Here is a 72,089-nt window from a genome sequence, read left to right as displayed (position 1 = left end):
CTTCTTGGATCAGAGACAGAACCCGTGTTTCCTACATTGACAGGCAGATTCTTTACCACTGAGCCACCAGGATTGCCCAATAGATAGATAGACAGATAGAGAGATAGATAGATCTCTCGGTATGTATATTTAGATCTCTAGGTATTAATATTTACCTCTAGATATAGGTAAGCAGGTAAAGAAGATACAGATGCCAGAGAAAGAGGGTAGCAGTGAGGCAGGGTGACTGACAGGCCTCCCCTAAGATGGTGACATTTGAGAGGAACCCGAAGAAGGTAAGGGGAAGGAACCACAGAGATTTTTGTGGGAAGAGAATTCCTGGGGAGGGCGTTGAGGGCAGAGGGGCAGAGGTGGAGGCCCGCCTGGTGCTGTCAGGGCAGCCAGGACACAAGAGGCTGGAGGAGACCACCTCAGAGAGAAGGGGAGGGGCTCACCCTTGCTGGTATTTCTGTGTAAATTCAGGGTCTCCGCAGGAGCGCAAAGGGGCTGCTTGTGCTAGGAATAACGGTGGTTTCTTTCTAGCAAGGAGAACTTTAAAAGCTGCCTTTTGGTAGTCCACAGTAGGACGGAGCCCTGTCTGTGAAAGAAGCTTTTATTTTGTGTCCCATGTCACTTTAGGAGGGTGTAGTCTGAGGAAGGAGGATAGAAAATGCTGTAAGAAAACAGAAGTATATAGAAGGACATATCAGAGCTTCTCAGAAGCTGAGACAGGCCCGGGACGTTTTAGGCCTATCTATCTATGTATCCATTTTATCTATCTGAACTATCTGTCCATCTATTTTATCTATCTATCCATCCATCCACATCCACCTATTTCTCTCTCTCTAGATCTCTAAGTATTTATATATAGCTCTAGATACAGGTATATATCTAGTATCTTTTATATACAGTTGGCCATTGAAAAACACGGGTTTCAGCTGCATGGATACGTTTATACACAATATTTTTTCAATAGTAAAAGCTGCAACCATGTGTTGTCACTTTTAGGTGGAGTCTAAAATATGACCCACATGAATTTATCTATGAAACAGAAACAAACTCACAGACATAGAGAACAGGGGGAGAGGTTGCCAAGGGGGAGAGGTTGCCAAGGGGGAGAGGTTGTGGGGAATAGCTTGGGAGTTTGGGAATTAGCAGATCCAAACTATTCCATATAAAATAGATAAACAACAAGGTCCTACTGTATAGCCCTGGGAACTATATTTAACATCCTGTGATAAGCCAGAATGGAAGAGAATATGAGAAGGTGTATGTGTATATCAGAGAAGGCAATGGCACCCCACTCCAGTACTCTTGCCTGGAAAATCCCATGGACGGAGGAGCCTAGTAGGCTGCAGTCCATAGGGTCTCGAAGAGTCAGACACGACTGAGCGACTTCACTTTCACTTTTCACTTTTATGCGTTGGAGAAGGAAATAGCAACCCACTCCAGTGTTCTTGCCTGGAGAATCCCAGGGATGGGGTCGCCCAGAGTCGGACATGACTGAAGTGACTTAGCAGCAGCAGGATGTGTATATGTATAACTGGATCACTTTATTGTACAGTAGACATTAACATAATGTTGTAAATCAACTATGCAGCAATAAAATTTAAAAAAACTTCAGTGCTACATGAATCCACAGACATGGAGGAACCATGGAAATGGAGGATTATGTAAGTTACACTTAGGATTTTCTACTTCGTAGAGGGTGGGTGACCCTAATCTCCACTTTGTTCAAGGGTCAATTTTATACACACACACACACACACACACACACACACACACACACACACACACAGAGTATTGTATCTATACAGTGTCTATATCTATGCATACATGCATGCTAAGCTGCTTTAGTTGTGTTGACTGTGATCCTACGGACCATAGCCTGCTAGGCTCCTGTGTCCATGGGGCTCCCCAAGCAGGAATACTGGAGTGAGGTATCACGCCCTCCTGCAGGGGATCTTCCTGACCCAGGGATCAAACCTGCATGTCTTACGCCTCCTGCATTGGCAGGCAGGTTCTTTACCACTAGTGCCACCTGGGAAGCCCCATCTATATCTATACATTTACACATGTGCTTATATAGGTATATAATTTTTAAAATGCATATGAAAAATTCCAGCATAGATGTTTTCCAGCATATATTTAATAGTGTATATATTTAAAATTTCAGTACTTTTTTTTGGTGTTAAAAACTGTAGTACTTTTAAAAAGTTGTATTTAGTCAGTCATTTTTGGCTGCGCTTTGGTTGCCGCGTGCAGGCTTTCTCTAGTTGCACAGAGTCAGGGCTGCTCTTCACTGAGGTCGGGTCTCACTGCGATGGCTTCTCTTGTTTGGAGCGTGGGCTCAGTAGTTGCAGCGCACGGGCTTACTTGTCCCACAACATGTGGGATCTTCCTGGGTCAGCGATCGAACCTGTGTCCCCTGCACATTGGCAGGTGGATTCTTAACCACTGGACCACCAGGGAAGCCTGTGGTACATTTTGAATACTTAATTTGAGCAGACTAAGCCTTATAAGACAGAGTAATCACTAATGCAGCTTTCCTGTGCTATTTATAATTACAGAGTGTATTGATTTCCTAGGGCTGCTATAACAGAATATCAGCTGGGTGCCTTAAATGAAGAGAAATGTAGTCTCTCACGGTTCTGGAAGCCTGAAATCAAGGTGCTGACAGGACTGTGCTCTCTGGAGCTTCCAGGGAGACTCCATTCCAGGCTCTTCTCTTGGCCACTGGTATTGCTGGCATCTTTGGGGTCCCTCCATTTGCAGATGCAACCCTGGCACCATATGGCATCATCCCTGGGTCCCTGCCTCCGTGTGTGTCTGTGTCCTCGTCTCCTCCTCTGATAAGGACTCACCCTAGGCCTCCTCTTGATACATCTGCAAAATGTCTTGAATACATCTGCAAAAACCCTGTTTCCAAATAAGGTCATATTCACAGGTACAGGTGTTAGACATATCCTTGGAGTGGGGCACAATTCAATCCTTAACATGGAGTTTATAAAACATTGTGAATGTGTAGTGTGCTTTGGGGAATGGATCAGCACAGGGGTTAATAGTCAACCATCTGTAAGTTTAGATTTCTTTTCTTTTTTAATAGACTGTAATTTTATTTCTCATATCTTTTTTGTTATTAAAAACATAAGCCATATTTCCTTAAGCAAACATGAACTGTCTTGTATATTAGCATTTTAGAGATTGGTGAACATAAATATCAGTTTTAATTTTTTTTTAACATCTTTTTTTTATAGGGAACATCTCAGGATGGCACCAAACATTTTTATTAATAGTCCAAATCTCTTTAGTTTCTCTGTAAGAGGAAGTTAGTGTTCAGTAATTAATGTTTCAAAGTCTTATTTTATTTGGAAATGACCTAGCTATTTAACAAACTTTTATCATCATTTAGTTTAGTGCAACCCTAGAAAATTAAGTTACCCCAATCTTCAGAGATTATTTTAGATAGACATTTCCAAAATATAATTATTTTTAATAGAGTTTATCTAAAACTTTTCATCTCATTTATATATATATAAAGAGTTGCTATCTTTGTTGACAAATTTAGTTTACCTTAAACCTAGGCACAGTAAAAGTATTACACAATGTTGATGACTTAAGACATGTCTTAAGTAGATTAGCAAACAAACATTAATTTTAGATATTTAATATTGAATATTTTTTCAGTTCACATGAACCTGAATTTAAAGAGTTCATTGATAAATTAACCTCGTATTATCCAAAAACAAAGACACACACTGAGACACAGATAAATTTAGACAGAGATCTCATAGTTTTCCACTTGAAATTTAAAATGTCACTTTGCCCCCTTTTTTTTTTTTTCTTGGTTTGAATTCTACCAATTTGTTCATGGCTGAAGTCCCAGATAGAGTGGGCTGTGTGTCCCGAGGACATGATAAGAGTTAACTTCAGGTTTTTTCCCAGGCCTGTTTTTGTTTCTCAGGCAGAATTGGAGCTCCAAAAAAATATTTTCACAAGCCAACTTTTTCCTAATTGCATGTGCAAGAACAGTTTTTGTAATTTCAAAAAAGATTTTATCTTAACCAGTTTTCTCCGGAGTCTAAAGAATATCATGGGCATTCAGTGTCAAAATGTCATCTCTCTTTTTTGTAGTCATAGTTTCATAGTTAAAAATTAAACTAGAGAACGTTCAAGTTGGCTCTGATGACAGGGGTAGCCTGGCTGATAAGATGTTGCCCCAGCAGGGATTGTCTCTCTGGGGAGGTGAGGTCTTCTTTTCAAGTAAAGAAAGCCTGTCCTTTAACCTCTATTTTCTCCCAGGCTCTTGTGTAGCATCACCTCACCTGTTCTATAGCCTGATCTTCCGTAAGTACTTGATCTTGAGTTCTCCCCCAATCGCCACTGCCTATTAGTTGATCTAAAGAAATGGAGCCACCATAATCAAATGGGAACCCTCAGCTAGTCCCTGCTCTATTCCCAAGGTAAAAGAAGAATTCACTCCACAATTCGAACAGCTTGCTTAAGTTCCTTTAGTATTTTGAAGGGGATTTGTTTGTGTATAGCCCCATATACCCCATTAGGATTTTTAGGATCTGTCCCAGGAGCTATCTGTTCATGTATTGTCACTGCAAATGCCACAGTCATAGTCTCCAAGTCACCCTCCTGTTGAGTCTGACAAATACCTTTCTGGAAGGGTGACAGAACTGCTGTCTGTCTTAAGGAAGGAAAAGCCTGAGCTGCTCCAGAGGTTAGGACAGGAGGGGGAGGAAAAGGAGGCAGAGGAAGTCGTCTTCCCTAAACAAAGGCTCAGAAGGAACTACAGCTTTAAGAGTCTCCTGTGTTTTTTCTACCCCCTCCACCTCTGCATATTCAGGTCCTCCCTTTGATGGGGTTTCACGTTCATCCTCATTCCCTCTTGAGCTTTCTGGGGTCTGCAGAGGTTCTAAAATGGATTTTATCAGGGCCCAAGTTGACCAGATAGATACAGGCAAGGGCACTCCCTTGCAAAGAAGTTTCTCTGATTCACTATCTACCTTCTTCCATGTTCCTAAATCTAAAGTACCAAGAGAAGGGAACCATGAGCAATGTTTCTCAATGGTTTGTAAAAGCTTCAATAGCCAGTCCTCATTTATTTTTGTTCCCCTCACCTTTAGAACCTGCCTTAAGAGGCTTATATATGGCCAGTATTGTTCCGAGCTATCTGAATTTCCCATGCTTAACCTCAGTTTCAGTGCCTGAGAGAGTATTACTTACCGCAAAGGGGGATTTTTGGAGGCCTTATCTCACTCTTCTTCAGGACTGTGCGCCGATATTTCAGCTTCAGTTTCTCTTGATATTTTAGCTTCAGTTTTGCTTGATACTTGAACTTCAGTTTCGCTCTTGGCGATCCTTCACTTTCAAGCCCCACGTTGGGCGCCACTTGCTGTGGCCAGCACAGCAGGTTGGGACTGAAAGTGGTCGATGCTCACAGTTTGGGGAAAAGAAACTAGAGACAGAATTAAAGTTTTAAAGATGAGACCAGGGGACTCAAGTCTTGGATCAAGAGCCCTGTTCCTCGGAGCCGCATCACTTTTATTTAGTGTCTTGCAAGCAGAAAGTATCTGTTGTGCTACGATGAAGTCAGCCTTCTGTGTCCCCAGTCACATCTCCCATTTTACTGATTACTTTAAACTATTTTTGTTATTTTCCTGTACAAGGGGTATCACCTAGCTGAAGGTCATAGACCTGCATATGCCTTGGAAAAACATATGGTGTGTGAACAAGCAACGTTCTGAAATTGAGCCGACCTGGCATTCCAAGGTCCACACTATGTTTTTCCTTAGCTTAGCAGGGCGTGAAGACCCCTACTGATCAACCTGATATTCTTTTATTTGGGTTATGCTGTATTGCTATATTTTGCTTTTATTCTTTTCCCATGGTGATTTTCTCGTGGCTCAGCCAGAGCACCAGGTGGCTATTAACCCCTGCAAATCAGCTTGGGGCACAAGCTCAAGGGTATGTGATGAGCGTTTTCTTCTACTGATGCTGACACCATATGTCAAGACTGCCTGGATGTATCCTCCTCACCCTGCTGGAAGCTGGGGAAGGAGCAGGACTCTGTGTCTTCCTACATCACTCTCTGTCTTACACAGTAGTCACGACACTGGTAAATCTCAGATTGTTCAAGTCTTCCACTCCTAATAGTCATTTGATTTTAAGCTTTATCCCCACTGAAATGATGCGGTGGTTAATATCCTTAAACATATCTCTTTACATCCTGGGGCTCTTGTTGTTACGGAACTTTTTATTTTATTAAAGATCGATTATTTTTGGTTGTGCTAGGTCTTCATTGCTACGTGGGCTTTTCTCTAGTTGTGGCGAGCAGGGGCACCTCTCTAGTTCTCACTGCAATGGTTTCTTTGGTTGTGGAGTGCAGGCTCTAGGGGTGCAGTTCCAGCAGTTGTGGTCCCCAGGCTCTAGAGTGTGGGCTTGGTAATCCTGGCATGTGGGCTTAGCTGTCCCGCGGCATGTGTGATCTGGGGGTGGAACCCTCATCCCCTGCATTGACAGGCAGATCCTTTACCACTGAGATACCAGGGAAGCCCTATTTTACTTTATGCATTTTTGGTTGTGTTTGCAGCTTGCAGGATCTTAGTTCCCCAACCAGGAATTGAAATCAGGCACTCGGGAGTGAAAGTATGGAGTCCTACCTGGAGTCCTAACTGTTGGACCACCTGTTATCGAACTTTAGATTCCTCAAGGGGAATAGCTAGGTCAAAGGAATGTGTATTTTCTATTTTCCTTAGAAGTTGGCAAAATAGTGTTGAATTGTAGTTTTCATTTGTTTTTTCGGATTATTAGTTATATGTGTTTCTTTTTCATCCTCATATGCCATTTTAGCCTCATAGTTCAAAATGTGTCTCCTCAGGAGTAATCTGATGATAGCATTACAAGTATTTTTTTTTCTCTTGGATAATATCAATATGAAATGTCCTGAGTCATGATCTGTGATGTATTTCATCCTATTTCCTTTCCATTCACATAAGCGAATACATTAAATAATTCCTTGAAATATAAGCCAAGAGTATGTGTAGTAGGCAGAATAATGGCCCCAGAGATGTCCATGTGCTAGTCCCAGGAAACTACTGTGATTATGTTATCTTCCACCACAGACGAAACTTTGCAGGTGTGATTGATGATAGGGACCTTGAGATGGAGAGACCATCCAGGTGGGCCTCCTCTGATCACAGGAGTCCAACGAAGTGAAGAACTGACTGAGGTCAGAGTGAAATCTGGGATAGTAGAAGACAGGTCAGAGCGATGTGACATTACTGGTTTTGAAGATAGAGGAAGGGGCTGTAAGCCAAGGAGTGTGGGCACCTCTAAGAACTGGAAAAAGGAGTCAAATAGATTGTCTCCCAGAACCTCCAGAAAATGCTGATTTTAGCCCAGTGAGACATGTAGCCCCTGTGACCATAACACATCTGTGTTATTTTAAGCCACTAATATTGTGGTAATTTGTTAGGGCAGCAGTAGGATTCTAAAACAATATGGGACATCATAAGCCTATTTCCAGATAATGTATTCAGCTCCATTTTTAAATGGGTAGCCTGTTTCTAAACTTTACATAATGATAAATTAAACAAGGCTGCTGTATTTCCAAATACCTTAAAAGACTCATCCTCGTTTAAATGTGCATTCTAAGGACCTCCCTGCTGGTCCAGTGGCTAAGACTCCACACTCCCAATGCAGGGGGCATGGGTTTGATCCCTGGCCAGGGAACTAGATCTGGCATGCTGCAACTAAGAATTGGTGCAGCCAAATAAATAAAAATACATATATAAAAACTATACATTCTACATCTCGGTTAGGAGAAGACTAAATGAATTCTAGCCCAGTCTTTAACTCGTAAGCAGATGGTCAAGTGACAATCATTTTTGAGAGACCTGAATATGAATGGATTTTTTAAATGTCCCCTACTATTTCCTTGTTCTTGTTATTCAGTTGCTAAGTCATATCTGACTCTTTGCAACCCCATGGATTTCAGCACACCAGGCTTCCCTGTCTCCCAGAGTTTGCTCAAACTCATGTCCATTGTGTCAGTGATGCCATCCAACCATCTCATCCTCTGTCGCTCCCTTCTCCTCCTGCCCTCAATCTTTCCCAGCATCAGGATCTTTTCCAGTTTCCTTAAGTCAAATAAAAATAAATTAACTTAGAATTACAGAATTTTAAAATAGGCAGGAGTCTAACTAGGGTAAAATTCAAACTCCATTGCTGACCAGAAATTCACTAACCTATAATTTGCCGTAAGTTGCCCACTGGAATAATAAAATTGACTTTTGAATGAATACATGTATTAAGCAAATTTTGCAGCATAAATTTTTCGACCAATATTTATTATATACCTCCTATGTTCTGGGCCCCATTCCAGGTGCAGGAGAGAATTACTGGACAAAGTAGGCAAAAACCCCTGCCCTCAGTGGAACAGACATTTTGGAGGAGAAGGACAAAAATAGAACACAAAATAAGTACATAGTTGGTCAGAGGGTTGCAGATGTTAAGAAAGAAAAAAAACAAGGTAAGAAGGTTCATAGTGAGAGGAAGAGGGTGGTAATTTTTAACAGGTTATGTCAGGAGAGAAACCCCCGAAAAGTGTCACTGGACCAAAGTCTTTTATTATTATTATTATTTTATTTATTTGTTTTTGGCTGTGGTTGGTCTTTGTTGCTATATGGGCTTTTCTCTAGTTGTAATGAGCTGCGGCTACTCTCTAGTTGCTGGGCATGGGCTTCTCATTGCGGTGGCTTCTTCTGTCCCAGAGCACTGGCTATGGGGCCCCCGGGCCTCAGTGTTTGAGGCATGTGGGCTCAGCAGCTGCGGTTTCCGGGCTCTAGAGCGCAGCCTCAATAGTTGTGGAGCAGGAGCTTAGCTGTCCCTCAGCCCATGGGCTCTTCCCAGATCAGGGATCGAGCCCATGTTTCCTGTACTGGCAGGTAGGTTCTTTACCACTAGGGAAGCCCCTGGACCAAAGTCTTAAAAGAAGTAAGGGACAAAGCTATACGATATCTGTGGGAAGAGCATTCAGACAAGAACTGTCAGTGCAAAGGCCCTGAGGTGGAACGTGTCTGGCCCAGGAGTCAGTGGAAGGAAGAGTGGAGGGAAACAGGCTCTGGAGGTATTAGAGAATGATCAGTTGGGGCAGGACCTTGCAGGCCACTCTTAAGAACTTTGGTTTATATTCCTAGTGAGTGAATAATTTATAAATACATATATATATATTATAAATTATCCCACAAAACTGCACATCGTGTTACCAATGTGTTATAACCTCTGGAGTGTGGGCTTAAACTTTAGTGTATTAAAGAATCAAGGCTACTGCAAGCAACCATTTCTTTTCTTCCTTTTTTAAAAAATTTATTTATATTTATTTATTTAATTTTGGCTGCATTGGGTCTTCATTGTGGCACATGGGCTTAGTTACTCCATGGCATGTGGGATCTTACTTCCCCAACCAGGAATCAAACCCGTGTCTCCTGCACTGGAAGGTGGATTCTTAGCCACTGAACTGCCAGGAAAGTCTGAAGCAACCATTTCTGACTGATGTATCAGGTATGAAAAATAAAACCAATGGTTTAGATGAAAATCTAGGTTGCATAGGCTTCTACTGTGGACATAACAGAAAAAGATTGGAGGCAGTGTGTTGGAGCCTTAACTGGGAGTCTCAGGCCTAAGAATTGTTACATGTTTCCTACCGTGACTTCAGGAGGCTTTCAGTTCTGTATTAACTCTGTATAGGCTCTTTCTAGACATCCTGGAGTGTGAAGATAAGTGAGCCTTATAGGAAGCATTGCTTCCAATACAGCTAGTGGAGGTGATGGAATTCCAGCTGAGCTATCTAAAATCCTAAAAGATGATGCTGTTAACGTGCTGCACTTAGTATGTCAACAAATTTGGAAAACCCAGCAGTGGCCACAGGACTGGAAAAGTCAGTCTTCATCCCAGTTTCAAAGAAGGGCAGTGCTAAAGATGTTCAAACTACTGGACAATTGTGCTCATTTCCCATGCTAGTGACATTATATTCTAAATCCTTCAAGCTAGGCTTCCGCAGTATTGAATCAAGAACTTCCAGATGTACAAGCTGGATTTAGAAAAGGCAGAGGAGCCAGAGATCAAATTGACAACATTTGTTGGATCATAGAGAAAGCAAGGGAATTCTAGAAAAGCATCTACTTCTGTTTCCTTGACTACACTAAAGCCTTTGATTGTGTGAATCACAACAAACTGTGGAAAATTCTTAAAGAGATAGGAATACCAGACCATTTTACCCATCTCTCAAGAAATCTGTATGTGGGTCAAGAAGCAACAGTTAGAACCTTACATGGAACAACTGGACTAGTTCAAAATTGGGAAAGGAGTATGACAAGGCTGTATATTGTCACTCTGTTTATTTAACTTAAATGCAGAGTACACCTTGCAAAATGCCAGGCTGGATGAAGTACAAGCTGGAATCAAGATTGCCCAGAGAAACATTAACAACCTTAGATATTCAGATGATACCACCCTAATGGCAGAAAGTGAAGAGGAACTAAAGAACCTCCCGATGAAGGTTAAAGAGGAGAGTGAAAAAGCCAGCTTAAAAATCAATATTAAAAAAAAAGTAAGATCATGGTATCTGGTCCCATCACTGCATGGCAAATAGAAGGGGGAAAAGTGGAAGCATGGTAGCTTTTCTCTTCTTGCACTCTAAAACCACTGCAGATGGTGACTGCAGCGATGAAGTTAGAAGATACTTGATTACTGGAAGGAAGGCTATGACAAATATAGACAGCATATTAAAAAGCAAAGACATCACCTTGCTGACAAAGGTCCATATAGTCAAGGCAATGGTCTTTCCAGTAGTCATGTACAGATGGAGAGTTGGACCATAAGGAAGGCAGAGCACCAAAGTATTGATGCCTATGGTGCTGGAGAAGACTCTTGAGATTCCACTGGACAGCAAGGAGATCAAACCAGTCAGTCCTAAAGGAGATCAATCCTGTATACTCATTGGAAGGACTGATGCTGAAGCTAAAACTCCAATCATTTGGCCACTTGATGCAAAGAGTCGACTTATTGGGAAAGACCCTGATACTGAGAAAGACTGAAGGCAAAAGGAGAAGAGGGTGACAGAGGATGAGATGGTTGGATGGCATCACTGATTCAATGGACATGAACTTGGGCAAACTCTGGAAGATAATGAGGGACAGGGAAGCCTGGCCATGCTACAGTCCATGAGGTTGCAAAAAGTCAGACAAGACTTAGCAACTGAACAACAACCACAACAGGCTTTTCTACTCTACGGTGACTAAATGTATGTTTTATTTGTTCAGTATATGTCAACCCAAAACATAGATATGTGAGTAGGGAGGACAAATACAAAGATCAATGTGTTATCATTCTTGTCTACTTATTCTTTCATTCATTTACTTGTAACAATCCTTGAAAAGGGATATATGAGAAATATGCCCTGTCCTCCAGAAGCTAAATTTTTAATTAATTTAATTTTAAATTAACAAAATATTTTAAAATATTTATTTATTTGTCTGTCCCAGTCCTAGTTCCCGCATCCATCCTGGGTGGTTAATACTAAGTAATTAGATTCTCTTTCCTGGGAATATAGGTCTCTTTCAATCTTGAGTAGTAGGTATTTTGAACCCACTACTGTGGCCTAACTGATATTTCAACTCCAGAAACATTCGACTGCATTTGTATGTACATAATAGGGACAAAAGTGATGAATTATATATTAGTAGTCACACTTTCATTCATTCCCTGGCAGGATAAGAAAGTTCTGGTTGACAATTCAACATTATCCAGCTGCTCTCTCCATATTATATGCTTTGGAAAAATCTGTTGTGGGAGGGGGAGGAAAAGGTAAGGTCAATACTTGTATGCCTGCTAAGTTGCTTCAGTTGTGTTCGACTCTTTGCAACCCTATGGACCGTGGCCCACCAGGCTCCCCTGTCCCTGGGATTCTCCAGTCAAGAATACTGGAGTGGGTTGCCAGGTCCTCCTCCCGTCAATCTTCCTGACCTAGGCCAATACTTATTGGAGAGAAATTAACAATGATGGTAGATGGAAAGAAAGTGCCCTGGTGGGGAAGTTTAGGGTGTGATGATCAAGAAAGATAATGATATTCTGGGGACTTTAAGGTATAAAGGGCTCCCCAGGTGGCTCAGTGGTAAAAAATACCCCTGCCAAAGCAGGAGACATCAGTTCAACCCCTGGGTGGGAAAGATCCACTGGAGGAGGAAATGGCAACTCTACTCCAGTATTCTTGCTTGGAAAATCTCATGGATGGAGGAGCCTGGCAGGCTATAGTCCTTGGGGGCGCACAGAGCTGGATACAACTGAGCACACAAGAAGATGCAGGTAGAATATAAAACACACGGAACACTAGGAAACTGTAGAAAGGGTTTAAAGAGAGATCTTGGGAGTTACAAATGAGACCTCATCTAATATTCTTAGAAATAATAAAGACTGGAATCGGTTTTGATTGCTTTGACTGTGGGACTCCATTTTTCCAAGTGAAATGCCACAGAGACTGGATGTTTAGATGCCACATTCAGAATCCAGGGAACATTTATGGATAAACACGTTTAATCAAAGTTGTTCTGACATCAGTTAAGTATTCATTTTAACAAAGTGTTTTCCAGAGGGAACTGTGTTAGCGAAATTCAATGCCTTAATTAGTGTTCTACACGGTGCAATTGAAGGATCCCAATATCTTCGTTTTTCACTTCTTGTTAATGAGTTTGTCTTCACTGGAATCGAGTGGGACGGAGTGGATTATTCAGCCACTCAGAAACCTTCGTCCTTCTATAGGCTTGTTCATCAGACCTCCCTCTGCCAGTGATTTTGGGCCAGGCATTTCTGGTCTCGGGCAGGTCACATGACAAGGTTTGACCTCGCACAGCCGCAAAGTCACCTGGCTTGTGATGGGTTGAGAGGTAGGCAAATAAACCCAGCTGAGTGAGAGTTGGACTCTAAAGAAAGCTGAGCACCGAAGAATGGATGCTTTTGAACTGTGGTGTTGGAGAAGACTCTTGAGGGTCCCTTGGACTGCAAGGAGATCCAACCAGTCCATCCTAAAGGAGATCAGTCCTGGGTGTTCATTGGAAGGACTGATGCTGAAGCTGAAACTCCAACACTTTGGCCACCTGATGTGAAGAACTGACTCACTGGAAAAGACCCTGATGCTAGGGAAGATTGAAGGCGGGAGGAGAAGGGGAAGACAGAGGATGAGATGGTTGGATAGCATCACCGACTCGATGGACATGAGTTTGAGTAAGCTCCAGGAGTTGGTGATGCACAGGGAAACCTGGCATGCTGCAGTCCATGGGATCACAGAGTTGGACACGACTGAGCTACTGAATTGCACTGAACTGATCCAATCAGAGTAAAGTTCAGGAATGAAGCTGCAACCCAAAAAAGGGGCTATTTCTTTTCCCTGCGACTGAGTCTGGCTCCTGGCCCAGCCGGACACCAATGCAGAGGAATCACCTGAGAGAGAAAAAATGAGCTCTGATGGATGAGTACCTGTGTCAGACCTGCCTGTCTGAGTCAATACTCCAACCTGACTGAGAAAGATCAGTTCTTTCCTTTGTACTTTCCACTGCCAAGATTTTATTCATTAATCAACTCTTTAGTGTAAAACATTTCTTTATTACAGCTTTTGTCATTGGAAAGTATGGGTGTGTGCGCAAATCAGTTCAGTCAGTTCAGTCGCTCAGTCGTGCCTGACTCTTTATGACTCCATGGACTGCAGCACGTCAGGCTTACCTGTCCATCACTAACTTCTAGAGCTTGCTCCAACTCATGTCCGTTGAGTTGGAGATGTCATCCAACCAGCTCATCCTCTGTCACTCCCTTCTCCTCCTGCCTTCAATCTTTCCCAGCATCAGGGCCTTTTCTAAGGACTTAGTTTTTCACATCAGGTGGTCAAGTATTGGAGCTTCAGCTTCAGCATCTGTCCTTCCAATGAATATTCAGGACTGATTTCCTTTAGGATTGACTGGTTGGCTCTCCTTGCAGTCCAAGAGACTCTCAAGAGTCTTCTCCAACACCACAGTGCAAAAGCATCAATTATTCAGTGCTCAGCCTTCTATATGGTCCAACTCTCACATCCATACATGACTACTGGAAAAACCATAACTTTGACTATATGGACTTTTGTCGGCAAAGTAATGTCTCTGTTTTTAATACGCTCTAGGTTTGCATAGCTTTTCTTCCAAGGAGCAAGCATGTTTTAATTTCATGGCTGCAGTCACCATCTGCAGTGATTTTGGAGGCCAAGAAAACAAAGTCTCTCACTATTTTCATTGTTTCCCCATCTATTTGCCATAGATGAAGTGATGGGACTGGATGCCAGTCTTAGGTTTTTGAATGTTGAGTTTTAAACCAACTTTTTCACTCTCCTCTTTGACTTTATTCAAGAGGCTTTTCAGTTTCTCTTTGCTTTCTGCCATAAGGGTGGTGTCATCTGCATATCTGGGCTTCCCTGACAGCTCAGTTGGTAAAGAATCTGCCTGCAATGCAGGAGACCTGGGTTCTGTCCCAGGGTTAGGAAGATCCTCTGGAGAAGAGAAAGGCTATCCACTCCAGTATTCTGGCCTGGAGAATTTCATGGACTGTATAATCCACGGGGTTTCAAAGAGTTGGACACGACTAAATGAAAGGACACTTTCACTTTCATCTGCGTATCTGAGGTAACTGATATTTCTCCTGGCAATCTTGATTCCAACTTGTGCTTCATCTAGCCCAGCGTTTTGCATGATGTACTCTGCATAGAAGTTAAATAAGCAGGGTGACAATATATAGCCTTATTGTACTCCTTTTCCAATTTGGAACCAGTCCATTGTTCTGTGTCTGGTTCTAAGTGTTGCTTCTTGACCTGCATTTCTCAGGAGGCAGGTAAGGTGGTCTGGTATGTCCATCTCTTTAAGAATTTTCCACAGTTTGTAGTGATCCACATAGTCGAAGGTTTTGGCTTAGTCAATAAAGCAGAAGTAGATGTTTTTCTGGAATTCTCTTGCTTTTTCTATGATTCAATGGATGTTGGCAATTTGATCTCTGGTTCCTCTGCATTTTTGAAAGTATGCGTAAATAATTTTTACTCGATGCAGTTTCTCCAGGCGGATTTTGCACATCTAAAGTCTGTTAAGATTTGATGCTTTCATCAGTTTTTGAAATAAGAGCAAATTTTGTAGTATTCACTTTTAGAAAGTTAATTTTATGTTAATGATTCTTTTTCCCAAACCTAATTTTCCCGGGTAATTTTTTTTTTTGCTGTTACTAACCAGGTATAACTTTTCAGTTTTTAAAATTTGTAACAAATCTTACCATGTGTAATTTAGATTTTTTATTATATGTTAATTATTTCTAAGAATAATAAGCCTAAGTTGATCAAACATACGTCATTCATACTTAGTGTTTGCAATTAAGAGGGCCAATGAATAGTGCAAATCAGTTTCTCGAGGCATAGTGGGGTCAAGATGAGAAAGTCACACACAGCCTTTCAACTTGAAAGCAGCCTTATCACCACTTCAGAGGCAGGAAAACTGAGTCTTCGAGAGGTTAGTCTTTTTGTTCTGGTAACCTAAAACAATAAGACCGTCAGTTATTTTACCAGCAAAATGGGTTTATTTTCAAGCACCAAAGAATTTCTACTTGCAACATGCAAATATGGCAAAGTACAAACAAGTCTGGTAAAACAAAAGAAAGAAAACTCTTATAGAGGAGAAGAGGCACTTGGGAGGGGTTATTGTGAACAAAAAGTCATGGGAAGAAACTAAATTTGAAATACAGTGGCTTTCACTGACTGAATTGTGCTGGTCTCTCATTGACTGAGTTGTTGCCAGGCCAGGAGAAAAAACTTTCTCTTGCTGGCGGTAGTAATGTCACTTCCCATGGGAGATGCAAGGTACAATCTCTTCCTGCTAGAATCTGTATTGACATTGAGTGAGACCTCCCCCTCTGGCCTCTTGACTCCATTTTAGTGAGGTCTCCCTTTATATATCTTCACAGTCCAAAGTCACACATAGTAAATAGCAGAACTGGGATTCAAAGCCAGGTCTCAACATCTATTATTACTATTAATTTACTGAAGTATAGTTTATTTACAATTTTGTGTTAATTTCTAACACATAGAAAAGTGGTTCAGTTATATATACATGCACACACACATTCTTTTTCATATTCTTTTGCATTGTCACGGGATATTAAATATAGTTCCCTGTGCCATACAGTAGATCCCTGTTGTTTATCCATTCTATACAATGGTTTGCATCTGCTAATTCCAAATTCCCAAGTCATCCCTCTCTCAACCCTGCCCCCTTGGCAACCACAAGTTTGTTCTCTATGTGAGTTTACTTCTGATTTGTAGATAAGTTCACTTGTGTCATTTTAGATTCCACATATAAGCTATGTTATTTGGTATTTGTCTTTCTTTTTCTGACTTACTTCACTTAGTATGATAGTCTCCAGGTCCATCCATGTTGCTGCAAATGGCATTATTTCATTCTTTTTTTATGACTGAGTAGTATTCCATTGCATACATGTATCACATCTTCTTTATCCACTCATCTGTTGTTGGACATTTAGGTTGTTTCCATGTCTTCACAATTGTAAACAGTGCTGCTATGAACATTGAGGTACGTGTGTCTTTTTGAATTATATTTTTTGGACATCTGTTATTTTATTTTACAAATGCTGGGCTGGAGGAAGCACAAGCTGGAATCAAGATTGCTGGGAGAAATATCAATAACCTCAGATATGCAGATGACACCACTCTTATGGCAGAAAGTGAGGAAGAACTAAACAGCCTCTTGATTAAAGTGAAAGAGGAGAGTGAAAAAGTTGGCTTAAAGCTCAACATTCAGAAAACTAAGATCATGGCATCTGGTTCCATCACTTCATGGCAGATAGATGGGAAAACAGTGGAAACAGTGGCAGATTTTATTTTTCTGGGCTCCAAAGTCACTGCAGATGGTGACTGCAGCAATGAAATTAAGACGCTTACTCCTTGGAAGGAAAGTTATGAGCAACCTAGACAGCATATTAAAAAGCAGAGACATTACTTTGCCAACAAAGGTCCGTCTAGTCAAGGCTATGGTTTTTCTAGTAGTCATGTATAGATGTGAGAGTTGGACTGTGAAGAAAGCTGAGTGCCGAAGAATTGATGCTTTTGAACTTTGGTGTTGGAGAAGACTCTTTGAGAGTCCCTTGGACTGCAAGGAGATCCAACCAGTCCATCCTAAAGGAGATCAGACCTGGGTGTTCATTGGAAGGACTGATGTTGAAGCAGAAACTCCAATACTTTGGCCACCTGATGCGAAAAGCTGACTCATTGGAAAAGACCCTGATGCTGGGAAAGATTGAGTGCAGGAGGAGAAGGGGACGACAGAAGATGAGATGGTTAGGAGGCATCATTGACTCGATGGACATGGGTTTGGGTGGACTCTGGGAGCTGGTGATGGACAGGGAGGCCTGGAGTGCTGCAGTTCATGGGGTCGCAAAGAATCGGACACAACTGAGCAACTGAACTGAACAAATTATGTATTGAGTGCTTCCAACTTGCCAGAAATTTTGTAGGGATTGGAGCCACAAGACAGTGGTGAATAAGACAAACTAAAGTCCCTACTCCCTAAGACTTTGTATTTTAAAAGTAACCTAGGTCCTAGCCTGTAATCTATTTTAATTCTCCTAGCAATATATTAGGGCTTTTTTATTCTAAGTGAAGAAACTGAAAAAGATTTCATTGGCTCATGAAAGTCCTGGAGTGTACTTGTTTTTGTTACTGCTTGACAGAGGAGCTCAAATGCTGTGTACAGGACCAGGTGGTTTTTGTCTAGCCTCTCTTAATTTTACTTCCTTTATGTTAACCTCATTCTTAGAAAATCTCTGCACAATTGCCCACTCTTCCCCTGCCAACACCTTGTTTTAATTGCTTAGTCAAAATGGAAAATTTTTTTTCAATCCATATCCATCAATTTACTGATTTTGATTTAAATTATGAAAAACATATCAAAGTCATAAATTAAGATGAGACAAGTTTGCTTCTAGTCCATCCAAGTTTGAAAAGTTAAGTAGCTAGTCATGTCCAACTCTGTGTGACCGCCTAGACTATAGCCCTTCAGGTGTCTCTGTCCATGGAATTTTTCAGGCAAGACTACTGGGGTGAGTTGCCATTTTCTACTCCTCGGATCACCCCACTTCATAGGTACCAGCTAATCTGGAGTCTTCGATCAACCAGGAGGGCAATTAATCAATCAAGCTTGTGCAATGGAGACCCAATAAAGACTCAAGAATTTGGTGGCCTGGGTGAACTTTCTTTGTTGGCAACTTCATGTATTCTGACACCCATCCATGCTGTGAAAGTAATGTGTCTGGACTGCCCAAGGAGAAGACAATAGAAGCTTCATATTTGGTACAACTAGGATGTCCTCCCTGCCCCTCCCCTCCTGTCCCTCCTCCCCCCTTCGCTGATGTTAATCTGTATCCACCCCTGTGTTAAACCCCAACTGCGAGCATTGCAGTTTTCAGTGAATTCTGTGAGTTCCTCCAGTGAGTTACTTAACTTGTAGTTGGTGTCAGAAGTCAGAGGGGTCTTGGAGACTGTTCCTTCTGGTTTTGTTGGCCTAAACTCTGGTGTCTCCTATGACCACTATCTGATGTAGCCACCTCTCTCTCAGCCCTCCTCCAAGTCCATGCCCCATTTTCTTATTTATTTGTCCACTTCTGTCTTGTCTGTTTCTCACACTAGAACTGCATCCCAAGGCCTGAGTCTCTGCATATCACCACTTCATGCCATTTTAAATTACATTCTTTAGGTTATGTTAATTAGTCATTACGGGCCTTCAGTTCAGTTCAGTCAGCTCAGTCGTGTCCAACTCTTTGCGACCCCATGGACTGCAGCACACCAGACTTCCCTGTCCATCACCAACTCCCAGAGCTTGCTCAAACTCATGTCCATCGAGTCAGTGATGTCAACCAACCATCTCATCCTTTGTCTTCCCCTTCTCCTCCTGCCTTCAATCTTGCCCAGCATCAGAGTCTTTTCCAATGAGTCAGTTCTTCACATCAGGTGGCCAAAGTATTGGAGCTTCAACTTCAGCATTAGTCCTTGGAATGAATATTCAGGACTGATTTCCTTTGGGATTGACTAGGCCTTAGTCACACAAAAAAGGATAAGAATCCATAAAAGTGTGTTAGTCACTCACTCCTGTCTGACTTTTTGCAACCTCATGGACTGTAGCTCCTCAGGCTCCTCTGTCCATGGAATTCTCCAGGCAAGAAAACTGGAGGGTGTTGCCATTCACTCCTCCAGGGGATCTTCCGACCCAGGGATTGATGCTCTCCTGAAGGGCACGCAGGAGCCACCGGGGAAGCCCCAAGAATCCTTGAAGAGACGGTCTTTGTTTGGAATATGCATATACAAAGTTGCACCTAACCCATCTCCATACACTTGCTAAATTCGTCACCAAATTTTCCACGAATTTTTAAAGTATATAAAATGAATGTGAAAGCACAAAACCAAAAGCAGGTCAAAAAGAGCAAAAGTCGTATCTAATCGACCAGGATAAGAGGCCGCTAGAACACAACACAGTCGAGCCCCGCCCCTTCGCGGCCAACTCCGCCTCTCCTCAGCAGACCCCGCCCCTCCCCGTTCAGTCAGGCTCCGCTCCTTCCCCCACCAGATCGCGTCTGTTCCTCTGCCGCGCCTTTTGGGCGGGCCCCTTCCCTCCCCGATAGTCCCCGCCTACCCAAGTCAGGCCCCGCCCCCCAGGCGGACCCCGCCCCTTGGGTCGCGGCATTCCCTCAGGAAGGCTCCCGCAGTCTGCGTGGGTCTGGGCGCGGCGCGGACCGGGCATGCGCAGAGCGCGAGGGCGCGGTTGCCGTGGCAGCGCCGGCCGAGGGGAGGGCGACCGGCGGGCTGAGGCAGCGGCGGGTACACCGAGAGCCCGCGGCCGGCCGGAGGCGGCGCCGGGCAGGCCTGAGCGGCGGGGCGCGGCGCCCGGCCCGTGGGGATGCGGGACCGGCTGCCGGACCTGACGGCGGTGAGCCGCGGGCGGGCGAGCTGGAGAGTAGCGGTTCGGGCCGGGAGCCCTGGGGGCGCGGGGATGGGCGGGGGTGGGAAGGTGCGGGGCTGGGCTGCGCGTTCAGGGTGCGGGGTCACAGGGTGGGCGGGGAAGGGGAGTCCGGGTTCCGGGGCTCAGGCGGGGCGGGGCGGCCCCTGTGCGGGGTCGGAGGGGGTGCACGGCTTCCCCAGCCCGCAGTACCACCGTTCCACCATCTCCCCGACTGCCCGAAGGCATTCTTCGGCCCTCGCTTCTGCACTGGGCGATGGGAAAGGGAATTGCTTTTGTGCCGGCGTCTCAGGGTCCGGCCGGGCCTCGAACCTCCCTTTCTGAGCTGGGCTCTGCTGCTGCTTCAGGTGACTTCCTTCTCTAGAGGCGGTCCATTCCTTCGCCTGGTTTAAGTCCTTGCAGAGCACTTATCATGACCAGAAATTACTTGTTGAATTATGGTCGGTTCCATCCTAGTATGCGTCAGCTCCCTGAGAGCAGGGACAAGTCCCCTTGCTCCCTGTCTGATATCTGAGGTTTCGGGTGGGACCCCGCGCGCAGTAGGAGCTCAGTGGATAGGTGGGAACGGATCCATGTGATGCCACGTGCCAGTGGGCGCCTTGCAGGGCTGGATGCTGGAAGGGAGCGGTGAGGCAGGTACAGAGGGGCGCCTTTTGTTTCCCCTGTAAATAGTTTGCCTTGTTTGTTTACTCCCGGTAAACCCCGCTGGTGGAGTACATAGGTGCTCAGCAAATTGCCAATGACTTTTGTAAGGGAACAGTGTTTTGTTCCCTTAGGAATTGGAGTCGTGTTTGGTGCATTCTACGGACAGTACTGTGAATGAGATGATGACATTGAAACGGCAGTGATTGTTTATAGAATGTAGAAGAGTTGAAACATTTTAGGTGAACAGAATTAATTCTGACTTTTTTCATGAAAAACACAAGTACTAAAGTAGTGTTGAATGTTTATATTTCGTTCCCCCGTACTCTGAACAGCCTCTGAATGGAGCAAGGCCCACTGCACTAAAGCATCCATTGAATGTAATGAATTAACTTTCTCCTTGGCTTCTAGACTGGATCCAGCCCTGTCCAAAAGGTTTAGGAAGTAGAATAGTCCCTCAGATTATTATCTGTGTTCTGTTGGCCAGATGAGGACTCTTAGTTCAGAGAAGCAATGAATTATTCATTCTTCAGATTATGGAAATTATGCTTTTACAGTCTTTCCCAGAAAGTTTCTTCGTAGTGATTTTTCTTTCCTTCCCTTTTTGTTAATGGTCAGATACTTTGACGTTTGTGTTCACAGGTTAGCAACATGTTAAATGGCAAATTGCTCTTCTGTTATCGCACTCAATGGTGTATCTTTCTTTGTTAGAAACTCAAATATTTGCTAAGTGAAGAAATGAAGACTATATCATGAAAGAATAGACAAAGTTATGAATGTTGGAGAACAGTAGAAAATATGTGCTAGTGGAATATGTGAGAAACTTTTCTTGGCTTGTTTAGCAAAAAAAAGCAAAAAACAAAAACGAAGAAGGCAGTTCTTTATCACTCTTAATTAAGTGTATGTGTATTTCAGCTCTTATGGCAACAGTGTTGGTAAGAACATGTTTTAATCTAGAATTCTAGAGGAAGAAGTGATCTTTCCTGATCCAGTACCATGTTGCTGTAGATGGAAATTTGAGCAGCTGTAGGGCAAATTAGTGGACGTTTCTGTGTCTGCAGTTGTTAAATCTTGGGCAGAAAATTTCTGAACCTCTCAAAACCTCAGTTCTCCTGTATATAAAATGATGATAATAAGATTTTTTTGTGTACTCTTATGGAAGAAGCGCTGAATCATAAAATTATCTCCTGTGTGTGACACTCTGGGAGAGGGTGGGAGAGAGAATAATGCTTTGGTATTACAAGTGCTATTAATATGTATTAATTTTTTAAATGTTTTCAAGCAGTTATAAAAAGCAACCTTCTCCCTGGCATATTAACTTAAAATTGAATCTGACATACTTAAAGTTTAACTTTTAATATTTAGAAACTCATCTGAAAATTATCAGCTATCAAAGCTAATTTTTTTTTTTTTCCAGGAAATGTGGCTTTTCCAGGTAGCTCTTGGAGTAGTAAAATGACCTTTCACAACCATGTTTCTAAGTGGCTGGTGTTTTTTCCTAGGTAAATGTGAATATTCAATTTTACTAGTTAAAATGCCTGTGTTGTCCACATTGACAAAATGTTCTTGATGCCTTCTAGAAGTTTCCCTTATTAGCTGTTAGTGATTCCTCCTGAGAAAAAGATTCCCACTGATGACTTGTCAGAAAGGACTTAAAAGTTAGTTTGTCAAATACAGTTTGTCAAATACAGATTTAGCTGCTTCTAAGCAAGAATTCTCTTTTTGAGCAGCCAGTTAGTACATTTGGGTGCAGAAAGTTTGAGTGACTTGCCCAAGACTTCCTAAATTCTAAATCCAGAAGGATGTTTCTGGCTTTTAAAAAAATAAAAGGACCACCCATTCAGTAGATTCTGAGCTCTGGATCTCTGTGAGGTTACGTGCTAAGTGCAGAGGGCACAGAAATGAACTGGGCATGTGCTGTGGATGTGCACAACCGGGTAAGGAAGAGTGAAGAAGAAGAAGGAAATACGTTTAGGAAGTAAGTCAAAGTGGCATTGCTGTCCTTCGAGATAATGACCCCAAATATATTTTGATTACCTTTTAAAAAAAGTTTGTGAATGCAAATGACTGTATTTACGGTAGTTAAAAACAGAAAAATTGCAAATTTCAGCTGTGGGAATTTGCAGAGTATTAGACATAAACACACATACTTAGATGGTATTCACTAGTAGACATATGAGAAAATTAGAATGTTTAAAGAAAATTATATTGAAATGTAGTTGATTTACAGTGTTCTATTTCTGCTGGATAACAAAGTGATTCAGTTATACATATATATATTTTTAATCTTTTCTATTAAGGTTTTCACAGGATATTGAATATAGTTTCTTGTCTGTACAGTAGGACTTTATTGAGAAATTTTTAATACTTGGGTTCATGATGATAAATTGCATGTAAAATTTTTTAAAGGGCAAGAAAAGCTGCCCACATATTTTTAAGGTTCTGTTTTGGCAGCTCAGATGGGACACAGAGTGCAGATTGTTACGTGGTAAATGTTCAGGTTCCAACTTAGAAAGTAAAAACATTTTTTTTTTTTAAGTATGTCACTGAAGTTTAAAATACTGAGAATTTCATAATACATGTATACTTTAATGTATGAATTGTACATAATATTTGAATATGTTTATAGTTGAGGATTTCATAATTTACTGAATCCTGTGTCATTCAACAGACAGTTGGAATCCCACAGTTGGGATCTTTGCAACCCAGATCTGTAGTTTCTCTGTGTGTAGGCAAGATGGGTTGCATTTCCTCCTCCAGGGAATCTTCATGACCCCAGGGATCAAACCCATGTCTCTTGTATCTCCTGCATTGGCAGGCAGATTCTTGACCACTGCGCCTCCTGGGAAGCCCTTGTTATTTCTCTGGAAACTACAATAAATACTGTTTGTATGCAAAATAAAAAAGCAAAGTCTCTACATTTCCACAGGTTAATTACTTCTTGTTTTTAATTTCAAGTCTGTTCATTATGAATATAAGGAATGGAGAACCCAAGAGAGAACCAGCACCTCACTGTGGCAGGTCCCCTGGTCCAGTCTGCTGTTCCCACGTGCCCTCCTCTCTGGGTCCTCATGAGCTACTCACTTTGTATGTCTCTTGCCCCCTCCCTTTTTCTGGCCCCACGTTTTCTTTTGGCCTCAGTGCAAGCATCGCTACCAGGAAGTCTTCCCTCTTGTGTCCCCAGAGATCTCCCGTCTCTGCCCATCGGAACACACATGTGGTCCTGTTTTCTGCGCCCTCCCGCAAACTCTGCACCCTTTCCAGGGCAGATGTGTGCAGTCAGATTTGCTCTGAGGCCTCAGGACTCTGCCTGGAGCACCTGCTAGGTGTGGTTTGAGTGTTTGCTTCTGAACATGCCCATGGTTAGTTAGGAAAGTGCAGATGACAATGGACTCTGCTGTCTTCAGGCTCTTTGGGTTGCCAGGGACAGAAACCCCTTTGCTAAAACAGAAAAGGGAGATTGATGCAATGGTAGAATGGGGCTTCAGATTCAACAGCGGGTTGTGCTGTCAGACCTCATGAGGGGATGGAACCAGGGGCTAGCGAGCAACCAAGACTGCCTCTGTCCTCCAGTCCTGCCCATTGTGCCGCTTCGTGCTGTGTGTGTCTGTGTCTTTGTTTCCTGGCTTCCCTGTCCTTCTGTATGTGCTTTCTCTCCGCTCCATCCTCATCCCCATCTCATCTCTCTGCCCTTCATTCATTCCTTTAGCTGGTCTCAACTGAGTGACTGCCACGTACCAGGCACTGTTTCAGGCGTAAGTTGCAACAAGACCCTTGAAGTCCTTGCTCCCCTGAAATGTATCCTGGGGGGAGGGGACAAGGAACAGTTAAGTCAGTGAGCAGTAACTGCTGGGGAAGATATAAAACGGTGAGTGGGTGTGGGTTGGCTGCTTTGGGCTGGGTGATCAGGGGTCTTGATCAGGGAGATCTCTGAGCTGAGATGTGATGAGAAGGAGCCAGCTGGGTACAGACTGGGCAGGGGGCACGGCCAGCCAAGGCTCTGCTGTGAAGGACAGAGGATGATGAGTTTGATAGTCAGTGGGGAGTGAAAATGAGAGATGAGGGAAAATCTTTAAACATATCTTTGAGAGGGAAAAACCAGAAGCATTTGTGCAGTACAATGTTATTTATGTAAAGTAAGGACCTGTAGTATTTATAAAATTAATAATGGAGATAAATATGAAGTGAAAATGTAAAACATGAAACAATAACATTCTACCTAGGGCATAAAACTATAACTGATTATATAAAAATGTGGGAAAGAAATACTTATATCTGGCAACATGATTACCAACTGGCCAGCAGTCAGCTTTTGCCTATTTTTAATTACAAGTATTTTTTTTTTTTACCTGAAATAATGTAATTTTGAAAAATTATCATATTCTAGCAACCATTGGACATATTTCAAGATAATTGTTTCCCCACAATTAGCATTTGCATGGAAGGCCCTAGTGTACATGTATGTGGAGAATAACATGGAGAAAAATTCAGTATCTTATCCAACTTTGGATTCTTTTAGTTTGCAATAATTCAACTTCTGAATTATCTCAACAGAGAGCATTCCAGTGACAGATAATTCATCTTTGTTAAATAGTTTCTAAACAGGGAAGCTCCTTACTGTCTCTTCCTTACAACACTTTTCACAGAGAGAATTGTATTTTAATATAATGCTGCTTTGAAGGGGAATTCTTTTAAAATTTAACAGAAATGGAATGTTGATATTTGGGTGCTTATCTTGTACTTTGACACTTTGGAGATCAAGTTGGAGGCTATTCCCACTGCTGTTAGTGAATGCCACTAATCGTTTTGTTACTTACGATAAGTACACTGTTGTAAACAACAGCTGTTGTACAGGGGTTACACCATCTCAGCTGGAAAGATGGAACATGAGCTTCATGGACGTCGGGGGCGATTGTGTAGCTTGAATAGCATAGTTAGGTAGTCATTTTTTGTTTCTTTTTTAATGAATGGAAAAGCTGAGATAGTATTACTGGGTCTATTTTCTCAAGTCTAATGGTTTTGAGAATTCTAGATAGAACTAAGAAATATAAGTAAGAAATAGGCTTTACTCCAATATAAAATAAAAAGTTAAAAAAGAAAAAAATGTCTTCACAACTGATTTTACATGTTTTATCCATTTATGACATAAGAATACCATGCCATAAGGAATAGAAATAAATTTAATAATCTCTCTAATCTGCAAAAATTGTGTTACAATTGCACACAGTGTCATTGTTTTGCTGATTTTTCTCTAAAGCACTAAAACATAATAGAAAAACCAGTAGCAAAAAAAAAAAAAAAAGGAAAAAAGGCAGTAGAGCAAACAGATTCCAGTCATTGGCTCCCTCTTGGTCTGCAGGTAGAGAAGTGCACGATTTACCAGCAAGCGAATGACTGTGAATAAAGATCACGCGTGGTGACACGTGGGTCTCAGCGTCCAGGAAGAGTTGAGTTTTTTGGTGGTCGGTTGTTTATTCACTGCCTCCTGCAAAGAGAGTGGTCCATGTATAATGTAATGGTAAAATGTCTGACTTCCCTCAGGGAGAGTGTTATGTTGGACACCGTCTCCCCTGAGCCAGAAATAATGAAGTCTCTGCCCTGGAGCAGGTGGAGTAGGGAGCGTAGGTTCTTGGCTGTGTCACACACGGCAGACATCCTTGTGTGGGCTTTGCCACGAGATGGTGCAGTGCTGCCGGGCCCGGGGGCGGGGAGCGAGCAGGTGAAGCAAGACAGGCTGTGGATTGACCATTGTGGAAGTCATGCAGTGAGTCCATCGAGGGCTCCCTGTATTGTTCCTTCTACTTCTGTACGTGTTTTGTCATTTTCACAGCAAAACGTAAGACAGACAAAACACTGAGGCCTCTGAGAACCCTGAGTAGCTGTCAGAGGGGTAAGATGGGTGCCCTCCGCTCCAGGAAAGCCACGGTGGGGGCAGATGTGTTGTCATCACTTGTCCTCTGGGCCACAGGGGAATCTCAGCCCTGCTCAGCCACGTTCAAGGTCATTCTCTACCCTTCCCCCATTCTCATTTGATGAATTCACGGGGACTTAATTTAGTTCACTCCAGTGTTCCTGGCCTCCGGAACGCCCCCTGCCCGCATCTGCGAAGAGAAGCCAGCCATAGGGGACAGTGACATGCAGGGTCATTCAAAGAGGACATGACTGTGAAGGCCCGGGAAGCTGCCCCGGAAGCTCAGAAGGGAGCCTGGGAGCCAGGCTGTGCCTGGAGGACCCACGTGAAGTCCCCTCCTCGGGGGAGGTCCATGGTGTGTGGTCAAGAGCGAGGGCTTCTGGAGTCAGATGGATAAGGTGGTCTCAGCTCTGAGCGTCCAGGGCAGCCGCTCACCCCTCCTGCCTTAGCTGCTTCTCGCAGAGTTGGGGGAGCGGGTGTGGAAGGCATTTTGTTTCCCGGTGCTCCTGCCATTGGTGAGTCAGCACAGTTGTGGGTTTGTGAGGTCGAACCCTCTGGTTCCCAGAGAGGCCTGAGGCTGTGAGCACAGTGCTCAGCTGTCCCGGGGTGTTCTGTGTGTGAAACGGGGGTGCTCGCAGGCCTCAGGTGGTGCTGGAGGACCAACACAACAGCAAGTCCGTCTGCTGCCCCAGTGCCCTGGCCCATGATGTGCTGATGCCCGTTAGCAGCCCTCTTTCACTCCAAATGATGCGGGAGCCTGGAGAAGAGCTCTACGCTGTTGGCGGGTTTGCCTGAACGTCACTTTTGTTGCTGTTAGCTGATTGCTGATCTGCCTTTAAGTGCTCTTTTTCTAGGAATTATTAAGAGCATGGACCTGAAATGATTTTAAAAGCGTTCATTGGTGTGTGCACATCCTGTGAAAATCACGTGCCTTATGAAGCCCTGAGTGGGCAGTTTTCCTGCAGCCCCACCTTTGGAGGAGGAAACGGGTGTCATCCTCACTTTATAGACCAGGAGACAGACTAGGAGAAGTTGGTGGGGCCCAGCTGGTAAGCAGGTTAGAAGCCAGACCTGTGACTCCCAAGATGGTGTTCTTCCCACTAGACGAGCCTGTCTGCTTGGGTCCAGATCGGTGTCTTGGTTAGTTAGCATGGTTGGTTAAAGAAAGGGTCAGGTCGGCACGCTTCAGTCCTTGGTGTGTGTGTGTGTGTCCTTGGGCTCTTGTGACACTGGACCACAGATGGGGTCACAGAGGTGCTGTCATGTCTGGCCTGGAGGCCAGAAGCCTGAAGTCAGGATGTTGCAGGGCCATGCTCCCCTGAACCTGGGTGGGTCCTGCCTTGCTGCTCATGTCTTCCGGGGGTGGTGGCAGTCCTAGGTGCTCCTTGGCTCATAGACCCTTCACTACCCTCTGCCTTGCTCGCCACATGACTGCCTCCCCTGTGTCTCTGTCTCTTATAAGGACAGAGTCATGTGGGGTTAAGGGCCCATCCTGCTCCAGCATGACCTCATCTTAACTAATTATGTCTTCCCAGACCCTTTCTCCAAGCATGCGTCCTGGGGGTTTGCAACATTTATTTTTAGGGGGACAGTTCAACCCATAATACCTGCCCTGTTAGCAGAGCACAAATGAAGCATTCTCAGTAGCAGCGCTGCCTAATTGCGGGCATCTTCCTCCCGACTGGAGTCACGTGAGAGCAGGGTGGTGGCTCAAAGTAAGTAAGGGCCCTGCTGGGGAAACCACTCCAGGCACATGCCCTGGGGAGTCCGTGAACAGAAGCCACGGTGTGGAGAGAGCTCAGCCCACAGTCCTGAGAGGCGCCCTCTGACCCCCGCCTGCAGCTCCGTGAGCTGCTCCCAGAATCCTGTGGAGGGGGGTCTGCTTTTCCCTCGAGACCGCCCCACGGCCGTCCAGTGAGCGTGTCACCTGGAGATAAAATACTCTTTACGGCTCTCAAAAACCCCTTGTCTGAGGGAGCTGTTCCTCTCTATCTTGGAGAAGCACATTTCTTCTCCCTTTGCCCTCTGTAGATTATCTTATCTACACCCAGAAGTGGCCCCAGGGCAAGGAGGTGCGGAAGCCTTCCCTGGGGTGGTGAGAGATTCTTGTTGAAGTTTAGGCCAGATCGGTTTGCCTCAGCATGGCCCTGGAAGGTGCAGACGGACGCTGCATTGTGTTTTCTTACCACGTTTATTACAGTTGGCAGATTTTTCTTAACTAAATTTAGTGGAATTTTGTTTCCACATTATTCCAAGTTGCAGATCAGTAAAGCTACACTTAAGACTTTTAGTGCTTAAAGATTCTTATTTTCCTGAGGACACAGAATTCCTGAAACCTGGGGCCCCCTCAGCTTTCGCAGAGTTAGAGCTGAACTGACCGCCCAGCGTGCCCTCAGGGAGATGGTTTCAAACAGTTCCCTCCTCTATATGCTGTCGGGTGTCTTTCCTTTCTCGACTTGAATCCACATCTCTCACTGGTAGATGCTCTGTACCATGTCCTTGATAAATTTTGTGTGACTCGGATGCCAGGTTCTGGGGTCTGACATTGTCTCCTCTCCCCTGTAGCTGTAGACAGAGGTTGCTTTCTTCCCATATAATAAGTCCCCTACATACAAACGAGTTCCGTCCTGAGAGCATGTTCACAAGTCCAGTTTGTTTGTAAGTCCAACAAAGTTAACTTAGGTATCCAACTAACACGATCGGCTACTAACACAATTGGTACTGTAGCGTGAAGTGAAGTGAAGTGAAAGCCACTCAGTCAGGTCCGACTCTTGGCGACCCTATGGACTATACAGTCCATGGAATTTTCCAGGCCAGAATACCAGAGTGGGTAGCCATTCCCTTCTCCAGGGGATCTTCCCAACCCAGGATCGAACCCAGGTCTCCCACATTACAGGTGGATTCTTTACCAGCTGAGTCACAAGGGAAGCCCATACTGTAGTGTAATAAGTTTATAATACTTCTCACACAAATGGGTTGGTTGAAAGTCACTCAGTCATATCCGACTCTTCGTGAGATAGTGGACTATACAGTCCATGGAATTCTCCAGGCCAGAATATTGGAGTGGATAGCCTTTCCCTTTCCCAGGGGATCTTCCCAACCCAGGGATCGAGCTCCGGTCTCCCGCATTGCAGGCAGATTCTTTACGAACTGAGCCACAAGAGAAGCCCTTCACACAAATAATACATAAAAAACAAGCATAGAAAACTAAACATTTAAAATCTTACGGTACCTTGAGAAAGTATAGTAGTATAGTACAACAGCTGGTGAACAGGGCTGGCATCGAGTGAACAGGCAAGAAGAGTTATTGACTGGAGCGGGGAGTGGAGGTGGAGGTGGTAGAGCTGAAGGATCGTCAGCAATAGGAGATGGAGGACAAGCTGCAATTTCACTCATGCCTGACGTTGATGACATGGGTTCTGGTTTCTTGCTGGCTTTTTTTTCTATCTACCCTCTCGAAGAAACAGTCCAGTGGTGTCTGGGTAGTAGTTCTTTTTTTTTCGTTGTCCCAGTTACCAGCTACATCATTGCTGCTTTTGCACGTGCTTCCAGACATCCTGGGCTTGAAATAAAACTGCACTACTATACAGTAAAGTATACAGAAGCACATGTGTAGAGGATGTACACATGTGACAGTGTACACCAGACATGCGAACTTACGTGATTGGACATGGGAATGCACGTTTATGTCTTTGAAAGCTTGCAACTTGAAGGTTCATGTGTAGGGGACTTACTGCAAAGTCTTTTCACTGTTTCATTCTTTTGCGTCCCTTGAAGGGTGGGTTAAGGTTACAATGTGGTGAGGTTCTGGGTATTCTAGGGTAGTCTCCAGTCATGGAATGCTCCACTCAGCCAGAGACCCAGCCCTCCAAGTGGTCCTGATGTCCCTCAAGTGTGAGAACGCCTGGCCTAGAACATCTCTTCAGTGTTATTTTAAACTGATGGACCTGATTTGTAAAGTAGTGGCATCCTGGTCTTTCCCCATGGTGGGTTGCTTTCTTCCTCAGTGTTGCCTTGTTCATTCGCTGAAGTTGTGTCCAACTCTGTAATCCCCTGGACTGCAGCACGTGCTTCACCATCTCCCAGAGTTTGCTCAAACTCGTGTCCATTGAGTCAGTGATGCCATCCAGCCGTCTCATCCTCTGTTGTCCCCTTCTCCTCCTGCCCTCAATCTTTCCCAGCATCAGGGTCTTTTCCAGTGAGTTGGCTTTTCATATCAGGTGGCCAAAGTATTGGAACTTCAGCTTCAGTATCAGTCCTTCCAAAGAATATTCAGGGTTGTTTTCCTTTAGGATTGACTGGTTTGATCTCCTTGTTGTCCAGGGGACTCTCAAGAATCTCCTCCAGTTCCACGGTCCACTCAGGTCTTCTTCACCGAGTCTTTCTTTAGTAAAATGTTTATTGATTATGCAAGTGTGGTCATAATTGGAAATTACTTACTTAGGGAAAAATGATCAACACTAGCTAACATATGTGAAAGTTCTGTGAAAATTATTACCTAAGAGCACAAAAGTCTGGAAAAGAGGGTTACAGAGGATGAGATGGCTGGAAGACGTCACCGATTCTGTTGACGTGAACTTGGGCAAATTCTGGGAGATGGTAGGGACAGAGAAGTCTGGCATGCTGCAGTCCATGCGGTCGCAAAGGGTTGGGCATGACTGAGCGACTGAACAACAACTAGAAAAGTTGACTAGTGGTGTCAGTATTTCTAATCTGTATAGACAGTGTGCAATGTAAGCAGATTCACTTGTGGAAAATAAACCTGGTCTGTGTCACATGGACGCACTCAGTGAGAATGAATGATTGATCCTCTGGCGCTCAGTTCTCGAAGATCCAGCCATTGTTTCCCCCTGACATAGCTGCTTCTCCCGGCCGATTGGCTGTGTGCGCCTGCCCTGACTGTGGCCTGGTGGATGTCACAGCCTTGGTGGGTGGTGGGCTTCTTACGCTTTGGTGCTCTTAGTGAGCTGAGATCGTGTAGGTACCCAGCTGCTCTTGTCTTTCAATTCACCGTTGGTGCCTCTGTGAAAACTTTTAAAACCAGAATTTTACATTTCATATTTTTCCATTTCAGTGTAGGAAAAATGATGATGGGGACACAACTGTTGTTGTTGAAAAGGACCATTTTATGGATGATTTCTTCCATCAGGTAAGAGTCATTTTGTGAAACCCAGTCTGTCATTTTTCTTTAAACATAATTAAATTAATGTAACTGTGCATCTGTCTTATTTGAAATAATGCCCAAACTAAATATTTAAAAAAGTTGACGTTTGAAAAGTGCTGTAGAATTTTTAGTGCTATTAGCACATTTATTACTCTTGGGCCCTTCTTCCCGGTGACTGACTTGGGGGGGAGGGTGGGTGAGAATGGTGACTGTGGGTGCTGGGGGCCTCTGAGGAGACTGAAGCCCGCGGGCTGGGGGTGGTCAGCAAGGTGGACCTGCTGCTCACGGGCTCGTGCTGGGAGAAGGTACGTCCTCCGAGCACAGGGTCCCCCGGGGAGGTCCTGGCGCACCATGGCCAGCGGGGTCCTCCAGACGAAGGGAGACTGGGTCCTGGGAGTGGAAGGCCTGGTGGCGGTGATGTCCCTCAGCTGGCCGTCAGGCGTGCACGGTGCACACAGTGAGGCTTTTCTCTCTCTTCTCCTGTGGAATGGCCGTGAGTCCTGTATGTCAAAGGGCTCGCTCGTATTGTGTATTTTCTAAAATCTTTGATTGAATTTTAAATTCTTCTCCTGAGTTTTCCGTATATCAAAGCATGAGTCTCTAGGTCATATGGGACTTTACTCCTTCCTGAGAGATCTTATCCTTGAGCAAAGATACGATTGTGGCAACTCTGCTCTGCCTTGGTCAGCCTGGCCTATCTCTGGACTGTCGTGCAGGGGCGTAGCCTCTGGGCCGTGCCCTTGGGTCTTCCCTCGAACCTGTCTGTCTCCCAGACTTCCCCCTAAGGCCTTCCCCTCTCCCTCTCAACTCCCCAGGGCTGTTTCTAGAATTTTAACATGACAGCGCTTTTAAATTCTTAACCCTAACTCACAGTTGATCAAATTTTGCATAATTTCAAAGTTTTGAAATTGAGTCTGAGAACAGATATTTTGACTTTGTTAAGCATTAAGAAAAGAAACATGGCCAGTATAATTCTTTCACAATGGAAACTTCATTTGCAGGACTTGTATTGATTATGCTGAATCTAGTCTAAGAGTTTCAGTTTACTCTTAAATCTGTTGGCAGTCTAAACTAGTCTATCACTACATGGATTTGAAAATAGGTAGTATGTTAATTAAAAATGTATTACAAGTTACCAGCTTTTCAGCCAGAATTTATTGAATACGTAGTTCACTGGGTTTCAGATATATTTATGTTAGTTCCTCGTCTTTTCTAATTGGAAAAACATGAAATTAAATCATTATCTATAGGAGCTTACTTTAAGATACAAAGGGGTTAAGTTATTGGATTTCTGGATTTCACTTTGCAAACAAGACACTTTCATCCTGGCTAGTTTATCTGCCCATTTTGTAAAATCATTATTTCTCTGATTTTACCCCCTTTACCTAGATGCTTAATTCTTCCATATCAGTTCTCCAGAGAAACCCATATTTTTTATTTTAAGAATCTTCTAGCAGTAAATGTATTTTATAGAAGAATTTTAATCACTGTGTCATTAAACTGTAGTAACTTAGCACTAATCCATTTTGGCTGCAGGTGTTAGAGATTCAAAGGAAAACAGGTGAGTGGTGTGAGGGGGGTCTGAGAACCATTGATTCTAACTTACGTTCCAGTTTCATTTGTTAAATAGTTGACTTATTTTGCAGTTAACTTCTGTGAAATGACTTGTTTTTTTTTTCGCCTGTGCCATACTGCATGTGGGATCTTAGTTCCTCAACCAGGGACTGAACCTGTGTCCACTGCAGTAGAAGCATGAGGTCTTAATCACTGGACTGCCAGGGACATCCTGAAATGACTTCTGAAACAAATAGAGAAGCCAGTGATGTTTGTTAATACAAGCTCTTTCTTTAGAAAATGACATTTAGATCTTAAGTATCACATAGAATATTGCAAAAGATAGGAATTTTGCGCATGACCTGTGTTGGTTAAAACTAAAATGATGCTGTAATAGGCGGCCAGGAGATCCCCTTTTTATGAGAGTAGTTTGTGGTTGAGAGAGCCCGTGTGGTGTAATTCATAGACGTAAATGGGCCTGGCGCTACAGTGAGGATGGCACTTCCCTCCTGGTACTGAGTTGGTGGCCCAGCAGTTTCCTTTTCTTTTTGGGCCACACTGGTGCTTCTGCCGCACAGATAATGTTGGTGTGTGTATTGTAGAACTTTCCAAGAGGCAAAGGAGTATCTTTTCTACTTTGTGACAGATGGGTCTCACTGACTTCACTTCAGACATGGTGCTTTAAAGATGACTAACTGAAATGTAAATCTATGCACTAAAACCACAAAATCATTTGCACTTAAGCCTGTGTGGTAAAGTAGCAAAAGTTTTAAAAGATTCTGTTGTAATTTTTTGTGTTGGTTTTACCTGATTAATAAGATAAAATTAATAAGTATGTGAAGTTCTGTAGAAATCATGTGTAGATGGAAATAACACCCGGGCCTAATGAAATAGCCAGTCACTGCTCTATGAAAGCAGAATTCCGTGTCAGACTGTCCTCTAATATGTCACTTTTCAAAATGTGCTGTGGGACTTGGACCCAGTGTCCCTGCGGTTCCTGAGACCCTTCCAAGGAGTTCATGTGGCTGAAACAATTTTCATAAGAATATGAAGATGTTCACCTCTTTCCTCTCCCTCTGTCATGAATGACCGTGGGAGTGGGGGTAGTTTTCAGAGGCCACATCACAACAGATTGAACACAGAAACAGGCATCAGAATCAAGGTGCCTTCCATTAAGCCAGAAGCTAGATTTGCAGAGAAATGTAAATCACTGCTCTTACTGTCACTGATTTTGGGGGACAATACTGCTTTTTTCCATAAAAATGTTATTTATGTTAACATGTATTTTTAGTTTCAAATTACCACAAATATAGTAGTTTTAACAGAGCATGCATTTATCGTCTCACAGTTCCAGAGGTCAGAAGTCTGGAACGAGCTGTTTGGGGCACACGTGAGGGTGCTGGCAGGGCCGTTCCTCCTGTAGGCTCTAGGGAATATTTGCGTCCTTGCCGTTCCAGCTTCTGGAGTCGCCTCCATTCTTGGCTCGTGGCCCCTTCTTCTGTCTAAAGCACATCTCTGCTTGTTTCTAAATTTGATCCCGCTGCTTCCGTTTTATAAGGACTCTTGTGGTTACATTGGATATTCAGATAATCCAGGATGATCTCCCATCTCGACCCTTAACTCACCACACCTGCCAAGCGCCTTTTGCCCTATAAGGTCACGTGCAGAGGATTAAGATGTGGATGTCCACCACAGCATGTCATGGGTTTGTGATGACTGTAGTAAGCGAATTCATACATGTTAAAGGTGTGCCTCTGCTGTGGTACTTAGATTGGAAGGAGCTGCAGCCTACATGAGCCAAAGCAGGCATCTTACCTCTCCACGGAGAGGTGCATCCCCGTTGCTCAGAAGTCAGAATGATGAGAGTGGACGCACTCCTACAAGAGGCCTCACCCTACCCCCATCTTCATCTCCTTGTCTTCTCACCTCTCACCTCGAGAGGGGTCCTTTTTTAAGTTTCTTTTTGAGACATCCCAGCGTTTCTTCTTGTAAGTGTTACCATCTGCCCATTAATCTGTTTGTTTTGGCTTCTTTCATCATTGTTAACATAAGTATACATTATTCTGCAACTAGTAGGTATTTTTCCCCCTGTGATTTTAACTTGGTAATATATATAATATATCCTGGGGATCTTTTTATGCCTTTTGTTATAGTTCTATAATGTAACCTAACAAGCCTCCTTTTGCTGGGCTTTAGGATTTTCCTAATTTTTTTTAAAGATATATATGTGTATTTTTTTATATGACCATTTTTAAAGTCTTTATTGAATTTGTTACAATATCATTTCTGTTTTATGTTTCGGTTTTTTGGCCGTGAGGCATGTGGGGTCTTAGCTACCTGACCAGGGATCGAAATACTTCCTATATTGGAAGGTGGAGTCTTAACCACTGGACTGCCAGGGGAGTCTCCCTAAGGTTTTAAGTATAGAAATTGTGCTCAGTTTCCTGGGGCTACACAAATTTCATGGCTTGAAACAGTGCAGATTTATCCTCTTCATTTCTGAAGGCCAGAAGTTCACCCTGGTTCCAGTGGGATGAACCGTGGTGTCAGCAGGATCGCACACGCTCCTGGGAGGCTCCCTGGAGAAGCTGCCTCTCCAGCTCCCGAGCTGCGTCCCTGTCTCCTACCTCTCCGCCCCCTCCTTCTTCCAGGCCAGCAGCAAGGCATCTTGCTTCACTGGGTCGTGTGGCCTTCTTCTGTAGCCACATCTTCCTCTGTTCCCCCTTCCTAGTGCACTTGAGATGATGTTGGGGGTCCACCTGGAGGATCCAGGATCATCTGTCTCCCCATCTCAGGATCCTTTGTTTAGGTCACATCTGCAGTTTCTTTTGCCATATAAGGTAACTGTCAGAGGTCACAGAGGTTAGGACATGGACATTTTGGGGGGACAGTATTCATGCTGCCACCCTTTTGTTAAGGATCCATCTGGACAAATCTTTCTAACGAGTACATTACATTTTGAAGCAAGTGTTGAATAACTTAGATAATCAGAGGCAAAAAAATAATGACTAAGAAGGCTTGGTCTTACCAGCTGTCTATACCTCCCTACATGAGAATGTTATTGGTGGCCTGTCCTACAAAATGAGTTCCCGTCTGAACTGCACGGAGAACTGGTGTTCATAGTAGATGCTTCTATAATAGTTGCCACTGTCTGTGGTAATTCTGGGTCGTGATTGTAAAACTTCTTATAGCCAACTAGGTTTCCTGGGGATTGATACTGCCTTATTTCCCTTTATTTTTAAAATTTTTAAGTTTATATATTTTACTTTTTAAAATACTTTATCATATATATATATAGAAATGTAGATAATTAACAATGTTGTGATTGTTTTAGGTGGACAACAAAGGGACTCAGCCATATATACACATATATCCATTTCCCTTTATTTTTTTGAGTGGGGAAAGGTTGTTATTTCTTTATGTGGTACTTATTCACTTATTTCTCTCTTTTATCCTTCCCTCTTTAGGTGATGAAAAGCAAATCTGAATTTGCCACAATGGTGATGACTTTTTCTCTCTCTCCTAGGTCGAGGAGATCAGAAACAGTATAGCGAAAATAGCTCAGTATGTCGAAGAAGTGAAGAAAAACCACAGCATCATTCTTTCTGCACCAAACCCAGAAGGAAGTAAGTTGTTGATTTTAAAAAGAAGCATGTCTGTCTGTCTGTCTGCCTGTCTTGCTGTCCATAACACAAGCCTCAGCCCGGGAACATGTGAGCTTGAGCTGGGAGCCTGTAAGAAGTGCTGGAGGCTGGCGACCCACCCTCCCCATTCTCATGTCTGGTCTGGATGAGCCAGCGCTTCAGTGTGGTTTTTGTTACAGCTTCCATGGGATCTGGTGTTCAGCCCAGGTGAGGACAACTGATGCATGACCGCCGTGAGAATACACGGACGTGACTTTGCAGAACTTTGGGGCCACGTCAGTGGCTGATGGGGTCTTAGAGCCATGCTATGTTCACAGTTAAGCAGTAGTGATAGAATTTTGTGTTTAGATGAAATTTAACGAGAGGTTGATCTGGAAAACAGTGGAGCAGAATGGAGCAGTTTTAAAGATGAAGAACAGACCAGGAGGTGGTTTCACGTCTTCAGCAAAGGCTCTGGTGTGGAGTGTGCTGTTCTCAGTGTCCGTGGAGGGCAGTGTGTGAACAGGTGATTTAAAATGAACTGAACATCAGAGTGTTGGCAGTTTTAAGGGAGTATTTCCCTGAGCTGCAGTGATAAATTTTGAAGACTTTTAAGGTAAGATGGAGCTGGATAAGCCAGAAGACTGCTAATTGGAATCCATATGTCATTTGGGGGAGTAGTTGATACCTTTACCATATTGAGTCTTTTAATCCTTGGAAATGGTTCATCCCTCTGCTTACATCTTCTCTGCTTGCTCCCAGTGATGTATGTAGGGCTCTGTGTAGAGGTCTCTACACACCTTTCATGGCAGTCGATGCTTTTGATGTTAACGTGAATAGTATCTGCTGTAAATTTTGTTTTCTACTTGTTTTCATATATAGAAATACAGTAGGTTTTGTATGTTGAGCTTTTATCTCACTCTCTGGCCCAATTAATTATTTTTAATAATTTCTCTGTGGATTCCTTTGGATTGTCTCTGTAGCCAGTCATGTTATCTGTGAATAATGACAGTTGTCCCTCAGTTCTTAGGCTTTTTATTTTCAGTTGACTTCTTTTGCTGACCTTCTATATAGCACTGAATGGAAGTGGTGATGTGAACATGTTGTTCTCAGTCTTAGAGGAAAGTTGAAAGCAACTTTGTTAGATGGTTATTTGATGTGGCCTCACTTTTAAAAAATAACTTGATTTTAAATTGAAAAAGAACTCCTTTACTCATTTTGAAGATTTTGTGTGTCTTGTAAAATAATGCTTTGTATGTCTATAGATACCCTGTCTTATGATTTAGGAAAATGTTTCCCAGAAGCATGACTCTCACTAGCTACTGTATTAAACGGGAGTTCTGTGGCCAGATACATTTGGGACCACCTTCACACCACATCCCCACTTGGATGATTTCAGCGTACTTAGAGCATTAAAGGCCCTAAGAAGTCCTGTGATGAAGAAACCTGCTTAACTTTGCTTAGTGAAGTGTTTCACAAACGCATTTGCCCACGGAACTTTTTATGTAACACCTATTAACATCTTGCTTAATTCTTGGTGAAGTTGAATTTGAATATGTGCTTGTGTATTTTTTCTTTTGAGAAATTTATCTCCAAAAAACTGCTCCCCAGTAATAGCAGGTACAACAATGAAGTAAATTTAGAGCTCTAGTGCTTCACAGTTGTCCCTTCGGGCTCCGAAGAAAACTATTGCTTTTAGTTTCACAACAGAGTGTGAACCAGAGTGTAGGAAGTACTGTCTCACTGCTTACTTAGCTGGTCTGTGTAAGAAAGATGCAGTGACTCCGGCCTCATGCTGCTGGGCGCTAGGCAGTGCTGCGGAGGGCAGCGGGCTGCTGTCCCCCTGCTTTTTGTCCATGCCGGGGGCAGGGGAGGGTGCAGATCGGAGCTCCAACTCCTCAGTGCCTTCCCTGCCCAGGCTCCTGGTGGACACACAAAAGGGTTCCAGAGCACGTGGCCCCCAGGTGGTGCTGCCCCGCCCTGGCCCCTGAGCTCCTGCTTCGGCTGCAGAGTTGGCTGGGCGGCCAGGCCATTTCATTAACCTCAGTGACAAGGTCCCAGAGAAGGGTTTGCTACAGAGCTGACAGAGGGTGCCTTTACTTGCCCTTGTCTTTCCTGACCTTACACATATGCGTTTTTTTTTTGAAAGAAGGTCATTGAAAATGAGTAAGTTTCAGGCTCTCCAAAATATGGATCCAGCTGGCAGAACTCTGAAATAAATGTACATGATTCACCTTTTTGGTTCCTACTGGTGATAAGATTATGACTGACATCACCATCAGAGAGGGGTGGGGATTTTACTCATCAGCGACAGGGCTTGTGGTTCCTTTAATCAGGGGTCATAGCCCCTCTCCTCAGCCCATGTTTTAGGCGTGGACCTCCTAAAAAGTCGCACCTGTTGCTACTTATCTTTCCTTCTTTTCCATCCCACTGTCATTCTCCTGGGTTGGCCTCTCTCTGAGCAGTTGCGTCCTAATTGCATCCCATCTCTCATTCCTTCTCCTCCTCCCCTCTTTTGCTGGAGTGATGCGCTTAATATGCATTTCAGGCTCTTGAGAACTACGTGGCCATCACTGATTACCTGCCTCAGTGTAGAAAGCCTCTGCTCAGGTGAGCTGTGGGTTCAAGCCCCAGTTCCACCATGAATTCACTGTTGACCTTGGACAAATCACTGGTCATCTTGTAGAAATACTACTGCTGCTGTCCTCATTATGTTTCATTGTCATCTCCTTGTTTCCATCCCATCCTGCCTTCTGTTTCAGAGTGAGAGGTATGTGTCTCCCTCTTAAGGGTAAACTGTGGTATGTGACCTTGAACCCTCCTCTGGGTGTGTTTTTCTGCTTCTGGTCAGCCAGAAGGCTGTCCCTCCCGCCCCCACCCCCCTTACAACCACGCCTTCCCCACAGCCCTGCCTGACCCTGCAGCGGCGGTATCTTCCTTGAAAGAGTGGTCTCTCCCCCTCGTCCCCCATCCTGCTGCGGCCCCGCCCCGGCCCTCTTGCTCCCTCCTGGCGTCTGACGCTGTTGGCCAGCTCCCCTCCCCCACCCCAGCCTCTTCATCTTTTAAAGTTAACCTGCTTTGTGTTACCAAAGCCAGTACATGCTTGTTGTGCTCATTTTGGAAGAAAGCAGAAAGGAAGAGAGAAAAAACACTCATAATTTTGTCCGTTGGTATATATATTAATGTGTTGGTATATATTTTTCTAGCAAAAACACATCTTAAAAACAAATAATGTTTAAAAGTATCGAATTTGGATCACACAGTGCTTGTTGTCTTATAGCATGCGCTTTTTGCTGATGAATGTACAGTTACATCAGTAACCTCAAATATGCAGAGGACACCGCCCTTATGGCAGAGAGTGAGGAGGAACTAAAGAGCCTCTTGAGGAAAGTGAAGGAGGAGAGTGAAAAAGTTGGCTTAAAGCTCAACATTCAGAAAACTAAGATCATGGCATCTGGTCCCATCACTTCATGGGAAATAGATGGGGAAACAGTGGAAGCAGTGTCAGAGTTTATTTTTGGGGGCTCCAAAATCACTGCAGATGGTGACTGCAGCCATGAATTGAAAAGACGCTTACTCCTTGGAAGGAAAGTTATGACCAACCTAGACAGCATATTAAAAAGCAGAGACATTACTTTGCCAACAAAGGTCTGTCTAGTCAAGGCTGTGGTTTTTCCAGTGGTCATGTATGGATGTGAGAGTTGGACTGTGAAGAAAGCTGAGTGCTGAAGAATTGATGCTTTTGAACTGTGGTGTTGGAGAAGATTTTTGCGAGTCCCTTGGACTGCAAGGAGATTCATTGAGTCCATCCTAGAGGAGATCAGTCCTGGGTGTTCATTGGAAGGACTGATGCTGAAGCTGAAACTCCAGTACTTTGGCCACCTCATGTGAAGTGTTGACTCATTGGAGAAGACCCTGAAGCTGGGAGGGATCGGGGGCAGGAGGAGAAGGGGACGACAGAGGATGAGATGGCTGGATGGCATCATCGACTCGATGGACACGAGTTTGAGTGAACCTCGGGAGTTGGTGATGGACAGGGAGGCCTGGCGTGCTGCAATTCATGGAGTCGCAAAGAGTCGGACACGACTGAGCGACTGAACTGAACTGTACAGTTATAGGCCCACCCACCTTTTTTCTTTTTTTGGCCATACCACATGCAGGATTCTGGCTCCTTGACTGGGATTTGAACCTGCGCCCCCTACATTGGGAGTGCTCAGTGTTAATCACTGGACCACCAGGCAAGTCCCTACAGGACCCTTTTCTTGATGGCTGCCTAGCAGTAGCATTTTCAGTTTTTGTGTTTGTGTGGGAGCAGTGTTTTGGGACCAGACACCTTGGGTGAGACGGCAGCCCTTTACTGTTGACAGGTGCCTCCCTCGCAGTGTGTGATGGTCAGTGCAGGGATCTCGCGTCGCTATGCTATCACGGTGGTCTGTGACCTTAGACCTGCTGCTGTATTGAGCAGCGGGGACCGCTGATCACTGGACAGGCGGAGCTCGTTTATGCTTTGAGATGACTTTGTGCGGTGCTCTCCTTGGGTGTGTCTGAGAGCTGAGGATGTTGCTGATTGAGAGGTTGGGCAGTTAGTGCGGTCTTGAGCGCCCTGACCTGAGAGCCGGCTCTCCTGTCCCCGCTGCTGTTCCGAAATGGGGCCACGGGCTCACCAAGCATCCATTAGGGTTTCATGGTTACACCCGACTCGGCCCGGGCATCCTGACCCACCTGTGTGTCCCTGAGTACTTGGTAGCTTGTCTCCCGGGCCAGCAGTCCTGGAAACATTGTGTTGTGTCAAGGGACTCATCCCATGAAACGTTCTTTTCATTAGTCCGACTCTTGAGACCCATATAGTCCATAGAATTCTCTAAGCAAGAATACTGGAGTGGGTAGCCTTTCCCTTCTCCAGGGGACCTTCCCAACCTAGGGATCGAACCCAGGTCTCCTGCATTGCAGGCGGATTCTTTATCAGCTGAGCCACAAGGGAAGCCCATTTTTAGTTTGAAACTTTTCAAATCAGTGGGCAAGTTGCAGTTTTGGTGCAGTGAAAAGTCATATTTCCTTCACCTAGCTTCATCAGTTGTTACCATTTCACCACATTTACTTTCTCTCTGTGTATTTGTGTACATATGAGTGCATATACATACTCACATTGCACATGTGTATACACACACATGTTATTTTTGCTGACTCATTTTAGAGTGAGTTGCTCACCTTGTGACCATCTACCCCTAAATACTCCAGCATTTATCTCCTAAGAAGAATATTTTCTTATAAACAAACAGTATAGTTACCTAATTCAGAATATTTAATGTGGATAAAATGCTATCTAAGCCACAGTCCACATTCTCAGTCAAGAATTGTTGAGTTGATATCCTTTAGCTGTTTTGCTCTCTTTTCAGGGTCCGTTCTAGACCCCAAGGCAGGTAAAGCCCCTGGACACAAATGCCTTTAGAATTGTCCTGTCTCAGTGGTGCACTGAACTTTTCCCACATGAAGGGTCCCTCTCTTCTCCACTGATGCCCTGTGCCTTCCTGACCACCTGCCAGATATCAGCCAACAAAGCTTCACCAGTTTCTCTGACTAGTGTATGCATGATGTGTATTTGCCCATCATTTTCTTTTTGTCTTTCTGTATCCTTTTATTTTAGATGTTTCTCTCATCTTTTATTTATCAAATGTAGTTGGGTTTTGTCTTCTTGGCCCTTTTGATCATTTTTTTTGGTCTGTCATTAACTCTTGTAGTCTATTTGTTTACTGGAATTATTGATACATTGGGGCTAACATTCATGATCTTGTTTGCTTTATATTTTTCTTGCTTGTTCTGTTACTTTTTGTCTCTCTTCATGCTGTCTTTTGGATTGGTTTTTAAGAATTTTACCCTGCCTCGTTAGCTCATTTCTATATTCTCTTTGCTGTTGTTTTATTAGTTGTCCTATAGATTGTGGTATACATTCTTGACTTGTTGAAATCTAATATAAATTTATGTTTTTACTACTTCCAAGTAATAACTGTCTCTTCTGATATTGCTATCATCATCATCATATGTATGTATTGTACTAGTTAAAAATAATACATATTTTTATTTTATACAATTAATACAGATTTGGAGCTACCCACATATTTACCTGTACCAATGCTGCTCATTATTCTGTATCTTTAAACTTTCATCTGAGATTTTTTCTTCTTTCTAAAAACTACTATTCTTTCTTCTACTAGGGTTATGCCATTGTCTGAAATTGTCCTTACTTGATTTCGTTCTTCAAGAATATTTTCAGTGAGCATAGGCATCCAGTTTGCAAGTTGTTTTCTTTCACCACTTTGAAGATTTTGAAAGTAAATTTTCAATGTCTTTTTTTTTTTTTTAAGTCAGCTATCTAATTAGAGTTTATAGGAGATTTGATTTTTAGCCTTTGGATTTATCAATGCTGTGTTCATGTTTCCAGATATGGTTTTCTTTGTATTTATACTGTATTTATATGGCTTCTTGGATCTGTTGGTTGACATTTTCTGGCAGCTTTGGAAAAATATTGGCTATTTTCTCTTCATAAGTCATCTTTCCTCCCCTTTCTGTCATTTCTTATTTTGAGACTTGAATTATATGAGTTTCAGACCTTTTCACTGTATCTTTTATGCTGCTTGCCCTCTGTTCTCATCATTTTGTCTTGTGTTTTATTTTGAAATCTTTCTGATTTGTCTCCTCACCTCTCTTTAGTGATTACATTTCAGGTCAGGGAATCTCTCTTAACCCATGGAGTTATTTTTGGTTAAAGTATTTTTCAGTCCTAGAATTTCGCTGGGCTCCTTTTTCTCCTCTCCTGACAAAATCCTCAATCTTTTTTTTACCCCTTTGAACATGCTTATTTTAAGGTCTGTGTCTAATAACTGTTAAGACAACTCTGTTGTTTTCCTGGGGTTTATTTTCTCCGTCTTGCTGGTTTTTTTTCGGTTGAGCACTGGGCTTTGTATGTGAAGGCTCGGAGCCACAGTGTGAGTCCTAGGATAGTTTTTTCTTTTTTAAGAGATGATTTTTGAACATTTCTGATGGACAGCTGGGGGCGCTAGCATTCTGGACCTGGCTCCCCTTTCTCCTGGGGTGTGGCCTTGTGTCAGCTCAGGGTTTTCACAGCTGCTCAAAGCCTTCGCTGTCTCAGTGTCAAGCCACTCCATTAGCTGGGCTCACATCTCTGGGTTTCCTTCACTTGAATCTTCTTTTTCTGCTTTTGTAGGTTTATGATGCCTTTAAGCAGATTTTTAAAAAATGTTTTGTCCAAGTCTTCTGATTGTTCTCAGCAGGAGAACTGATCGGAATGACCTAGCCCACTGGATAAGGACGTTTCTCATCTTTACCTTCTTTTCTGTGAATTGAAATCCTGCCTTTATCAAGTATAACCTCATGGCCTGCTTCTGTAGCTTGAAGGGCTAAGTACAGTAATGCCTCTTTTATTTCTCTAATTAATGCTTGAGCCCCTGCGTGCCTGTGTTAGCAGGAAGGTCCAGTGATTCTGTCCTGATTGGCCCCCCAACCCAGGGGCTTTCTTTTCTAGAGAGGTGAGCCATGCTTTGGAATGCTTGCTCCCCTGACTCTGTGTCCTCAGCAGGGCAGACCCTGCACAGACCCTCCTGCTCCTGCGCTCTTCGTCTTGGACACCTTCCTCGACTTTCCTTCCCCACATGCAGTGGTGGGGCCTCTGGGATTGTTCCCCCAGTGCAGGAATCCACACTCCAGCCTGGAGCCAGCTTTGATTAGGAGAGCAGGAAAGAAAGCAAACATGCGGCAGGCTCCCTGCTCCCCACAAGAATATGGTTAAATTTCTGCTTTCTTTTTTCAGGTCTAGGTGTTAGCAATGGATTCAGGGCACTGTTTCATCAATTGATTGGTATAAACCAGCTGTCCTCAAACTTAGGTGTGCACCAGCATCAGCTGGCGGGCTTAAGTCACATTCCTGTGCCCATCCAGTGACGGTTCCGATGGGTAGGTCAGGGGCGGGGCCCAGGAACTTGCATTTCTACTAAACACCCACCTGATACCAAAGCTGCTGGTCCAGGACTCACCCTCTGAGAACCACTGGTGTGATCAGAAGTTTCTCTAAAGAAAAATCCAACAAACTTGAATATTTACCAAGAATATTGTTCCGTTTACATTTGTTGGACATTATTGATGTTGGATATTGTAACTCACATGTCTTTTTTATTTCTGATTAATAGAAATAAAGGAAGAGCTTGAAGATCTGAACAAAGAAATCAAGAAAACTGCTAATAAAATTCGGACTAAGTTGAAGTGTGAGTTAAAGCTTTAATTACGTATAATCATTGATGGTGGGAATGTGGGTATTATTATTTTCTTCTTTATAACTTTCTATTCTTTTACATTTTCAAAAGTTAAGATTGTGACCACTGTAAAATAAATCATTTGTATGAACTTGGAATAGTGAGCCTTGCTTAAGTTCCTCATTATTCTAGAATTCTTAAGCTACCAGCTCTAAGGATCACACATGAGGAGCTAGAGCTAAGGCCTACTAATACTTACAGTTTGGAGTGAGGCACTCATTCATGTTCCACAGGAGTGAGCACTTGCTTATAAACTGTTTATCTCTTATATTGTTATGACATTTGGGGCTAAACTGTAGATACTTGAGAAGGTAGGTAGCCTCCAGCATGAATTGCCAGGTTCTTCTTGAATGGCCTTGTAGCTAGTGAGGTCCTGTGAGCCTTTCCTAGAGTTCAGCTCAGCTGATAGTGCCCACGGCCTCCCTGCGGGACTTAAACAGAGGTGGTGGTTCTTGATGTGGCAGAAAGACACAGTGTGTTTAATTTTTGCAAAATAACATTCAAATCAAAAACATATCTGATGATCAAAGGGAACCTTTATTATGGAAAATTTCAGACATACATGGGGGGAAGGGGTTGCCACCACAAACCCGGGGTCCACACTTACAGCTCTGCAGGTCTCAGTGGCCCCCACCCCACCCAGCTGGTTTCACAACCAATGGCAGATATCTAGGACTTCATCAGCATATAGTTTTCAGTGTGTGTTTCTAAAACAAGGATCCCCCCCAATACAGCTACAATGCTCTTGTATATATCTAAATCACCTTAGTTGTTATTATTTATTATAAACTGTCTAGTCAGAACTCACACTTTCCCAGTGATCTTTTAGTTTTTCTTCAACAGTTTATTTAAATTGGCTTTCTTGTTTGGACCATACACTATGATTGATTGTTATGTCATTTAAGGCTTTTTTTTCAGGTCAGGTTCTTCTTCCATCTTTCCCCACTCCCAGCACGTTTCCCTCTTGGTTGGAGAAACCAGGACATTAGTTCATCAGAAGTTGCCCTGTTGCAGAGTTTCACTGATTTCACCCCTTTAATGTCGCTCAACAGCTTTCACTATACCCTGTATTCCCTGTGGATGGACAGTTAAGTTCTCCAAACTGGATCAAATTCAGGTTATCCACTTTGAAATGTGAAGCTGTAACATCTGGTTTTATTTTGTGACATTATCAACACCTGATGCTTACCAAAACTCACACATTTATTAGGAGTTGGAAAGATTAAATACGTTTGAGTTTAGGCTTGAAAACCTTTCATTTTTGTTAAAATTAAAAAGTAACTCCTTCCTCTTTGCTTCTAGCTATTGAACAGAGTTTTGATCAGGATGAGGGTGGAAACCGAACTTCTGTGGAGCTTCGTATCCGAAGAACCCAGGTTTGATGATCAGCCTTTTCTAGTGTGAAGCAATGTTGAAGACTAAGAAGTCTTTTTACTTCCTTCTTTAAAATTCAGAATAATTACATCCTTACTGTCACATTAATGCTCACAGCATTTCTGCATAAAGACAGTATTTATAGATTCCCTTTCTAGATGATGAAGGAAAAAAGTCTGTTCAGCCCATCAGCAGAAATCTCTTCTGAAGAGCAGAGAATTATCTGAGTCATTTAGTGTTCATGATGAAGTCCTCATCTTTTAGAGTCTGATGGTACAGCAAAGTGAAATTTAGCCCACTTAACTCTACTTGACAAATGATGATTATGGATTCAGGCTCTGGGGACACCTTGCTTGAGTGCCAGCCTGACCCCAGTCAGCCTGTGACCACTCGCTAATTGACTTCTCGTAATGATGGTTTTCACCCCTTCTGTAGAATGAGGGACATTAATAGTACAGGAGGGTTACTGAAAATCAAATAAGACAACGCAGAGTTCCTCTGCATGTGAAGTTCTCAGCACAGATTCTGTTCTACAGTATGCAGTAAGCTGTATTCTTATTTCCCATTTGAAGGAGTAAGCACATTAGTTTGAATTTATAGAATGTAATGTTTTTATATGTAAGTGAAAAGCCTTCTCTTTTAGTAGAAGAAATGACCATTATATATTGCTCTATTTTTTTCTATGTTAAAGCATTCAGTGCTATCTCGAAAGTTTGTGGAAGTCATGACAGAATATAACGAAGCACAGACTCTATTTCGGGAGCGAAGCAAAGGCCGTATACAGCGTCAGCTAGAAATAAGTGAGTCAGTGAGTGTGTTATTTTTGTTAAAAACGTGGTTTTTTTTCCCTTAAGGTCTGACATGAAAGTATGTACCATCAAAAAAGTAATTTCATCCCTGTTTTTATCAATACTGTAAAATGTAAAGTCCTTTCATAGCTTCCCATTCATTGAATCAGCCAACCTGTTACTTACTTACATCCTTCAGCAGATTCTAAGTGAGTGGACTTTACTTTCTGATGACTGTTACCTGTAAAGTGTTGATTGGATCTGGAAAGCTTCCAGCTGTCACTTCCTCATGTAATTTTGTGTCCGCACCCCTTCCTGCCCCATCTCAGGGGACAGTCTGCATGGTTCTCATGATTCTGCATGTCTGGTGAGCAGACACTTCCTGCCCTTTTGCGCCAGACATTCTTCCTAGGATGTTTGTCTGTGTAGCCTTGGAGGATGGAACTCAGGTTTTCCTCTGGGCAGAAGGCTGTTTGCTTGCTGAGCAAAGGTCAGGCAGGCTTGCTTCCTCCCCGCTGTGAAAGATCAGGGTCCCTCAGCTGCAACACAAGCCTCGGGTGGGTGCAGCGTCCACCAGGACTGCTCTGGGTCTCCTGTGGGCCTGGAGAGAAGAGAGCAGCTGTGAGCTGGAACCTCCTTCAGTGACATTTTGCCTTTGTTGACATGTAATTGACATACCATGTGAATGGTACTCAAAGTGTACAGTCTAGTGGTCTTTAGTATGTAAATTAGCACAGTCGATTTCAGACCATTTTAATCCCTCCAAAAGGAAACCCATTGTTAGGCACTTCCTGTTTCTCTCTCCAGAGCCCCAGGCACCCACCTGTTTACTCTTCTGTCTATGAATTTGCCTATTTGGGCATCCATATGAATGGAGTCATACAATATATGGTTTCTTGTGACTGGCTTCTTTCACTTGGCACAGGGTTTTCAAGGTTCAGCCTTACTGCAACAAACATCAGTATTTCATCTCTTTTTATTGTTGGATCATGTTCCATTGTGTGGATGGACCATATTAACATTATGTATGTACATCCATCAAGTGATGAACCTTTGGGTGGTTTCTATTTTTTGATAATTATGAATAATACTGCTGTGAATGTTCATATTAAATTATATTTTAATTATTATGATGTTTATTCATTTAATTTTGTCTTTTGTGGCACAGTGTGAAAATAGGAATTATCCATTGGGTTTTTCCAAAATCCTGTGAACTTGTTCATAGGAAGCATTAATACATTTAACTCAAGAAAAAATATTAATAGCCAAAATACAGAAAGTATTAGAGCCTCTGATTCTAGTTATACAATCTTTATTATTTCCAGTTAACATATGCTAAGTCTAGCTTACCCTGCTTTCCTATAAGCCAGTTAAACTTTTAGGAAAACTGATACGCCAAAAATTTGTATCTTATCATTTCCTTTTTATAGTTGTTTCTCACCCATACTAAACTTGGATTTTTATTAGTCATTCCAGTTACAAGGTTTTTCATGAATGTTTTCCTGTTCTTCCTACTTCTTAAGGGCTTATGTTAATTTCTGTCATCATTAATACTTGCCAAAAAATATATTGGAAAAGATAGAAAAACACTGGTTCAAATGTTAGCAACACAGATTTTACCTGCTAACTTATGGATGCAAAGGTAATTTAAAATTACTGCTGCATACTGAGTGGAGTTTTTCCTTGTTGATATTTTAGCTGGAAAAACTACCACCGACGATGAGCTGGAAGAGATGCTGGAAAGTGGGAATCCCTCCATCTTCACGTCAGATGTGAGTGCCAGGCGGCTGTGTGGCCCGCATGTTTGTATTTATACAGATTTTTTTTTCTTTAACCTCTAGAATGATCTTAAGTTCATCAGTATTTCTCCTCTGTTTTTGTTTTTCAAAGATTATATCAGATTCACAAATTACTAGACAGGCTCTCAATGAAATCGAGTCCCGTCATAAAGACATCATGAAGCTGGAGACGAGCATCCGTGAGCTGCATGAGATGTTCATGGACATGGCCATGTTCGTGGAGACTCAGGTAATCACACGCATCTTTGCTTCTCTGAAACAGAGAGCTGTGGTTTGTAAAACCTGATATTTGACTCCAGTCTATCGGGAAAGCCATCATTCTGGATCCAGTCTTGTAATTCAAAAACTGATTGTACCGTTACTGCCATGTAAGGCTCAAATGCTCGAAGCACCTTAAATCTTCAGCAGTAGGGGACTGATTTAAGATATGGTGTGTCCATAGCGTAGGCTGTTAAGCAACCAAAAGTAGACAACATAAACTTTGTTCATGGAAGATTTTGAATGAAATATCCAAATGTCTGTGCTGGAATTTAAGTTGACACAAGAGGGCAATATTCAACCTTATATGTATGTGTGTATGTGTGTATACATATGGGGCTTCCCTGTTGACTCAGATGGTAAACAGTCTGCCTGCAATGCAGGAGACTCAGATTTGCTCCCTGGGTCAGGAAGATGTCCTGGAGAAGGGAATGGCTATCCACTCCAGAGTTCTTGCCTGGAGAATTCCACTCAGATTTGCTCCCTGGGTCAGGAAGATCTTCTGGAGAAGGGAATGGCTATCCACTCCTGTGTTCTTGCCTGGAGAATTCCATGAACAGAGGAGCCTGGTGGGCTGCAGTCCGTGGGGTTGCAAAGAGTCACACACAACTGAGCAACTTAACACTTTCACTTCACTTGCATATGTGTATATACACCTCTACGTATAAATGTAAATATATATGCAGCATACACCCTTATACTGCTATATATATGTGTGTGTGGCATAAAGTCAGCTACCTGAAATAGTCCTCACGGAAGGAAAGAAATATGCCAAGCAGTATAGCAACAGTGGGACTATGGGAGTGTTAGTTTTCTTCTCTAAAATATATTTTCAAGTTTTCTACAAGGAGCAGATATTAGAGTAATAATTTGGAGAAATATATAAAAGAATAGCACCAGAGGGGATAGACTGTGACATAAATAGAAGCTTATACTTACTACAGTGTTCAGTATCACAAGCAGAAGGTGGCAGGTATGAGGAGACCCCTATGAGGGACTGCAGAAGTTAATGCAGTTTTTTAAGAAGATGAAATTTACTCAAGAGGGAGGGGATACACACACACAAACACATATAAAATTATGACTGATTATCGCATTGTTGTGTGGCTGAAACCAAAGCAACTTTGTCAAGCAGTTTTCCTCCAATTAAAAGCATAAAAAAAGAACACACACATACACAAAAAAAGAACATAGAATTCAGTGTAAAATAAAGCTGGTGGTTCCAGTTAGGTGTGTGGGGGTGCTTGCCCCCCCTCTTGTGATGGTGAATAATGTCCTCCGAGACTTTTCAAGTGTGAGGCTCACACTTGGTCACTCATGGGTCGATGGGCCATTGAGTCCAGCCGACTGCCCTGTGAAGGCAAAGTCTTCGTACCTGAGCATCTCAGGATTCACATCACAGTTGTGTCCTCCCTCCCACGGAGGCTGGATTCAGGGTCTCTTGTGGCAGGAACGGTCCTCTGATGGGCCTGTTTGCCGGTTTCCTGGGTTATGTAAGGAGCACTGGGAAGTCCATCTGGGTACCAGATTCAACCTCCATATCGCCACCAACCTTTTGAAGATTTAGCTTGAGGAACTTTGCCACAAAAGTGTGTACAGAGCTGAGGTGCTATGAATTTGCAGATGGGGTGGGGATGGGGCAGGTTCACTCCTTTCTGATTTGGGGGCGCCCATTGCCATTCACAATGCCAAAAGGGAGAACTGGGAGTCTGGCTGCTGCCAGCTTTTGTTTTCAGAAAGGAAACCAGTGAGACAATTAGACCAATTTGAGTACTTTTGTTATTACTAAAGATTTTAGAGTACCTTGGACTTTTAGTTAGGATTGTTCTATGCCAGATGTGTTAATCTCTACTAGAAAAATTGATATATTAATGTATTCTTCTTAGCTTCGTTGCATTGTTTCCTTTCAGAAGTCTGTTAGTATTGCATTGTATTGACTCATCTAATTCAAAATATGTTTAGTCAAAACTGACTAGTATGTTGAAATGCGTGAATGAGTAAGTTAACTCTGCGTCACTCTCCAATGCTTTACTATTCACTGCTGCAGATTATGTCTGCTGGTGGACAGAAAACCAGGTAATGTGCTCTTCTCCCCTGACGCTTCACTGGGTTCACCTCACTTTACATTTTTTTGCTCATTAATCTAGTCAATTTAATGGGAGACATAAACTATTCCTAGTTTACTGGTATTTTAAAGAAATGACAAATATTGTCTACCCATTAGAAAAGAAGTCATTCTTTGTAAGTCATATGTGCATAATAGTAAATGTTAGCTTAGCCTAAAGCCAGCTGCCTCTCATTGACTGTGCCCATTTTAAAAGTGTTCCTATATTAAAGCATATCTCAAAGCCTACTTGATATGCCTTTAATTGTCAGCATTGTTGCCCATCCCTTTTAGTTCTTTTTACAATGTAAGTTGGATTTTGATTACTTTTCATATTGGCACATTTATAATGGTCTCATCTTTTTGTAAATGTGAAAAATATTTCAGTGTCCATTCCATGCACATTACGTTCCTGTGGAAACTTTATTCCTGCTCTCTGACTGTTTTAAGAGGCACAATTAAGTCATTTGAAAGTGTCCTCTAAGTTTGAAACTTTTCATTTTAAGGGTGAAATGATCAACAACATAGAAAAAAATGTTATGAATGCCGCAGACTATGTAGAACATGCTAAAGAAGAAACGAAGAAAGCTATTAAATATCAAAGCAAAGCAAGAAGGGTGAGTTTGGTCTTTCAGAATTAAAGTACGTTTTCCTCTGGATTTGGTTTCACGTGGTCATACACTGATGCAAGCCTTCTTAAATGTATTTCAGGAAATAAACACTTCTTACATTAATTTTGCATTCGAAAACTGAAGTAATTCTTTTTGCTGAAATGTTTGAAGTTATGTTGACGGTGAACCCTGTCAGTTCTAAGTAATGATAACCCTTACTAGGGTTGCCAAAGTTGGCCCCACCTCCCTTTCCTCGGTTGAATATTTTTCAATTCCAGAGTTCTGTGTTTCTTGGGTCATTATTTGGAGGGACATATAAAACTCATGGGACTGGAAATTCTCCTAAAAATCATTGGTTACACACTTTATGCAGTGAACACTTTATTCGCTAGGTTATTTGCTAATCCTTTGGATTGGAGGAAAGAGAATTGCTTGAGACCATGGACCTCAGATGTTATGTAGCACTCACAATGAAGCTTTGTAAAGGATTAATATCTTCATAGTGAAAGCTTTCTAAGGAAACAGCAAAACTATAGAACTCAGTTCTGATTCAGGGATGGGAAGACTGTGTATCTCCTTGTGTGACCTCGCCCATCACATCTTGGTCACATCTTGGTTGCTTTCTCCCCAGTGTAGAGAAGAGCGACCCAAGGCACCAAACCCCTGCTTTCAGTGCCTGTCACTCTCCCTCCTGCTGTTAGATGCCTTTCTCAGTGCCTGTCAGGGGAGATTTCCATGCGATATCACCAAGGCCTTGTAAAGAGGGAGTTTCAGAATGTTGAGGAAAAATGAAGAGTCAGATTCACCCGTGACAATGGTCCATAGATGTTCTCAAATATGAGGCACATCAGGGCTTTCGTGTCAGCCTGCAAAGCATCGCACCCTGCTTTCTCTTGGGAATATCTGTGTATTAATTATCTTTGAGATGTAAGACATGGTTTCTTACATCATTCTGTGTTACCAGATTTTGAAATATTGAGCCTTAAACTAAAGTGAGGTGGTGAGGTCCAAGTGTGAAGTACTCTGGTTTAGGCACAAAATGGACTTACACTTTAAAGCAGTCACTAAAAAAGGACAGGTCCCATCCTTTCTCCGTGACCTGAACAGCAGGTCAGACCAGTGAACATTTCCATGAGACGTCCTCATCTCATCCTGATCTGGCAGAGATGGCCTTGCTCTAGCAGGTGGCCGGGGCAGTGCCTTACCTGGAGTGACCACTGGTCAGAACCTGAGGCTCATTTCGAAATTCATCACGACTTCTCCAACTCGAGGCCTGACATCTGAAACCAGCCACAGCTTGTTCATCTCTCACCCTGCTGTTGGGTGTGTGGTCCTCGAGATGTTGGCCATCTTCTCTCATGGTGTCCTGGTTCCATTCCCAGGGCAGCCGGGTTAGCCCCTGAGAGACCGGATGATGCTAGTGGAATGATCTGTTTTGTTCAGTGTGGCAGTTAAGTGAAGGACTTACCTGCCAACAGCAAACAAACAAGAAGAAAAGTGTAGGGCTTATTAAACAGATCACTGATTTCCTAATTCGCTGACCTAGCCACACAGCTCTCTATACATGAAAAAAAAATCAGCTGTATGTCTCAGTTCATCAGAAATTTATCAAAAGAATGTGGTCATGCAGCTTTCTCATTGATAAAAGGTAATATTTCAAGTTCTATAATAGTACATCTCCAAATAGTCTGACCTCATTAAATTAAAAATCCCTCTTTTGGACAACTGAAAATTGTCAAACAATTAATCATTGTCCCACAATTTAGATTTTAAAACACATTCCGATGGATTATTTGACTTTTAAATGAATGGTATCTTCTAATACGGCAATATGGAATTAACCATGATATAATCAGCTTGCTTTTCTTTGACAGAAAAAGTGGATAATTGTGGCTGTGTCACTGGTTCTGTTGGCTGTGATTGCTCTAATTATTGGTTTATCAGTTGGCAAGTGATGATGTGGATAACGGCAGCATGCATGTCTCTGCCAGCACGGCAGTAAGTAACTAATCAACTAATCTGCTTACTTACTCGCCCAATTAGCTAATAGTGGTGCTCGCCCAATTCGGAAATACTGGAAAGTAACAAAAGCCTGCCAGGGGAGTGTTTGCCTGACTTCTGAATTCAGGTCTCTAGTCATCGTGTGCTGAGAATAAGCATTGATTGAGTTGCCATCCATTTCTAAAGCAGGGTTGTCTTCCTGCTGTTTTCTGAAACCCGTGGATTTGTTTAGATGTGATAGTAGGGGTGGCAGCAGCTCCTGACTCTTCAGGCTTTTGTTTTTGATCCAGAAAGACGTTTCCTCCTTATTGGGGCCCCTCATTAGTGGAATAACCTTAGTAATGAGGATTAATTCTCAATGAAAAAACTAACATTTAATATTTAATTTGTCTCTTAAGTTTTAATTCTTAGAATAAGTGCAACAACCGAACGTGCTTTGTGAGCTATTTATTTGCTCACCATTTTACTATGGAATTAGAGGAAATGGGACAAAAGCTTGAAGAATACTCAGTGGAACCAATAGACTTCGTCTCACTTGTTTCCACTGGCATCATCCAGTTTGTTTTAAATGTGTCCACATTAAAATGAAAACTTGTACTGAGTAGCGTGCCTGTTAATTCTTAATTTAAAGGGTTTGGAATACAAAAGATACTCAAAAGATATTATTTATTTAGAGCACCTTTATTTCTATTCACTGTATGAGGGTCACCTTTCACCAAACTTTGGTAGATTTTGTGCTTTTCGTCTCTTTTTATGCATTTGGAATCATCCTTCTTTCACCTCTCAAGCTAGCATGCTTTCTGGTGTCTCAAATTTGGACATACTAGTTATTTATTTTAAAATGTTTGTTTGGCATAATCATTGGAATTAAAATTGTATCCAGATTGTGACAAGTAGTCCTTGATGAATTAGTTATTTTATTGTGAAAGCAGCTGCTGGCTTGATAAACACTTGGCACTTTACTAAAGAAGAGGTGTTTCCTAGTGTGAGGATCTGTGCGCTGAGCACGCAGTTAGCAGGTGAGGATTCTGACATTCACGGAAGCATGGGCTTGCACTCGGAAGCTCCAGGATGTTGAGTTTGCTAGTGGGCCATTTTTTTCAGGAGGCAGAAGGAGCTCTGAGCATTCTCTTCATCAGGCAGGACGTTTATGTGTCTCTCTATGCTTTCCTGTTGCCTCTGCTGAACTAATGACATGTGATTTTCCTTCACTAATAATAATGTCTTTAAAAACTATTTTAGAATTCTTTATGAACTGTGTATAAACTCTGCGTTTTCTTAGCTTTTCCTAGTGGCCGTTATATGGTTAGTTGGATGTGTTTCTGCTAAAGATAAACATAATTTGAGATCAGAGCTGTGACGATGCTGTTGAATAAGGGCAGGCTCCTCCCAGCATGGTTGTGGGGGAGCCCCAGGCTTGCTCTATGCCCTGGTCCTGGGGGGCTGCTGTATCTTCATGCCTTTAAGCATATGTGAACACAAAACACATCAGAATGCATACCAACAATTTTTTTTTTAATATAAATGCAGTGGTTGGTGTCTTTAATTATACTTTTGAACATCTAATATATTCTTTCAGCAAGTGGTTCAGCACAGCCTTCTCTGGGCCTGCAGGCACTGTGTGGAGGGAATCCTGGTCCCTGTAACTGCAGCAAGGCCCAGATGCCCGGCTTTCTATCCGAGGATGTGGCTGAGAGGGCACGTGGCTGTGATCTAGGTGTAGTAGGTGGCAGCTTGACTCAGGGTGTGCATGGGCCACCAAGGAGAAGTCCAGGCATTTGACTGGAGCTGTGAGCAGGATGTTGGACGAGAATGGTCGTCCCATCTGTGGTATTGAGGGTGCAGGAACCCAGCCATGGTGTGGGATTCAGGAGGCATTTCCAAAAGCCAGATGTGCAAGCACACACCCATGCATGGTACCCAGAGACCTGGCAGATGCCTGGATGGCAGCGAGGTGCAGAGCCGCCTGGTGGCTGAGGTTAACAGGGGCATATGGAACAGGTTCTGGAGCTGAAGGGTGGTACTGCTGGGAAGGAAGGAGTGATGGACCCAAGGAAAAAGGTGTGCCTAGAAAGATGCTGAGAGAGGCTCGCAGGGAGACACACGAAGAGATGTCAGGATGGTTAGGACCAAGGCCTCAGCTTTCCAGGAAATGTGCATATATTAATAAGTGACATGAAATGTGAGGGTGTGATGTCCTGCAGGCTCTGGTCCCTAGGTTCTGAGTAATTGACAGGAGAGTTTCCTGAGGGACCTGGCCATGCTTGTCTTCATAACTCATGCAGTGATTGATGGCGTTCTCAGCACTGACCAGTTTCAGCAGCTGTGGTTTCTCAGGTGAAAGTGTGCCATGTGTTTGGTAACTGTAGTTTAAAATGATGCATCTCTGCTGTTTACCAAGAGAACTCGAGGTCAGACAGTGTGATATGCCTTTCATCTTTGTGAATTCCTCACCTTCTCCCATAGATGGTATTCCTAGAGAGACTAGATTTCTCAAGCCAGAGATTGTTTAGCTTTTCAGCTGTGCAAGGATGCTTGTTAATTGGAAGCAAAAAGTTAAATGTTGTATTGCCTTCCTCTGGGATGAGGATGCGATAGAAGACTGAGTTAATGGTGTGTTGATTTTTTACATGCATCTTACCTCAATGTAAAAAAAAAAGGATAAATAAGATTTTTTTTCAGCAAATGAGAAATAAATCCATTTAAAGTTATAAGAAGATGTATAACGCATCCAAGAAACAATAGTTGGGATTTTACTGTGATCGATAGAGAGTGTTCGTCAAGAACCCACATAGTGCCAAGTAGGCATTGTGTTTTACCTCTAGGAGTCACTGGTTATTGCTTTAATAGTATGTATTTTAAATTACTAAATTCATTTAATTTAATGTATGTGTGTCTGTAACTTCATACTTTGCCTCTGGAACGTCTCTTCCCCACTCCTCCCTTTCCTATGACCTGTGGGGTCTCTTTCTTGATGATGGATTTTAAACCATCTCAAATTCCAAGAGAATTTTGTTAGGAAATGACATTAGTGATTTCTTTCCTTTGCTATCTTGCAAATTAATAAATGTTTTTCTTTATCTTGCAGAAAATGATGTTCATTATTATCTGTGTAGTTATTTTGCTTGTGATCCTTGGAATTATCCTAGCAGCAACATTGTCATAGCAACTGTATCCCAAGAGCCATTTGTCCTTGGAGTCAGACCACATCTGCAGCAAATCAGCATCCTCCCATTTCATGAATGAATCCTAGACATTGTGACATGTGGCATTGAGCACTGATATTTTATTAGTGAATTCAAGGAGCGAACACAACAGAATGTATTGTTCGGTGGAAAACACAGAATGGATGTGATGCGTTAACCCAGACATCCTTGGACTCTAAATAACACAGCACAAACATTTAACAATGTGAAACTTGTTTCAGTGGCCTTAAAATAAGGAATTATTGAAATTTTCAATTTTTTTATATTTCAGTGTTAAAAATATGTATGTGAAGTACAATTAGGAATATCTTATGTTATGAAACTGTTAGATTTCAGGTCTAAGACTTTCTTCCCTCTCCCAGCTAACATGCTCTTTATGAGACGTTTTTGTACTATGTTTCACTCATGTTTGTTTATGTTTGCAAAAATTATTTTTATTATCACAGAGCTGTTTTGTAAGATATCTATAAGTTTAAATGTTTATAAATTAATTGTTTAATATATTAACATCTTCATTTACTCCAATTTTATATCTTAACTATTGCCTTTTAAAAGAAATAGGAAAAAAACTTCATGATATTAGAGCCATCTTTGCACAGTTGTTTACAAAGTTTGCCATCAGCATAGAAAACATTGGTTGCAAAGTACCCCAAAAAGCCTTTCTAGTTCCTTCTGTTGAAATTGATTTATAAGGTTCAAATCTGCCCAATACCCTCCAGGAAAAGCTTGATTATCGTACTCAGCTTCCTTTCTATTTGTTCGATTACCCGAGATAATAAATTAGTTACTCCACTGTAAAGACAATGGTCTCTGCTTTCATTCATTACAAAAGAAGGTTTGTGTTTCCCTGTTCACATTAATAAAGTCTGAATTTAAGATGGTGATAAAATCAAATTTTAAACTAAAGGGGATTATTCCCAGACATTAAGTCACTCTTTTAAACTGTTGTACAGATCACCTGAATGTTCTTGTTACGTATCTACTATTCTGCTGAACTTTAAAAGTTAATTCTCAAAGTTTACAGGAATCTGTAATTAACATTTGTATTACTTCTTAATTTTTTTAAATTATAATATGCTTTATATTTAGACTGTAAAATGTACAAAATCTTATTAGCGAATGGGCATCTATATGATACCAAGTAGTCAAAACTTTAAATGAATATGTGAAGGATATTCAAAATATAGTTATCTCTTGTTACTTCTGTATGTGATTGTGTAAGCTCGTGACTGTAACTTGACATTGTCTGGCTTGAAAACTAATACATAGACACGCCTGATTGCAAGCTGTAAGTGTGAATTACAGAACCGTTTAGAAGCCGTGCTCCCTCTTGAATACAGTTATGAATTCCATGCGTTCATGCTTTATACATCTGATTGCTTAGCTCAGAGTCAAGTCCATATGTGTGCATTTTATTTTCTTGCTGGTCATCACTGTGTAGTCAGGATTCCTATAGGACTCTTCTGACTCCAACATATATGTTTCTTAAACATATATGGGACGGACTCCCTGGTTGGTGCTTATGTTGATGGTATGACTTGTCCTGAGGGATTTAATTATCCAGAGATCATGCTTGTGTCAGTGTAACTTTTGTACATCTGTCTACCGTATGATCATGTGCACGTGTGGAGACACTTCATGCTCCCCACGTGTCCCACTGTCGCTTCAAGTGAAGTCTTTCTAGCTCCCAGTCCTCATAGCAATTCTTACTGTATCTTTTCAAGACATTCTTCCTGGATTTGAAACACTTACTGAATCTGTGTTTTATAGTTGAAGTTAAAGAACTGCTTTTTGATTTCTCCTTAAGATGTGTAAGTCATTTGCCAGGTAACTCATTTTGTATGTCTAAGCCTCATGTACTTATTTGACATTGGATTTTTAAAAATACATATACAGGTTCACTTGTTACTTTTTAAATCATTTCTTGAAATTTCATGTTTACATTAAAAAAAAAAACCTCAAAAGAACCCAAAAAAGAAATATTTTACTTTCTGCCTTGTTCATTTCTAGAAGGATTTGGGGGGAGATATTTTATTGCATATCCATAAATAAATTGTTACAAGCATATTACCTGGGGCTGTTGTTATGTGTAATGATACAATGTAAGTTAATAATTTTAGGTGTTTTTGGTAAGTTTTTGATTATTTGTTGTTACCAACTTCTGTAGTTTGGCTGTCAGGTATTAAGAAACCCACCTGGGTTCTTGCTGTTGACAACAAATGCTAATTTAGGGAATTTGGCTTTGCATGCTTCTGCCAATTTGACATGTTCGCATTGACAGTTATTAACAGGGCACCCCCCTCCACTTTCTTATTAACTGGAATTTCCCTAATCCATAATCCTTACTGAATTCTAATCATGTTGAAAAGTGGTGTTCAAAATCCGGCATGTAAAAGAAAGAAAAATAAGCTAGTTCTGGAGAACATCAGTTCATGAAGGCTGGACACCCCCCCCACCCCCACTCATGTGTTACCTCTAGCCTCCTTTTCCTCTGTTCTTCCCCGGTGACTTTCCTTTCAAGCTGCAGTCTTGACATGCACACTCAGTAATTTAGTGCCTTGGTTTATATTTTTTAAAGACTATGAAGTTTATCACCTGAGTTTTTTAGGTTCACACCCTGGGGAGTTTCCCAGCTGGAAAGGTTCCCAAGGGCTAGTGAGGCTGAGGAGGAGGCAGCCCCCCAACTTCCTCGGAGGTTTGTCTGGGGTGCTGCGGGGCACGATCACCACCCACCTGCCCGCTGCACCTTTGAGTTGAGAGAGGGGTCTTCCTGAGGTTCAGACACCCACGCCGCTCCAAGGTCTCCGCACCTGCTCTGTCGAGGGGTGTCCTTGAAACGGTTCCCGCAGTGGACATGGGTGCTGGGGGGCGGGCAGAGCAGACACTGAAGAACAGGGCTGGGTTGCCGGGCCTCCGATGCCCAGGGGCCACCTGTGGGTCAGTGAGCAGTCACGTCCTCTCCAGGACCTCTTCCGACGGTTTTTGTTAATTTCTTCAGTAAATCTAAGCTCACATCCTTTCATGAGTTTAAATGGTGGGGCCCCCAGGTCAGGGGGCTTGGGTTGGAAGAGCCTGGGTCACAGGAGAGACCCTGGGGGGCTCAGGGGTCAGGGTCGCCCAGGGATTTGGTGGTCCTGGTTGTGGGTTGGGGCCTGGTTCAGGGGCTCCAAGCAGGTCAGGGGGGCCTGGGTCAGGGTAGTGGGGAAGGCCAGGAGTCAGTTCGTATCTTCTCATGGCTATGACTCGTGTGCTTGGCAAGGACCCCTTGTGACAGCTGAGGCCTCCCCAGCCATGTGCCCCCCACCCCCCCTTCCTAGGTTACTGTTTCAGTGAACACAGCAGCACACACCCCCACCCCCCTCCCCCACCTCCCCCTCCCCTACATGAAGGAGAGCATCAGTGAGAAGAATCGACTCCAGAGGGAAACAAGTCCAGAACCAGCTTCTGGAGGGCAGCTGAGCAAATCCTGGGGCTTTGCTTGGTTTTAAAGTGTGAAACCGACACGATATGCACGGGATACAGGACACAGTCTTGACCTCATCCAACCCTAGTTCCCGCCTTTGCTAAGACAGGATCCAGTGTTCGGTGTGGATGAGACGGCACATTTTGGGGTTTCAGTGCAGCAGGAGCTCTGTAGAGGCGTCGCATGTCCTAGCCGCAGCCGGAGTGATGTGCCCGTGTTTCCAGAGAGAGTACCGTGTGGACAGTGAGCCATTTTGTTTTCTTTTGTGGCAACATCCAGTTGTCATCTTCTGACTCGCATCCCCTGAATGAGCAGATTCCTAAACCAGGAAGATGGTTACAGGTCCGGTTGTGAGAAAGGGGTAAGTTCCAGAAGAGGTGGCATGATCGAGGGCAGGGCCACGTGTTAGTAGGTTCAGCCTGCAAGCCTGGGACTTATGTTGACTGCAAAAAAAAAAAAAAAAAAGCACACAACCTGAAAGTTGAGAATGATGTTTTATTTGGTGGCCTTACTGAGGATGTAAGCTGGGTACAGCCTTTTAGATCGCTCTGAGGGACTGCTCCAAAGAGGTCGGGGAACAGCCAGGATGTATATTGTGTTTTCGCTAAAAAACAAACATGTAGTCCAACACCGAAAGGTTAATGCTAATTACAAAACCAGACATCTCAATGATTTAAGTGATTTTCTAGGGATGGGAAGATGAAAGCGTCAGGATTCATTGAAATTATTCCTTTGATATGCACCTTAACTATCTAGGGCCAGTATCCTACTTTTCTCCATCCGATTCCCCTCAGGCTGAGTGGCTGATGACTTGATTGTGAGCAACATTCGCTGTTGACTAGAGTAGCAGGCAATATATATTTTTAATTGAAGCATAGTTGATTTATGATGTTCCATTAGTTTCTGCTGTAAAGCAAAGTGACTTAGTCTATGCACATATATACATTTAAAAAAATATTCTTTAACATGGTTTATCACAGGATGTTGACTGTAGTTCCCTAGGCTGTCCAGCAGGACCTTGTTTATCCATCTTATGTATACTAGTTGGCCTCTGCTAACCCCACACTTGCAGTCCATCCTTCCCCACACCCTCCACCTTGGCCACCACAAGTCTGTTCTCTGTGTCTGTGAGTCTGTCTGTTTTGTGGATTGTTTGTGTCATATTTTAGATTCCACATATAAGTGATGTCATATGCTATTTGTCTGACTTTGTAAGATAATCTCTAGTTGCATCCATGTTGCTGCAAATGACAGTATTTCATTCTTTTTAAGGGCTGAGTAATCTTCCATTGTATACATGTACCACATCTTTATCCACTCTTCTGTCGATGAGTACTTAGGTTGTTTCTGCGTCTTGGCTATTGCTATGAACAGAGGGGTGCATGTATCTTTTTGAATTAAAGTTTTCTCTGGATATATGCCCAGGAGTGGGATTGCAGAATCACATGGTAATTCCATTTTTAGTTTTTTGAGGAAGCTGCATACTGTTCTCCATAGTGGCTGCACCAACAGTGTAGGAGGGTTTCCTTTTCTCCACACCCCATCCAGCATTTTTCTTGTGTAGACTTTAATGATGGCCATTTTGACTGGTGTGAGGTGGTATTTCACTGTGGTTTTGATTTACATTTCTCTAATAATTAGTGACATTGAGCATCTTTTCATGTGCCTATTGGCCATCTATATGTCTTCCTTGGAGAAATTGTCTGTGAGTAGGGATGTTTTATCAGAAAGCTGTGTCTGATATAAACTGGAGATCCCTGGATAAATAGAAGTGCTTGGCACAGGACACAGGAAGATGGGAGTGGCTCTGAGGCTTTGGTTGAAGGGCAACTGCTAAGAGGTTTCTCTCCTCAGTGGGGAGGCCAGTGTTCCACAGTGAACAGCTTCCTGTGGCCACAGCTGCTTTGTTCAAAACACGGTGACACGCTTCATGCACACCCACTTGGCGCCCGTCAGAAGCCCTTATTCCGGCAGTCAGATTGCAAAGCAGAGTCGTGAGCAGAGTATTTTGGGCAGCATCTCAGCAGAGGTAACATCAGCCATGCAGACATCCTCTTTTTGGGGAGAGGTCTCCTGCAGATCTAACCTCACTGCAGAATTTCCCTGTCCAGTTCCTGGGACCGTGACGTGTGGAATTGGGATGATCCCTCCAGCCGTGGGCATCTCCGGGGCTGTTCAGACTGGGCACTTTTCATGAACAGACACAATCCGCCAAAAAGTGAGTACTTACAGCAGTCATCCCACCCACAGGGGAGAATATTACTCTGCCCGCTTCCTCCACCTCTCTAAGAGGATGTGTCTTCCTGTTGGTTTGTCATTTTTTCATGATGCAGAACAGAGTCAGGGCAATGGGTGGAGAGAAAGGAAGAGACAGGAAGAGAGGGGAGGGGCTTGTGTGCTGAGCTGATTCTAGCACATTCCATGGGAGGGGAAACTAGCGTGAAACTGGTGAAGAAACAGGATAGAAAAGAGACAGAAAAAGATGCAGAGGCTGCAGTAGTTGAACAGGAGAGTAAACCAAGAAGGAGGGACTGAAAATTTCTGGAAGCTGGGTGCCAGGAAGGCTGTGAAAATCTTGACTCCCTCACCGATGCCGAATAGAAATACGGAGACAGCATTTGGAGGAAATAGAAGAGTGGCTTCATTCTTTTTGCCAGGCCAAGGGGAAGAACACAGCAGGCTAGCACCTCAAGAACTGTGCTCCTCTTTATATCCTCATGAAGGTTTTGGGTTTTTTTCTTTTTCAAGATTTCAAAACCACCACGGCTGGCATCGGGGAACTCAGCAGCCGGGTCTGGTATCCCTGAAGTTATCAACCTGTGACTTTCTATCTGAAATGCAGAATGCTACAAGAGAGGGTAGGGGGAGAAGGATGTCAGGTGCAGTGTATAATCTAAATGGAGTCAGAGTAACTAGCTTTATGATGGACAAGTCCAGCTACAAGCATGTGTTAGTCATAGTAACAGTTAAGGAATAACCAAGATTGTGTAACTCTTCCAGGACTGTTTGGCTGGTATGTGCCAAAGGCTGTTCACTCAGTTCTGTTTTTGCTGTAACAGAAAGGATATTTTCCAGGGGAGGTGGGCTGGGGTGGGGAGTCAGTGAGAGGTTTCTAAGTGTGGAGAATTAGATTCAGAGGGAAAGAAGATGCTCACAGGAATAGCCACATGTCTCCAAATCTGAAATTCTTCCAGAATAAACAGTAGATTTAACAAGTAATTTAACAAGATTGTTGTGATTTATGAATGAGATGCCTGAAATCTTTTTCTAGAAGCACAACTAAAGATTGAAATTCCTTTTTATTCTGCCTGGTTCATGAGGAGCATCTTCCACGAGGGCCCTGGCACCCACGTAGGTTACAATAGGCTAGGCTGTCACTTCAGTCATGTCCAACTCTTTGTGACCCTATGGACCAGAGCCTGCCAGGCTCCTCTGTCCATGGGGTTCTTCATATCCAACTCTTTGTGACTCTATGGACCAGAGCCCGCCAGGCTCCTCTGTCCATGGGGTTCTTCATGTCCAACTCTTTGTGACCCTATGGACCAGAGCCTGCCAGGCTCCTCTGTCCATGGGGTTCTTCAGGCAATGATACTGGAGTGGGTTGCCATGCCCTCCTCCAGGGGATCTTCCCAACCCAGGGATCGAACCTGCATCTCTGACGTCACCTGCATTGGCAGGTGGGTTCTTTAATGCTAGCGCCACCTGGGAAGCCCTAGGTTACACTGCTGCTGCTGCTGCTAAGTTGCTTCAGTCGTGTTTGACTCTGCGATCCCAGAGACGGCAGCCCACCAGGCTCCTCTGTCCCTGGGATCCTCCAGGCAAGAATACTGGAGTGGGTTGCCATTTCCTTCTCCAATGCATGCATGCATGCTAAGTCGCTTCAGTCGTGTCCGACTCTGTGCGACCCTTGGACAGCAGCCCATCAGGCTCCTCTGTCCATGGGATTCTCCAGGCAAGAACACTGGAGTGGGTTACCATTTCCTTCTCTGAAGTTATACTAGGAGCTCTTAATTCTCTGAATTTGCAGAACAGTTAATGCATTTCTTATTCTTTCTATGACTTGCCACACTTGACTTTATATTTGCATTGTGGAAGAAAGAATGAACTGATTTAAGGATAAAGCCCAAGGCCTTGGGACACATGCAGGGGGACTGGGGTGTGGGGCCTTGGAGTATACATCCATCTCCTCACTGCAGCACAGCCTACTCATCTTTTTACCCCCGTGATACCTGGGAGAGGTGCCCCAAGGAGTCAGCAGAGCCATGATAATTATCTAGGCAGAGCCATGATAATTATCCATCTCCCAGCTACAGAGGGGATTGATAATCTATGACCGTTGCTTGTAAGCAAGATTCACCAAAGTCTTTGTGACCTTCCAAGGGATGGTTTATTTATTCGCAAAGAAGAAAGGGGCAATGGGGGGCAGGCAGTGCCTTCTAATCCCATCCCCTCACCCTGCTAGGACCCTCATTTGTTTAAAATCCTGCTTGCTTGCTCTTTTGATGCATTTCTCTTTCTCTTTTTGCTTCGTTTATTTATTTGGCTGTACCACGTCTTAGTTGTGGCGTTCGAACTCTTAGTTGTGTCATGTGGGATCTAGTTCCCTGATCAGGGATCAAACCCAGGCCTCCTGCATTGGGAGCTTGGAGTCCTAGCCACTGGACCAACAGGAAGTCCCTCTGTTGATATATTTCTGATTAATTAAGGTTGATGCATCTGTAGGAAAGGAAGAGTTCAGAGAAATAAACATCAGTGTAACATGTGGTCCTCATTTGCGTAAAATCAAAGGTAAATGTTTTTGAGCTAATCAGATAAATTTGACTATGGAGTGCCTGTGAGATGATGATTAATTTTGTTGGATGTGACATGGACATGGTATTATGTTAATTACAAGTCTGTGTCAGTTTTAGAAAAGCAAATGAACCTGTTGACACAGCAGAAACAGATTCGTGGACCAGAGAACAGACTTGGGGTTGTCAAGGGATTGGGAGGACGGAAGGACTGGGTGTTTGGGGCTAGCAGGTGCAGACTGTTACATATAGGATGGATCAACAACAAGGTCCTACTGTATAGTACAGGGAAGTATATTCAATGTCTGGGGATGAACCCTAATGGAAAAGCCATGGAAAAAGTATATACATATATATATATATATGTATGTATTACTAAATCAGTTTGCTTTAGAGTAGAAATTAACACAACATTGTAAATCAATTATACTTCAATAAAAAAGACAGTGAACAAAAAAAGAGCACAGGGAACATCCTCTTCTCCACCTCTTCAAAGGACCGACAGCCTGAACATCAATGCCTGGGCAGTATCTTGTCTTGCAAGACATCAAAGTGGGAGGGAAACCCTCAGGCTTGTGAAATGAAATTATCTCCTACCACATCAATAAACAAGAAATGTCACAACTATCAGCGATTTCTGGCCTCCAAATGTGAACGGGGGCTCCCCAAACTGCGATCCAGCAGATGCTTCCGCCCCTCACAGTGATTGCTGAGGAGCTGGTGAACAAGCAACCTTGCAAGAAGCAAGGTGAACAAGGAAACATGGTTGGCCCCAGATAGCTGAGGTGCATAGGAAAGGAGTGAATTCAGTGAGCCCAGAGGCTTTCATCTTCCCATACATAGAATGCTAAATTCCTTACCTTGATACCTGATCTTTGATGTTCAGACTCCCTGCTCCCCTTGTTGCAAACTTGTATATAGCCTCCTACCTCCTTGAAGCAGTTATCTCAGAACTTCTGAGATGCTGTCTCCCGGACTTGGAGTCCTAAACATTCCCACCAAATAAAATAACTCTATAGTTTCAGGTTGTGACTCTATTTTTTAGTCGACAGGCCTCTCTTAACCTCTTGGTGTCTTGTGCTTTCTCTCCCATTGAGTTCTAAAAAACAAAAAATTCCAAGTATGATTGTTCTCAGTTTGGGAGGAGTTCCTGGTTTGGGCACACGTAGATATCACGATCATGCCTGTGAATAGAAGGGCTTTCTGAGTAAATGCATTAATGTGGGCTCAGCTCAGGGGACTGGCCCAGGGCACCCTGAAACACGGCATCTGAGTCTCATCGCTCTCCTCCCCAGTTCCACGAAAGCCCACTCAGGAGGGGTCAGAATTAAGTGTTGGCTCCCCAGGGCTGCATGAGGGGGCACTGGACAATATTTCCTGTGAGAGAGAAAATTACCCTTGCCTTTACAACATTGTGTCAGTCTCTGGCGAACCACAAAATAATTCAGGTATACATAGATGTGTATGTATATATTCTTTTTCATATTCTTTTCCATTAGAGTTTCCTATAACACACAGTTCCCTATACTATACAGTATGATCCTTGTTTACCTATTTTATATATAGTAGTGTCTATCAGCTAATCCTGAACTCCTAATTTATCCCTCCTGCCAAGTCCCTTTTGGTAACTATAATTTTTTTCTTATGTCTGTGAATCTGTTTCTTTTTCATAAATGAATAAATGTGTGTCATTTATTTAGATTCTGAATATAAATGATATCATATGATATTTGTCTTGTCTGAAATACTTAGTATGATTGTTTGTAGGTCCACCCATTTTGCTGCATTATTTCATCCTTTTTATGGTTGAGTAATATTCCATCATATACATATATATATATGGCTATTGTGAATAGTGCCGCTATGAACATAAGGTTGCATGTACCTTTTCAAATTAAGAGTTCTCTCACCATCCAGGAGTGGTGAAAACCCAACCTCTTTTCTTTACCTATAATGTATACATATTGCATGTGTATGTATATGTATAGGTACACATTTATGTGTATGGTATATGTTTGTGTATGTATATGTATACATGTGTATTTATGTGCATGTATATGCATATATATGTTTATATGTATGTATATGCTTATGTGTATGTATATATATATTTTCTTGTTACAATAGGAACTGGTTTAAAATTTCTTGGTCTCTGAATCTTCCCACATATTTATAGCTACACGTGACCCCCAACATTTTCCCCTGTCCTGAGTCTTTCTGGGGGCAGCACCCGGGTCTGTCTCAGCATGATTGGAGGTGTCTGGAAGTGACCTTACCTCCTCCCAGATCTTTCCCAGGCACCTTGAAATTCCCTCACAGTCTCTCTGGGAATCACCTTTCAGAGGCCACGTCTCCTGTCTTCACGCTGGGTTAGGGATACGCATGGGCCCTGAAGACCCCGGGAGAGAGCTGTACCCCACCGAGGGCAGTGGGGCCCAGTTCAGGCCAGTGGATGGGCGCAGCCCCTACTTTGAGGAGCCCGCACACACTCACTGCTGCCTGCAGGGCCACCATCCTGGCCTTCATGGTGCGAGTCCCTTTTGCTCCTCTCTCTGGCCATTGTCATGTCGCCAATTCCCATTACCCAGCACCCAGCGCTGTGCCGGGAACAAAACATGTGCTGCCTGATGGCAAAGAGCCCATTGCCCGAGGTGCAGCAGTCAAAACATGAGCCCTGAGGTTTGCAGCAAAGAAGGGATTTGTTTGCAAGGCAGCGAAGTGAGGGGACAAGAGAATGAGTCTCAGATCCTCCTCCCCGAAGGTTAGGGACTGGAGCACTTAAGGAATGAAGAATAAAGCAGCTGGGTGGTACCAGGTGTGGGAAGTGTGGGGAAAGGTGATCGAAAAGACGGGCATCATTGTGGTTCTGTGCAGGTAAAGATAAGCTACATTCAAAAACAGATGCGCCTAGCACCGTCAGGCTGCCCAGGTGGCTTAGCGGTAGAGAATCAGCTTGCCAAGCAGGAGACATGGGTTTGATCTCTAGGTCGGGAAGATCCCCTGGAGGAGGAAATGGCAACCCACCACAGTATTCTTGCCTAGAGAATCCCATGGACAGAAGACCCTGGCAGGCTACAGTCCACAGGGTCACAAAGAATGACACGACTGAGCAACTGAACAACATAGCACAATCTGAGGGCAGAGTTTTCAGCCCTCAATGTCAAAAGGTCACGAAGCAACACTCACATGCCCAGTTGGAGGGTGGTTGGTTCCAGCCAGTCTTAACCAGATTCAGCTCGAAATTGGACACAGCTGACTCCAAATTCCTGGGGCACCATTCAAGGCAGCATGTTACTGTTCAGACTACGTGATGTTTGGAGGAGATGCATGACCTTGATCAGTGAAGGCAAGTGAAGTGGATTTGATGAATCATTATCCCTGGTTTGCAAGCCCAGAGAGAGGAAGGCTGTCAGCAGAGACGATGTGCATCCCTTCCAGGACTGAAATGACCAAGGGGGCCTCTCGCTGGTGGTGCTCAGCCAGCAGTACTTCCAACCCTGGCTTTGAACGCAGGGCTGTAGCCCTGGGCAAGGTGGACGGAGCTCCTGCCCTTGATCTGGGGATCCCAAGAGGGAGGCTGACCATGGGCAGGTCCGCCAGGGCAACACCCTTTCAGAGCAGGATAGAGGCTGCGGGGAAATGGAAACCTGGTGCCGGGAGAGAGAGTGGCCAGGTGTGGTGAAGGTCAGAGCCATGGCCACAGGCGCCAGGGCAGGGCTGTCTGCGGGCCTGGCTCACCCCTCTCGGTCATCACAGGGCCCCGAGCTGAGCTCCCTGTGTGATACAGAAGCTTCCCACTAGCTGTCTATTTTACACACGGTCGTGTGTGTGTGTTCTCAGTCACTTCAGTTGTGTCTGACTCTTTGCGATCTATGGACTGTAGCCCACCAGGCTCCTCTGTCCATGGAATTTCCCGTGAAAGAATACTGGAGTGGGTTGCTGTTTGCTTCTCCAGGAGATTTTCCTGACTCAGAGATTGAACCCATGTCTCCTGCCTAGGAGGTGGATTCTTTACCACTGAGCCATCTGGAAAGCCCCATACATACATTAATATACAATATTTGTTTTTCTCTTTCTGTCTTACTTCATTCTGTATGACAGTCTCTAGGTCAATCCACATCTCTACAAATGACCCAGGTTTGTTCCTTTTTAATGACTGAGTAATATTCCATTGTATATATGTACCACATCTTCTTTATCCATTCATCTGTCAGCTGGTTTCTTACAGGGCATGCTGAGTGTTGGCCGTGGTAGGGGGATGGCAGACAGCCCCAGGCTTGGGTGCAGGTCCCCTGTCCCTTAAGAAAGGAAGGGAAACCCATCATTGCCTCTGGGAGAGCCTGGGAGCTGAGTGAGTTTGCTGAGGGTCCTGGTGCTGGGTTGCTGTCAGCGCTACAGCTTGTCCCACATTTTAGTGACATCACATAGCCCAGGGGAGTGGTCCCCGCCTGGGGTCATGTGGAATTGTCAGGAATCCTTTTCAGAATACTAAAAACCTATCAGAAATGATATTTTTACCTAAGATAAACAGAAATGATTCATTTACTTATTCTTTTAATTGAAGGATCGATACTTATGGGGCTCAAAATTTATAGATATGGTTGTTCTCTTTCATCTCAATTTTCATTATTGCTCATTTCTAACAGGTTAGTATCTTCAGTTTTCACTTTATAACACAGGTATTAAGAGAGGTTTTTTTTTTTTAATATGCAAGGGGAGAGGTTTGCTTGTTTAAAGAAAACTGAGGTCTCACAAGGGATGTAAAAGGACTTTCAAATAAATGAAGACAGACATCATAATTCCGGGTGGAAAGACTCAATATTTCAAGAGTAAATTTTCTTCCCAATAATTTTTGAAAATGTTGCCGAGTGTATCTCAAATTCATCTAGGAAGGACATTTCTGCCCAAAAAGAAATATGAGGAAGGACTTCCCGTAAATAATGTTGAAGTGTGTTGTGACAAAATAATAAAATAGATACTGTATTGGTGGCAGAATCGATGAGACCCATGGTGGAGAATAGGGAGCTGCTAAGAAATCAATCTGAACGGAACTTTCCAGCAAAGAGTGTTAGCAGAACTTGATAACCTGTTCCTCTCCAACTCCAAGCTAGCCCCAGAATCCCCTAGAGTGGACCTTCCTTAGACTGACCCATCCATGAATCAGAGCTAATGATATTAATAATAGTCCCTTGAGGAGTGGGGACTGATTTTGAAAATATGAATCCTTTTGAAGTGTGCAGATAGTAAGGATCCAACAAGTGTTCTCTTTTCCACTCTACTTTGAGTTCCTCTCCCTCTTGCACAAACTTTTTAAAAAATAATTTTCTTTAATTCTTAATTTATTTTTAAAAATTATTTATTTATTTTTGACTGCATAAGGGTTTTTTTTTCTCTAGTTGCAGCAAGCAGGGGCTACTCTCTAGTTGCGGTGCATGGGTTTCTCATTGCCGAGGCTTCTCTTGTTGCAGAGCACAGGCTCTAGGTTGGACTCAAGGGCTCAGCGGTTGTGGCGTATGCAGTTAGTTGCTCCGCAGCATATGGGATCTTCCAGGCCCAGGGATCGAACCTGTGTCCCCTGCATTGGCAGGTGGGTTCTTATCCACCTGGCCCAGGGAGGTCCCACATGTTGAGGGGCAGCTAAGCCCGTGTGCCACAACTACTGAAGCCTGGGCTCTAGAGCCCATGCTCTGCAACAAGAGAAGTCACCCCAATGAGGAGCCCGCACACCACAAGTAGCGAGTAAGCCCTGCCCACTGCAACTAGAGAAAGCCCATGGACAGTAACAAGAGCTCTGGTACAACCAAAAATAAATGAATGAATAGATAAAGTTTTTTAAAAAAGAGAAACTCCCAGGAATGCATGCACTGTCCAGGTCGTGGGTCACTTTCCCATCTCTGTGCCTGCTAAGCTGGCTAGAGAGATGGGATGGTGATGCCACCTGGGCATCCTGGTGCCCAGAGCTGGGGAAACCCCCCAAAATGCACACAGCATATTGTGGGTGCCTCCTCCCTCAAATCCGAGTGCCATTAGTAGAAAAGGGGAGATGCATGCTCAGGAGGAAAAATCAGGAGGGCTTCACTAGTAGAACCTCAAAAGCCAGCAGCCTCCTGGGTGAGACCTGTGTGATCACCGGAGGCCCCACGCCCAGGAGGCCCCTCACTAGGGGTTCAACATGCTGCAGTCTCTGTCCTGGGGCAGCCGTGACAAAGCATTGCAGACTGGGCGGCTTAACTAGCAGGAATGAATCGTCTCACAGTGCAGGTGCTGCATGACTGGCTCCTTCTGGGCCACGAGGGAGACTGTTCTCTCCTCGGCCTGCAGATGGCCCATTCCCTCCCCACCCCCGTGTTCCCCATGTCTTCATGCATCTCCTTCCTGCACCCTGTCTGTGTCCGAATTCCCCCCTTT

At 43.3% G+C, this 72,089-nt stretch overlaps 1 protein-coding gene across 2 annotated transcripts; it reads left to right on the top strand.

Annotated features, from left to right (window-relative positions):
• The first annotated feature begins 19,870 nt into the window (after window positions 1-19,870).
• Window positions 19,871-58,232, top strand: STX2 (syntaxin 2). Of its 2 annotated transcripts, XM_065904524.1 has the most exons (11): window positions 19,871-20,039; window positions 31,697-31,771; window positions 36,867-36,966; window positions 45,165-45,239; window positions 46,590-46,663; window positions 47,353-47,461; window positions 49,148-49,221; window positions 49,340-49,477; window positions 52,117-52,227; window positions 54,096-54,219; window positions 57,311-58,232. In XM_065904524.1, the coding sequence occupies exons 1-10, from the start codon at window positions 20,010-20,012 to the stop codon at window positions 54,174-54,176; spliced, it is 867 nt and encodes a 288-aa protein (XP_065760596.1). In that variant the 5' UTR covers window positions 19,871-20,009; the 3' UTR covers window positions 54,177-54,219; window positions 57,311-58,232. The 2 variants fall into 2 exon arrangements, with proteins under 2 accessions (XP_065760596.1, XP_065760597.1); XM_065904525.1 differs by lacking the exon at window positions 54,096-54,219 and having other exon boundaries at window positions 19,874-20,039.
• Window positions 58,233-72,089: the final 13,857 nt, after the last annotated feature.

The sequence above is a fragment of the Muntiacus reevesi genome, chromosome 13 (assembly GCF_963930625.1).
Source record: "Muntiacus reevesi chromosome 13, mMunRee1.1, whole genome shotgun sequence".
Taxonomy (NCBI): domain Eukaryota; kingdom Metazoa; phylum Chordata; class Mammalia; order Artiodactyla; family Cervidae; genus Muntiacus; species Muntiacus reevesi.
This window is presented reverse-complemented; position numbering and strand designations above follow the sequence as displayed.

Coding starts and splice junctions, on each gene's coding strand:
- STX2 (XM_065904524.1), top strand. CDS start 20,010: ATGCGGGACCGGCTGCCGGACCTGACGGCG. Junction 36,967..45,164: donor TGCACCAAACCCAGAAGGAA/GTAAGTTGTTGA, acceptor TCTGATTAATAG/AAATAAAGGAAGAGCTTGAA. Junction 49,478..52,116: donor CCATGTTCGTGGAGACTCAG/GTAATCACACGC, acceptor TTTCATTTTAAG/GGTGAAATGATCAACAACAT.